We start from the raw sequence: 72,089 nt of genomic DNA on the forward strand, positions 1-72,089 counted from the left end.
TATCATTTTGATTTCTATTTTGTTCACTGTATAAACTTTAGCTCTTAAAAATCAACTTTTTCATAGCTTGATACTAAAGATATTAAAACAAAAATTGTCTGTATGGATTAAAGTGACAATTAACTGATCTGGCCAGTGATTGTCATTATCCTACAGAGCTCTGAAATACTGTAAGAACAACAACAACAAAAATAGAAGAGCTACAAATTTGCCAAATGTTTCATTAATTGCCTATTGTTTTAATGACAAATTTGATCATGGAAATCAAAAGCAAAGTACATGCTAAGAACTCATAGAAGAGACATGTTAATGACATGATAATGCTACTAGCAATGGTTTTATTAACATTAAAAGACTTGTTACCTGATTGATACACCCTATTGCTGGTGTTTATGCGGGGGGACAGCTTTCCCTTCTACGTGAAATGCAAAATTGTCTTTGAAAACATTTCACCAATGAAGAACAGACTGTGTTATGTAAATGTGAGCTTGCTTTTAAAAAGCAATTTCTTGAGTATGTTATTTTAAAGTTAAAATTGCAGAGAAAGGGGAAACAGATCTTCCTCTCATCTGCTAGTTTACCCCTCAGATGACCACAGAGGTCAAGGCTGTGGCAGGTCAGAGCCAGGAGCTTCTCCTGAGACTCTCATCTGAGTGGGCCATCTTCCCCTGCCTTTCCCAGACAAAATGATAAAGAACTGGATTGGAAGTGAAGCATCCGGGCATGACCCAGATGCCCACATAGCAGGCAGCAGCGTTACGTGCTGCCCCGTAACACTGGCTCTGTACGACTGCCTTATTTTGTTATTCAGATAGTTCAATCTAGAATGATTCATTTTGTTTTTGTTTTATGCACTGATAGAAGTATCAACTAAAATTCTTAAATAGAAATAAACACATAGAATCTGTCCTTGTTTCTTTCTTTCCTGTGCCCAAGAAGAGTTTTAATCATGTTGCTCGTCTCAAATTTAATCACTTCTTTAACATTTAAAAATTTGGGGAAATGGAGCAGACACTAGTAACTTTAGTTTTCATGATTGCATTATGCCTTCCTTTAGTCCAAGCTGGTTCTAAACTTACTTAAAATTTTAAATCATAAAATTAATAATCCTCTACTTCATGTCTGCTTTTATGTGATGCCTTAATTCATATTACAGACATCTAAAATGCCTTGGTCTTCACTAAATGATGTACAGTCCTGTTTAGATCAGTGGAATCAAGTACTTTGAATAGTTTACTACCAACTTAAAAATACTGGAAAATATACATATGGTTCTGTGCCCTTAAAGAGAATTTATGATTGCTATTTGCCTTCTAAGTTTCTTTAGATATTTTCTCATTTTACATTAATCAAAGCTCTTCTAATCTACTTTGGAAAATGAAGAATTATGTCTCTGAAATATGGCAACAACAGTTGCAGATTCTTATAGAGGAAATGCTATGGATGATGGTACTGGAGTCTATACAAAGAATCAAACCAGTCTTTGGCCCACGAGTGCACTGGACAAACTGACCACAAGTTTAGAAAGGAAAACCATTTCAAAATGGCCTCTCCTCTGCCCTGCCTTTCAGAGCAGGTGGAATGCCTAATGTGGTGGGTACTATTTGATTCTGGGCACTTCTGTAATATCCTTTTTCTCTTATGTGGAATTTTAATCCCTTTAGAATGGACCCTGCCTAGTGTGACCTACTATCACTGAATGCTCCGTTTCTGTTTCTACATGTCACTTCCTTGCCTACATGTGACTTCGTTGTTTGATTTTAGCTGAAACTATTGAAAATCTAAAATACATTTTTATATCCCTATGTTTTATAAGAAAAAATACCAAATAATTTTTCTAAACTCACTTAGGTCTGTTACCTTCTAACACACAATAAAATGTCTTAAACTTGATGTGTTAGTCACTCTGATTGGGGAACTCAAATCTAAAGCAGCAATGCCAACAGGAAAGTAAAAGGGAGAATAAGAAAAGGAAAGTTGAAAGCTGATTCAAGTTGAAATTTTAAGACAGTGGTGCTTCAAGTGTCAGGAAGCAGATAAAAGAAGAACATTAGAATCTCTAGGGAGCATATTACATCTATGTAGATCATTTACACTTTCTCTTCCTGCCCTTCCCCATTCTTCCTATTTTATACCCACGCTATTGTGAATCAGAGGCAGTCATCCCTAATCAGTCTCGGGTATCACATCCAATCCAGACTCAGGCATTTGCTGGGAGTTGGCAAGCGAAGTAGACTCTCAGATCCTACCCAGACCCACTGCATAAAAGTCTTCACTGTAGCGTTGACCCAGGCGAATCAAAAGCACAGTCAAGAGATGCAGCCTACACTGCCTGTGGCTGATATGGACTGATCAGCTGGAGCAGGGATTGAGAATGCTTTCTTCGGCCAAGGGCCTTTTATATATTTGTAATGTCTTTTACAGAACAAACAAATCATGAACTTCAAACATTCATCTGCTATATTTTTATTAAATTTCAAATTCTACCTGCAGTTGCCTTGGAGTCCTAACAGCCCACTGGCCAGACATCCCCAGCCTGACCTAGTGGTTAATCTTCCTACTTTCCTGATACACTAACAATTTGGATAAGTGTAACATCTATTGAGCACATGTAATGTGCAAAGCACAATTTTTAACGTTTACTGTTCTGTTTAATCCTCACCATAACTCTGCGAGATAGTCACAGTTTTCTCCTCAGAGTGTAAATTGGGAGGCTGAACAAGGAAAAATAGATAAATAAAGATAATGAAGAGAGTCAATGTTTAAACAAAGGAGTCTTGTCCTAAGGCCTATGGTCTCAACTGCTGCCTGAATATGAATATATGCAGTTACCTGCATTTTAAGGGAAACTAATTGTATGGTAATTGATGTAAGCACCAATGATCAGCACATTGGGCCGTAAGAGTCTCATTGGCTCTATTCTGTCCAAATGATTGTGATTGTGGATGAATGTGATGACCTGTACTACGTTTATGTCCAACTAGAATGAAATCTTGCAGCATTTCTTCTAGAAAACCTCGTGCATTTACAGTTTGGTGAGATACATTTATTTCTTCATTTGTTGTCCCAATTTTTTCCTGCACAAAGCAAATACATTTTGCATGCTTCTGAATCAACATGGTGTGCCCCTAAAATAATGTTTCACTATTCCAGACATCATAAACTAGCTTTCTTTCCATCCAAATAATGTCTCATGTTGTATCATGATGTGTCCCAGCCCTTAACCTTCACGCAATTAATTGCTGCCACTTTATCAGGACGGGGAAAGAATTTTATGCGATTCTTGCATAATGATTTCTTAAAAATGTCCTGCCTCTTGACCTGTATGGTTATCACCATGGATTTTTGCAAGAGACACACATGTATTCCTGTTTTGAATTCCTGTTAAGTCATATGGTAGAAGTCTGTGATGTTTTTGAAATATTTAATGTCAAGGAAAGATCATTGCTAGTGAATAAAGAGATATATAAAATGTAAATTGTAAGTGTGATTGTGTATGTGCTTGGTAAATTCAACGATCATCACGGCCTGACTGCAAATATCGGCGTTCTAACATCAGTACTTTAATGTTGTTGTGAATGAAGTCAATTAATTTTTTTTTAAAGATTTATTTATTTTTATTGCAAAGTCAGATATACAGAGAGGAGGAGAGACAGAAAGGAAGATCTTCTGTCTACTGATTCACTGCGGTCACAATGGCTGGAGCTGAGCCAATCCGAAGCCAGGAGCTTTTTCCAGGTCTCCCACGGGAGTGCAGGGTCCCAAAGCTTTGGGCAGTCCTCAACTACTTTCCCAGGCCACAGTAGGGACCTGGATGGGCAGTGGGGCTGCCAAGATTACAACCGGTGTCTGTATGGGATCCTGGCACACTCAAGGCGAGGATTTTAATCACACCAGGCCTGATTAGATATTTTAAATGCTGGCATATCTGTGAAGGAAAATAGAAAGACTAGGAGTAGTATATAATGCATCCTAATAATATGTTGAGGGTTACTAAAATCAGAGGTGATTATTTTCTTACATTTTAAATATGCTTTTAAGCATTTTTACAATGAATCTTTTTTACTCTTCTTGCCTTCTATTTGTTTTAGCATTTGGATTACTCTCCTCATAATTCACTCTGTGTTTCAGGTTAGACAGTCACTGTTAACTCTTTGGAAAATGGCACTACAACCTGACATTTTCTATAAATTGCTTTCTTTGGGTTATGTTAGAGGAAGAAAAAGGAACCCACAATTCTCACATTGTCTTGGCAACCTGTGAAAGGCACCTTTTTATGGGAAATCTCATTTTGTTTCTGGGTAGATCCTTCTGATGCTGAAGTCTTCTGTATAACAATGTTATAGTAAAGTTGGCATCTATCACTGTGCTTTTTAGAACAGTGAAATAACCCAGACAGAAAGGCAAATATCACATATTCTTCTTTATATACATGAGATATAAAATTTAAAGGGAAAAAAAGAGAAAAAATTCAAAACAAAAGAAATGCCTTTGTGTATCAGTATTGTTGTAATTACAGTTTTGTAAATCTTGATTTTATAGCTTTGTCAAACCAGTCATTAAGAAGTTATACTAGTTGGGACATGTTGGTACATGCAAAAACTGGGGGCTAGGGACAGACCTGGTGGGAGATATTGGGGGACTCCCTGACTAGGCCGTGGTACCTGCTGGAGTGCATAAAGGCTGGGCCTTCACTCCTGGTTTGGACTAGCACTGGGCTAGACTGGGCTAGGCTGCAGCAACCATCACTTGGTGAGAGAGATGGGGTTGGGAGTGGAATTGATGAGGCAGTTGAATGCACTGGTATGTGCATTGCCTAACATAGATAATAAACCGAATCTGACACTACACTAGCTGCAGCATACAAGAGTAAGTCTGAAGTCACCCCAGGTGAGGTTTCTTGGGAGATTCCCCAACCAGCTCACTGGATCAAACTCCAGCCACTGGGAAAAATCATAAGATATGTGTTCCTACCTTGGAATGCACATATTGCAACTTGACCTTCTTGGTTGCTGCTACCTGTGCAGTGGACTACAGGCCCAGATGCACACAGGGGGCATGATGGCCAGCTCATCTAGGCCAGTAGAAGACACACAATTCCTCATCAAAGGATAGAAAGCAGAACAGATTGGACTGCTCTCTTGGCCAAGCTTTGCAGCAAGTGTCTGGGTCTATGGATCCACACTAAGGTGGACTAGGTCAGTCAACAGACTTTGGAAAGATTTTCTCAACCCTGGTACAAGGAAACTGATGATGTCTAAGAACTATCAAAACCACTCAAGTAACACCGTTGGATCATTCTTCCCTACATCAAGTGGGGAAGAATCTCTAAGGAGTCATCAAATAACTGTCCCCCATCCCTGGGTGCTGATGTAGTTTGACAAAAAGGAGTAGTTCCCTCTCCACTTGAACCCTCACCCCACCTCCCAGCAAATCTGGAGAATAAAAGAACTGAAACATCTGCCCCACCCATTTCACTCCACACCTTGATCCTCCCCACCCTAACTGTAGGCCCACTTGGGCATATATCCCTCTCAACTACGTAAGCAATATTGAAAATAAAGTAAAAAGTTAAAAAGAATAAGAATGTTGTACCAGTTGGGGCTGATGTGGTAGTTAACAAGATGCAGGCACTGGCACCCCGTGCAGGCACTGAACTGTGACCCTGTTGCTCCACTTGCACATCAGCTCCAGGCTTATTACCTGGGACAGCCGTGGAGGATAACTCACTTCATTGGACCACTGCACCCACGTGGGATACCCAGAGGAAGCTCCTGGCTTATAATTGGCTTAGCTCCAGCCATTGCCACTGGGGACTGAACAGGGGATGAGAGTCCTCTCTCTCTCTCTATGCCTGTCCTTCTCTCTCTGTGAAAATTTGTTTTTCAAATAAAAATAAATAGATCTTTTAAAAATGATGTTAGAATACTATGGTTTCAATGGCCTGTCATTACTGTAAAATTTACTCATTTTATGAGCCCGTCCCCAAAAAAGACAAATACCATATTTTTGTGATATTTGGTACTTAAATAATTCTACAAAGTATAAAATGGAACTGCCATCTTCTGACTGGATTGTGGTTTGTAGCCCTTATCTGTTCCTGTAGACTGGGGATCTCTGCTTCTTACTTGCCGAACACCACGTTCAGTGGTGTCCTGGACTTGTGATTATAAAGTGCATTGAATTTATGTTACGCAAAAGTTAAAGGAAAAAAGAAATGATGAAAGGGAGGGTGGACAGAAAGTCCTAGAATTGTATCTATGAAATACATGAAATCTGTTATCTTTATATTAAGAAAAATCTACGGTATATTGGTGAAATGATCATCTTTACATTGGATTGTTCTTTTGTCCACTGAATTAGGACCTTTACACTTTTCATTTGACAAACTTCTTCTTTGGTTAAGAATTAAGTCTTTGAATGTAGAATAAGTTAAAATGCTTATGTCAAAAACTGAAAGAGACAGAAAAGGGGAAAAAGGCAATAGGAGGGAGGAGGGGAATATCATTATATTCTTTGAATCACATTTATGAATTATATTGAATCTGTTAAAATTGGCTAACTTTTTCAAAGTTTAAAGTAAGCTATACAAAATATTTTAACAATTCTTCAATTTCAAACTTATTTTAAAAGTTTTTGAAAGCTATAGTTAAATAATGATTATATTATAAAAAGTAACACAAGTAAGTTTAAATAATAAACAAATCTGGAAGGGCTATTTGCCATACATTATGCACGAATTCCTTTCTCTCTGTACAAACATAAGCACTATAATATGAGAAAGATATTAACAACCCAATTAACAACTGAGCAGAGAGCTTGACTGTGCAAGCTGGTAGATGAGTAACTATAGAAAATAATAAGAAACTGGGAAAAAAGTTGATATCATTCACAAATAAGGAAATACAAATCACTTATCATGGTAAAAGAAAAAGATTTGATGATATATATTTGGCCATAAGAAGTGAGTTTAACCTTTATGGAGACTATTTCAGAAATAGCTAGTAAAAAATTGTGTGTAGAAAATATCTAGTAGGGCCTGGCGTGGTAGCCTAGCGGCTAAAGTCCTCATCTTGCATGCGCTGGAATTCCTTAAGGATACCAGTTCGTATCCCGGTGGCCCCGCTTCACATCCAACTCCCTATTTGTGACCTAGCAAAGCAGTCGAGGATAACCCAAGGTCTTGGTACCCTGCACTTGCATGGAAGAACCAGAAGAGGCTTCTGACTCCTGGTTTCAGATTAGCTCAGTTCCGGTCATTGCAGCCATTTGAAGAGTGAATCAGTAGACAAAAGATCTTCCTCTCTCTCTCCTCCTCTCTGTGGAGCTGACTTTCCAATAAAAAAAAAAAATCTTAAAAAGAAAATATCTAGTAAAAAAAATTTGTTCAACAGTTCTGTTTGGAACTTTCCTTCCTTATGTGAACATAAAAACTGAAATTCATACGCATAAGTAAGATCATTGGTAATTTTTCAGGAGACAAGAGACAAAAAAGAATGAAATATAAAGGTGGCTAAATATAGTTTCATTTATCATTGTAATTCCTAAAATATTACATAGTCATCAAAATGTGAGGTAGGTTTATAAACACTAATGTGGAAAATTTTACTAGCCATATTATTCAGTAAAATAAACAAAAGGTGGGCTGATGTGGTGGTCTAGCAGGCCCATCTTCCACCAGTGGTGCGAGTATCCTGTATGGGCAGGGCTGTCAGCAGCTCCACTCTGATTCAGCTCTCTACCAAAGACCTAGAGAAGCAGTGGGCCAAGTCCTTGAGCCCCTGCACCCGTGATAACATCCCATAAGAAGCTCCCAGCTTCTGATCGGCCCAGCTCTGGCTTTGGTGACCATTTGGCGATGGAAGATCTCTCTTCCTCTGTAATTCTTTCAAGTATGGTAAATAAATCTTTAACAGAATAAAAGTATAGAAAAGGATACAAAGAGCATAAAATAATGATATGTAACATCAAACTCATGGATGTACACATTTATATGCATGCTTATGCATTCTTATAATTTGTAAAGGTACATAAGAAATTTTTAGTGGTAAGTATCCCTGGGAGTTAAGTCCAGATGGAAGATTAGAGAGAATGAACAAATGTTTCTTTTCATTTCATATTCTTTTACACAACATTCAGGTGTAACTTTCATGGAAAAGAAAAATAGAATAAAAACCATTTTTTAATTATAGTGCAGTAGTTTATTTAACCTTATGCCAAAAGAAAAGTTTAGCAAAGTTTAAATTTGAAAGTAGAACCATTATCCATATATTTCCTATATTTAGTAACTATGTCTTCACAAAGCAGGAACAGACTTGGAGTAAGACTCCACTATTTTACCCCCAGAGCATTATTTTTCTCTTTCCCCAGTGTGTATCCATAAGTTACTAGGGAAAACACTAACCATGAGCAGTAATAGGGGAGTGTCTGTGACAGGTACTCATGTTAACCTTACTTAACCCTATACAAGGGTGGTATGACTTTGAAGTGGACAAATAGCATGCAGTGTTAGTGACTTCCCTGTAATTTAAAAAATAAAAATCTGACCATATTCAGTAAATCATTTCTATATTTGCTTTTTCTTTTCAGATTTGATATATGATAGATTAGTCTAATACGCCTGGGTTTCTGTCAGAATAACTCCGTCGGGCCATCGAGGAGACGTGCATCAGGTAAATGTCTTTCATCTATAGCATTGTACCTAGATGTCTGGGGTGGTCTCAGATGCATCAGTCCTGGAGTAGCACAGGAAGCCACACGCGTCATTGTTCTGTGAAAGAAACGGGGAAACAGAAGAGAGTGAAATCCTACTCTCGGCTCTTGCTCTCTAATGTACAAACACAGAATAGGAACATGTATGTATGATTTTATGTGGAGTGTCAGAATTATCAAAGTATTTCCAGCATGTACTGGGTAAACCATGTGAGAGATGCGCGACCCATTGGCAAGGAGCCTTCCTGGCTATGAGCACCTGCCACAAGCCTTGCTGGCCTTTGTGGTGCCCTAGCACTCTCTTGCTGGACTCTAAAGGCCGCAAATATCAAGTCAGAACTGCTCACCTTGAGAAAACTCAGATATCTTGAAGAGTCTTTCTTACAAACGAACTCCAAGAAAAGGCAACTCTAAATTAGTTGGAGCTCCCCTTCAAGCTCTCCGATTTTCATTGGTAGCATGGACTCACACACTGAGCATTAACCTCTCCGGGAGCTGCCGGGGGCTGCTGGGGATTGCTACGCATGTCCTCAGCCTCAATGATATTTTTCATAAAATCTATTTTCCATTTACTGGATTAATAAGTTTTTTTTTTCTTCTTTGAGGAAAAAGAAGCACTCAACTCAAAGAATAAGACTTTGGTTTTCCTATTCCTTCCAGAAAAATGGAAAATTTCCCTAAGAAAAAATTGTTAACAGCATTAGTGACTACCCTGTAATTAAAAAAATGAAAATCAGATTATATTCAGTAAATCATTGGAATATTTAATTTTTCTTCCCAGATTTGATATATGACATCAGTATCATATATTGACATGTGCCAATTTGAAAATGTGATTTCATTTTACCAAAGTAGAGAACAGATAGACCAAGGAGACCACCATGAATGAGTAGATAAATAAATTCGATACAACTTCATTACTCTTTGTTAGACTTTCTGGTAGAAAGCAGTTCAGGAAGCTTCCCCATCGTTTTGGTGTTCAGGAAGTTTTTAGAACTGCTTTAATTTTGGAGATAAAAACAGTAACATCCTAAAAAGTTTCTAAGTTGTTTTATTGTTGGTTTTTCATGATGTATTGAAGCTTGGGCTGTGCAGGCCTTCTTGAGCTCTCCCGTGTTCTATGAGGAGGACACTAGGGCAGGTGCTTTGCGTTGCATCCCAAGAGCATGAAGCAGAGGTGCTGTTTCTTCTCATACCAGCTGACCCTGCAGGGAGAGACGGAGTGTAAATCCAGAAGCTTCCTGACGGAGATGATTCTGTATCTTCATAACTGCCTTCTTTATCTTCACATCCTTCAGTTTTTAATATTCACACATTTCTAGCAAAACTTCCCCCCCAAAAAAAAGCTATGACGCTTTGCTTAAGAACAACAAAAACTGGGGGGAAAAAGTGCTTTTAAAATATAAAACTTTTGAAGTTTTAGATTAATAAGCAAAGGATGCTTCATTATAAGGAAGTACTTTTCGTTTGTTAAAGATCTGATGCTATATTAATTCTACCACTAGCTATCAACTTTTCCCTGGGTTTCCTATACAATAATCTCCAAGGCACCATCCTAATTTGTGGGCACTAAAAAAATGCAAAAAGGATGAACCTTTGGCCTAGCCTCTCTGGATTGCCCACATTGAGGCCAGCTCTCTTGTGGATTAACAGTTTCCTACCAGGGTAATCCCCAGGAGGCAGTCCTGGAAGGCTCAACCTCTGGATCCCTAGTACCCTTGTGAGAAATCTGAATTTTATTCTGTTCTCCCATTTTCAGGCCAACCCAGTTGGCCATTGCAGTTGTGGGCGATGAATTCACGACAAGTAGATGGGAACACTGTTTCTCTTTGTTTCTGCATACCTCTCAAAATATGTCTGTAGCTGTCATAGAGAGACTCCCTAAACCCTGTAATCTCACTTTACATCTTTTACCAACTTAAAACTGTAGAACCTTGATCTCTTATCGATTTAAACTGGTAATGTGTAAACAGAGTTTCAGAGTTTGCTTTATTGGACCAAACATTTATGTTGAAATCTACTTGACAAATGAGGAAAGCCAGATTGGTATCTTTAGAAAAACAAAGAACTGTGTTTAGTGGCTTAAAATGTATACAGTGTGGTAATCATGTGTCATAAATGACTATTTAATTTGACAAGTAAATTAATTACAGTTAAATGAAACTTAAGAGTCAGTTCTCCATTCACACTAGCCATATCTCAAGTGCTCAGTAAATACCTGTGGTCAGAGAGCAGAACAAACACAGAATGTTTGTATCCTCATAAAAGGTTCTATTGGGGGGAATTGTGGCCAAGTGGGTAGAGCTACCACCCACAATGCCAGCATCCCATGTGGACATCTCTTTGAGACCACATCCCAACCAGCTCCCTACTAACGTACCGGAGAACGTTAGTGAACGTTCAGTGAACACAGGACAAAGATAGAAGGCTACTGGCTTGTTTACCTGCATCACTAAGTAAATAATCACTAAATACCTCCAAATATGGAAAAGTAAAGAAGATACAGAATCACTTTTGAAGGTTGTCTTTGCACTCCACTTGCTGTGAAGTTTTTAGTTTTCACACAGCGAGAGGCATGCTCCATTGTATTGACTTCACTTGAGCTGAGTTGTGTTTTTTTAAATTTTTGTGCTTTTAGTCACTGGGATAGCCACATAAAATAAGCAATAGAATAACAGTTTGCTTTTTCATTTCTTATATGAATGTGTGCCTGATGTGTTAAGTCTCTGTCCTTATTTAAATTTGTAAGTATACATCACAGATAACGGTAGTTTGCTTTTGCTTTTGATTAACATAATCATGCTCAGTTATAGTACAGTCTTCAAATCCTTTGTTATCATTTTTCCACTAACATGATCCCATTAATAAAATGTCAGTCTCAATTACTTTCTAGTCATTTGTAAATAGAAGTTCGGTTACAGTTGTTTTCTTAGTTAATGATTACACAAGACAAAAAAGAATTAAAAGCATAATTGAGTCATTGAAGCATCAAGAATTTGAAATAGCAACGTAACTAGCTGTGAGAAGGGGCTATGAAAGCCCAGCCAGGATTTTCTTTACATACTTGAGAGTATTGGCCAATAGTATTAATTCACTTAAGTAATATAACTAGATATGCTTAGCATATAACTAACAATGAAGGCGATTCTGCTTTAAGTTAAGTGATTTGTTATTATTATTTTAACAATTAAAATATCCAGAAAATTCACCTGTAAATGTTTAGACTCTCTTTTGCTGCCAAGAAGCTTACTATGTCACTGCCAAGCGTTGCAATCCTCTCTCTTCACCCAGTAAACTAAGGTTTTAAGACTCTTAGGAAGATGTAGATATATAAGGGTCATTTTTTAAATTCCAGGAAAGTCCAGGATATCTTGAAAATGTAAGAATGCATTGCAGACATGATGGAAAATAAACGGTTATCTGGAATGAGGTCTTTGATGCCTTTCCATGTAAACAGATAATACTAGACTCACCCGGAGAGCCCAGACACACCAGTAACAAGGCGAGGATGCGAGTCCAAACTCCAGTGAGGAGCAAGGGATCTTCACTGCCATGCAAACAGGGTCAAGCTCCTTCTGCACACAGAAGGGGAACTGCAAAACAGTCCCAAAGGTGAGCCACAGAAATCAATCTGTTTCAACCTATCCCCTGCTCCTTGGGCCCTTCCTGACGCTTTAATCCCAAGTAAAAATCGAACTGGGCCTTTTGCTCTTTCCTGGTTCCTCAAGTAGGGCCAGGTAGGACAGTGAGTGGGAAGCAATGCAAATCGGAGTCATTAATAACAACAGCTTCTCTTGGGATGAAGAAGATAATTGCATATTCCCAAAGGGCCAGGCATATTTTATTCAATCTTCAACCATTAACAAATAGTCTTCATTTTACATATAGGGTGTTTATATTCATCTGGATAAATACCGTTGACATTGGGAATGATCCTATGAGAAATATCAGTCACAGTGCATCAGCTGGGTTTGGGACAATTGAGGCAGGAGGCTCCTTCCTGAACTTCCACTAGAATTTAAATGTCACTGGATGGATCATCTGAGCTACAAAGTGAGAAACACAATATGCACCAGTTAAGTCCACAAAAGTCTGTGCTATGAATGAAATAATAATAGAAATACATTTTGTAACTCTTTAAAATTTTAGGTTTCTTAAGCTAATGTGACAAATTTAACGAACCCAATTTTACATCTTTACGTGAAGAAATCCATGTTATTTCTGTGATTTCTTCTTAGAGGGATGCCTTTATATCTTTAACGTTCATTTTTTCATTTTTGGTGTGTATTGTCACCCGTGCACTACCCACATTCGTATCAACCCCCAATTACTATATGTATATGTGTGTGTCCCCAGAGAAAGTAACTATGCAATCTTCTCCATCAATTCAGTCTAACCATTAAGATCCCTTAAGCTAAATAGGAAAATTCATATTCATGGGAAACTTTTATTCAATATGTATAATTAGTTTTAGTTAACTTTATTAATGAAATGTCGCAAATCAATTAGGTTTGCAATACTCAGATATGGAGGACCCAAGAGAGGCCATGTGTCTCACAAGAGGGGAAGGTGATATACAATTTAGTGGGAAAGAAAATGTAATTAGATTTGATCAGTTGAGTATTCCTGTCCCGATACGGATTCAGCACACACCCGCCCAAGTGGAGAGTTGAAAAAGAAATTGGAAAAACTATGTGACTTAGAAGATGTCCTCCTGGCAGACGAAGCCACAAGGAAGACAGATTTTCTTCAAGCAACAATCTGTTTTTAATCTCTCTTGGAAATCTGAAAATCTTTAAATAAAGCAATGTATGAACTCTCCTATTTGTCAGACTCCCCACTCCCCAATGCCTTAAGTCGGTGTTGCAGACACTTAGTAACTGTCCAATCCCAATGGCATGTCTTCTTGCAACCAACATGACCTAGATATGAGGTAGTTCCAAAGATTGTTTGCTAAAGTAGGCACAGCAAATCAGTGCCATGATGATAAGCATCCTTCTGAAAGAGCACAGTCTTAAGTACCAGGTATCCTTGCTGAGACTAAGTCTGCAACAGGTTTCATTGTGATTTATTCCATGAGTATTGGTGAGCACCTCCAGGCTTGTCAGACGTTTTATTTCATTTTCATTTACTTGAAAAGCAAAGACAGAGAGAGACATAGTACATTCATTTGCTAGTTAGTTCACTCCCCCAAATTCCTGCAGCCAAAGAGTCTGGGCCAGCCAACTTGAAAATTCAGTCTCATGAGCCAGGCTTGGTAGCCTAATGGCTAAAGTCCATAGTTTGCATGCACTAGGATCCCATGTGGGCACCAGTTTGTATCCTGGCTTCCCATCCAGCTCGCTGCTTGTACTCCACGTCCCATCCAGCTCACTGCTTGCGGCCTAGGAAAGCAGTTGAGGATGGCCAAAAGCCTTGGGACACATCCATATGGGAGACCCAGAAGAGGCTCCAGCCTCTTGGCTATGGATTAGCTCAGCTCCAGTCATTGCAGCCACTTAGGAAGTGGGCCAACAAATGGAAGACATTTCTCTCTGTTTCTCCTCCTTGGAAATCTGAGTTTCCAATAAAAATAAAGAAATCTTAAACAAAAGCAAGAAATCTAGAAAGAAAGAAAAGAAGAGGAAAGAATAGAAGAAAAAGAATGGATTAGCTTCGAAGCAAAAACTTAAAGAAAAAAAAAACAAGAAAATTCAATCGGAGTCTCTCAAGAGTCAGGAGAAGGATGGGGAAGGGGAGCCCATTCACAAGAGCTGTCACCTCCTGCCTCCCAAGCGGCACATTACCAGGAAGCAGGAATGGGGAACAAACATGAATCTAAACACTCTGACAGGAGATATGACCATCCCACACAGTATCTCGAGCACTACAAGTGCTCACTCTGGCACAGCTAGACCAAAGACCCGTCCGATTAGATAGTTTTTAATGAAAGCTTTGTCTTCTTAGATATCTTCTTAGTTAAATACACCGTGTGCTTAAGTCCTAGGGACATCACTAAATGCAAAGCAGTCTCCTATAATCGCTATTCCAATTAGGTTATTTTGTGTTCAAATTCAACAAGAAATTTTTAAATTAAAAAAAAAATGTTATAGTGTGTGTCCTGTGTGAGTGTGTGTATGAGAGAGATCCACCTACACATAAATAGGAATAAAATTATTTCATGGAAAAATTCAAACCAATTAATTCTAAAAACATATACATGGTCTGAATGAGAAGAAACAATTCTAACTTGGTATTATTTTGCAGTGGTGCTTGTTTTTCTGATTCCCAAGCTTTTTTTTTCCCCTGTCCTGCAATTCTTCAAGATTTCCTAATGAGGATTAGGAACAGGCCTGTTTAACAATCTTTGTTTGTGGGTTGGAAATAAGAACATGAAGACTAATGGATTCTCTCCTGCTAATTTGATTTTATACAGCTCCTCTACTACCAACTTAGGCAAAGGAGTTCATTACTATTTTCAGCAGATAGGGCCATGGAAAGCCATGCATTTGCAATGTCAGTGCCTCCCTGGTGGGCCACTGGGCAGCTCCCAGGCCTCCTAGAGAGCTCTGTGAGAATAAGAAAGGAGATATGATGACCAATGGGACAACAACAGCAAAGTGCAACTTACTTTATTGGTGAAAAATATTAGATCAGTGGTTAAGAAATTTGCTGGGTTAAGAGGTTTTTAAAATGTAATTTCTGATCAAACAAATTTCAGTATCTTTTTGTATTGTCACTGTCAAATAAGATTTTGCAAGTATATTTCGAACTTCTACACTTGAGTAAATCAATCATTAAATACCACCATGAAGAAGCACTTTCATAGGATTGGACTGGGTAATTAAAAGTGTGGTTTATATTTGTAGTAGTTACATGTGTTTGTCTTTCCCACTAAAAACAGTTATCATTCATGACTTTTGTTGGCCCTTTATGTATGATCCTATTTCATTTAATCTCCACATTTCTCTGAGCCCTGGAGGGATTGTGCCCCAAATTGCAGTCTATCCAAATGCTCTCTGGGCAAATGACACTCCACTCTGCACAGGGACAGGATGACCTCCAGCCATGCAAGGGTTTTGGGTCCCTCTTTGCTCTTCTCACCCAATCCAAGGATGCAGTCATGTTCAAAGCAACCTGGGCTCCCAGACCAAAAAAAAAAAAAGAGGTTCATATAGAAAAGATTGTGTCGGTTCCACAAGGGAATGTGGGTGCAATACTGAACTCCCTGGATGTCCCTGGCCAGCTAAACTGGAATAGAACGCTATGCAAACTTGGCTGGTAGAATTCCAGGTCCTGGAACTAGTTATTAATACAATTCTTATTTTTAATTCTTATTTCCCAACCCTCTTTATGTTACTAACATCACATAAACCCAAACTGCAAGGAACTAGCAAATTGCAAGAGTATCTAATACATAGCTTTTAACAAGAAGTTTTCCTTTTTCACGTAAAACCATCAGCACTACTGTGAACAAACCCAGATGGCTTTGCAAGGAATGCCTTTGGGTTTCCAGAAACTGTGTGTTCTTGGACATTGCTACATAAGGGCTAAACTGTCAAAATCTAGTCTTTCTCTGTATAAAACCTCTTTAGTTATTTGTCGGTCTCTAGACCTTGCTCTTTTTGGTGCTAGTTTCAATTCTAAAAATAAATCCCCATAATGGTGCGAAGACAAGTTGAGTTAAAAGAATACTTGTAATTCAATCAGCATTGTATCGCTACTGCAAAGCTATTTAGTCAGTGCTTTCCTCAATTCCCTCTCCCAGAATGTCGTTCCTGAAAAGAGATACTACAAAACATTTATGAGAAAGGAAACTTCTCTGCTCACTAAGAGAGGAAAAAAAATAGAAGAGTTCAAAACAGCATTTTAAGCAAGATTATGTTTTTGTGGGGCTTTTTGCATTCACTTCCGTCAAGTTAAACAGATTCTCACTTTTTTTTTTTTTACAAACTGCTCCAGAAATGGTTTCTGTCTCTGCTTGATCCTTATTTCAATGCACTGTTTAGTCTAATACAGTCACAACTGAAGGCCATTCAGAACAGAAAAAAGAGAGAGAGAGACTTAATCTAAATGGTATGACTTCTCGCTGAAAAACCTGAAGTCGAAATTCTCAAATCCAAGAATGAATCATCTTTGAAACTGTCCCAATTTGTGAACTAATTCTAAGTGGAAGACTTCAGGGGAACATTTTAGGGAGTAATTCTTGCCCAGCACTCTTTCACACATATAATCTTATCTGTAATTCACAACAACACTTAGTGATAATCATGATTATTGCCACTGTATCAATGAAGACAGGAAGGATCAAAGCAAATGATAACGAACATCTATAAACCGAACACTTAGTGGTGTCAGGCACGTGTCAGTCTGTCTGCATCTTTCTTATTTAATCTAAATGAAGTGTAAATCCTCTTATTACATCCATTTCCCCCCAGCCCGGCAGAAACTGATGCTAAATGACCCATATTGCTAACCACTGCCAAGGTCAGAACTCGACTTTGGGACTGACCCCAACATCTCTGTTCCAAGCATTTCCCTCCCAGTGCAGCTCTAGAAATTCTCCAGAACCTTCCATCTTACTCTTAGTGTTTAATTAAGCACTATAATAGCAGCATTTTTTTATATAAGTGAAGACTGTGTTAGTATTTAATGATAGGTTCATGCTGATACTGGGTGCCAGGATAAGCCAGCATTATTTAGAATAATAGTGGCAGAATCAGGAACACTGAGTGTTCAACATCGAGTAAAGCGGATATTTTTCTGTCACTTTTCAGGGAGGAAAATTGCTAATTCATATGCTACCAGCCACGGACAGAAATGCAACAGGAAATGGAGAAAAACTTGACTATTTTAAATAATGTGGCCTGTAGTGCAAATTATTGTACTGTGAATTAGCTTCCTTCTGCTGTAGAATGGATCATTTGGAGTATGGAGACAAGCAGTACAAGACATTACCAAAATTATTCTTGAATCCCAGCTTTGTGATCTACATAAAACACTAGGCAATTTGCCTGCAGATACATAGAAAACACTTTTTAAAAGGATTGGAATGAGTTATTTTCCTCTCTGTTAAATATTAGCCTTTGAAATGAACCCAGCTGATCTGCCAAATAACACTTGCAAATTGTTGTGTTTTAATAAAGTGACAGGCTGTGAAGGAAACCACACTAGACTCGCTAGTGCTTCTAGAAGGGTACAGGCCGGGGAACACGATGCAATAATGCCTTTTAAAAGACAGGAGCCTCTTAGCATTACACCTTGCCTGGCAACAAATGTAGCCACTTACTCCAAATGCAGGCGTAATTAGAATCTGAAAATCTAACCTCAGAATCCCAAAGCCCTGGTGCAGTACTCAGTAAATGACAGCTTTTAGATCTGTAATGTTTTCAACCACTCCATTTAAATATGTGAATACGTGAAACTGATGTGTTAGGAGGCCTGTTCTGTGTGCTTCATCATTCATAGACAGCTTGGTTCTGTAGGTGGAATATCACGTTTTTAGGTTTCTGGAGGTTCTGAACCTAGGCTGTCCCTAGCAGAGGGCAGAGCCAAGTGAACTACTCCAGTGAACAGCCCCTAGGGAACCTGGGGCACAGTTATACTCTGCAGGAGGTGTCACTAGCCAACCTAACTTTTATTGTTCTTCAACCAGGCAATCCCGGGCTCGTGCAATAGTTGATAGAGTTGTGCCAAAAATTTTATCAATCAAACCTGAAAAAAGATTAAGTTTTTAAAGATTTATTTATTTTAACTGAAAAGTCAGATATACAGAGAGGAGGAGAGACAGACAGAAAGATCTTCCATCTGCTGATTCACTCCCCAAGAGGCCGCAAAGGCCAGAATTGAGCCGATTCAAAGCCAGGAGCCAGGAGCATCTTCTAGGTCTCCCACACGGGTGCAGGGTCCCAAGGCTTTGGGCCGTCCTCAACTACTTTCCCAGGCCACGAGCAGGGAGCTGAATGGGAAGCAGGGTCACTGGGATTAGAACTGGCACCCATACGGGATCCTGGAGCTTTCAAGGCAAGGGCTTTAGCCATTAGGCAACCGCACCAGGCCCGATATTAATTTTTTTTAAAGATTTATTTATTTTATTTTCATTACAAAGTCAGATATACTGAGAGGAGGAGTGACAGAGAGGAAGTGGAGCTGCCGGGACTAGAACCAGCGGCCATATGGGATCAAGGAGAGGACCTTAGCCACCAGGCCACACTGCCGAGCCCGCCGATATTAATTTTTAAACAAATAAAATTATGACTAATAAAATGAAATTTTCTTTCAAACCCCTCATAGAAATAGTAAAATTGGTGTAATGAACTAAATGAGAATATTCTGTTACTTCTTCTGTAGCAACAGGGAAATAAATGCTTTAAAATTTGGAATTAAAACATAGAGACCTTCAATAGATTAGGCTGGGGGGTTGTTTTGAATAGGCCTTTTGCAGACAAATACATGTTGCTACCCTGGGCTGTGCCTGCCCGTTGATTTCTGTTTTAGAGAGATGGTGGCTTAGCTAGCTACCGGAAATAAGGTGGGAGAGCTGTTCTTAGTCCAAATCAAAGAGTTCCTATTAGGATTCTTGCTTCTTTTGTAAGACTGTGTGTGTGTGTGTCTTGAAAAGATTTGTTTTCCATCTGAAGACAAGGACCTAGGGGCTGAAGCTGAGAGGTGGATGGCTTAAGATGTTTTAACATAGGTAATACAGCCCTCTAGTGGCTGGACAGGCAGAGAGACTGCAAGGGAAAGCAACCGCAGGAGGCGCCTGCGGTGGCAGGGACACGTGGGAGCATTCACGTGGCAATAGTCTCACATTTCATAGAAACACGGAAAGGTAAGAGCACGCTTCTAGAGTAAGAGGTGCACCCCCCTGCCTTTTAGATTTGAAGTGCTCTAAAACAAGCAAGGACCTTCGGATCAAAGGCCCAGCAAAGAAATCTGGGTCTGTATTATTCTCCCTTTAACACATCACAATGGAGAGGACTGACATTTATGTTCAGTGAAATAGCTTTTATTTTTCTCTCAGCACAGCTTTGCTTCGCTGTGGTGTTTCTTCTGCACGGCGAAGCCCCCCAAGGCAGCAGCATGCCCCGCAGCTCCAGGTGCCTGCCCGGCTGGCGGGCCCTGAGGTGGCTGGGCGGCTGCACTCCAGCAGTGGGGGCGAGGGGGCGGAGGAGGGCTGCTCGCCCTGCTGCAGAGGAGGAAGCCATTTGAGCCATGCACACACTTTAAGTGGTTCCTAAAGGTGCCTGGAGACCGGTGTTTTTCAAACTTCAGCAGATGCCCGGATGATGTGGGAAATCTTACCATGCAAATTTTGCCTGAGATTACTTTGCTGGTAGACTCCCTGGTGATGCCAACACAGGCCACCCAGGGCCACTCCAGTAACCACCAGCACTTTTATAGCAGCAGTTTTACTTTTTTGTTTTATCTGTTTTGTTTTCACTAACCTTTTTTTTTAAAATTATTTAATCGCTATTCTTCACATTTAATTTTTGAATTTATAGTATATGTCAAGAACTTGTTCACGGACTGTATGAAAAATCTTTAAGAATCTGTTTGGAAGTTCTTAAAAGCTTACAAAGATGTCATGTCAGCTGTTGAGGTTGGTGAGTTCTTAACCATGAGCAACGCTGTAAGCACCTGCAGTTCTGTAAGCCCTGGTAGTTACAATGAAATATTTTATTAGCCATACCAGGAGCTTTGGGGGAGATGCAGTTCAACGCATGACGTAGACTTACAGAGAAGGGACTGAGGATTCAATAAACATCCTCATCCGACAATTGAGAACACCAAATGCACACACTGAAACAGTGAGCGTCATCAGGTCCAGCTATGGGAGAACAGGTTTTCCAGTCCACACCTGCTATCCGTCCACCATTAAATAACTTCCCACCATAAGATGCTGCCAGCCTTCACTTTGAAATCCATAACTTTAAAAGTTATACCATGAGCTAGTCTTTAAAAGCCTCTTACTAACTTTTGCTAGCTAGTTGCAAATCAAAAAATAATATATTAACAAGCTGTAGCATGGAAGGAGTACATAAATTTTCATCATTGCCCTGCATGAATAGTAATTCACAGGTTTGGCTCTGACATGACTGAGATGAAATAATTAACTATGTACAGTACTTAACAGTGTAAAAATAATTAATCTAGATGCCTCATACTGCTTTGGCCTAAATAAACATGCAATAAAAAAGCCATAGGATTTTATTATTTTTTCGCTCCTGTTACATTAGTAAATTGGAATTTTAATGTGTCAGGAGTAAGATAGCTTTCCCTTTAAAAAATCATTTTCTTTTCAGATGTTAATGTTCTGATTATAAACTGAATGCGTTCCATGTTTGTAATTGTGGGCAGATGTTCTCAATTAATCGTTTCATGCTTGCTTTCTACTTCACAGTTTAGTGAAAATGATTATTTATTTTAAATTAAGGTGTAAATAATAAAACATGAGATTTTTATTGCTGCAAGATTACATGAACTCTGTTGTTAGTGCTGCAGGCCTCTCTTGATGCAACCTTAGCAAAATGTTTCAAGTCAACTCTGTTTCTATCCCTTGGGTTAAGGGAGAAGGCACCTTGGTTTGAGGCACCTGCAGGGCCTTTACCAGCAAATGCATAAGATACAAGGCTAGGGCATCTGTCAGCCAGAGGGCAGCCAGGAGGGCAAGGTTCCTGTTAGGGCAGCAGAAAGCTTATCTGCCTCTAGTCCTCTTTTTTTTTTTTTTTTTTTTTTTTTTTAAAGATTTATTCATTTTATTACAGCCAGATATACAGACAGGAGGAGAGACAGAGAGGAAGATCTTCCATCCGATGTTTCACTCCCCAAGTGAGCCGCAACGGGCCGATGCGCGCCGATCCGATGCCGGGAACCTGGAACCTCTTCCGGGCCTCCCACACGGGTGCAGTGTCCCAAAGCATTGGGCTGTCCTCGACTGCTTTCCCAGGCCACAAGCAGGGAGCTGGATGGGAAGTGGAGCTGCCGGGATTAGAACCGGCGCCCATATGGGATCCCGGGGCTTTCAAGGCGAGGACTTTAGCCGCTAGACCACGCCGCCGGGCCCCTCTAGTCCTCTTTTTAAGCTCACTGTCAGTATGTGGATATTCCTTTTCCTAATCTTACAAATTGTACCACCTTTTTCTTTGTAGGGTTCCATCAGTAAGTCACTTCATCCATGAGTGAAGAAGAGGATAAGGCTGGGTTGTTCTTCCAAAATCCCATAAGATACAGGGTCTAAATGCAAACAAGCCTAGATACCTGCTTCCAGCCATGATATAGTCTTAGGGCCTAGAGCTACCTCTCTGCCCCAAATAACTAAAAGAAAAAAAACCTGAAAATATAATAGCAGTTTTCACGATAGTGGACATCACCTGACAAAGGACAGTGATCTTTGAAGGATAGGAAGCAAATGTAAGGACCCTGTTATCATCCAGCTCGCTGCCTTCCGGGAGTTTCCAGCTAAGATGTAGGGAAGACAAACTGAAGTGGAGCTCAGTGGTCTCCCTGTGCAGCTCAGTGGTCTCCCCGAGTCGAGTAGATAGGGCAGGGAGTCCAGGAAGGCTGTTGACGTCCGAGTTCCCTGCTAGAGCAGCAAAGTAGAGTTTTGCAAAAGACCCAGAGCTGGGAAAGGGGCCCACCTGAAGTTTCAGTGCATATGGGTGAGCAAACACCCGATAGGATCACAAGCCTTGGGATTACTTGGGGCCAGACAATAATCCCTGTTTCCACTAGCTAGAGTGGAACTCTCTACAATGGGCATCATGTCATCAGGTAGCATATTCAGAAGGGTTTTGCCTCAGCAAAAAAGAATCAGCCCTAGAAGCAATGATGTCCTGGTTCTACCTAAGCAATAATAACAACAAAAAAAATTAAACCACAACAATCAAACCATTTGTAAGCAACTCCACTGCTTGTAGAACAAAACTGCAGAATTATAACAAAAAAAAAAAATCCAGTACCACATAAAATAAATTCACAATGTTTAGCATTCACTACAAAATTACAAGACATGCAAAGAAAACAGTGAGGTACAATCTATAACATTTTTAAAATCAATTAAAACAGACCCTTGAATGACATAGATGAGGGGATTGTTTCAAGGACATTCCACAGTCATTACAACTGCATTTTCTTCAAAGATTTATTTATTTTTTATTGGAAAGACATTCTGCAGACAGAAGGAGGGACAGAAAGGCCCTCTGTCTGCTGGTTCACTCACCAAGTTGCCAAATGGCCAGAGCCAAGCCTATCCAAAGCCAAAAGCCCAGGGCCTCCTCTGGATCTCCCACATGTGTGCAGGGTCCGAAGGCCATGGACCAGCCTGCACTGCCTTCCTAGGCCACAAGCATCAAGTTCGATGGGAAATGGAGCACCCATATGGGATCCCAGGTGTGCAAGGCAAGGATTTAGCCAAGGGGCCATCACACTGGGCCCACAATGGCATTTTGTATGTTCAAGAGACTGAAGTTGGAAAATATATAGTGAAGGAAAGTATAAAAAGACTTGAATACTTCAAGATGAAGAATACAATAGCTGTGATGAAAACTCAATCCAGGACTAGAACCATACTCATTCCACTGCCCTCATATTCTTCCCTGGATGCTGAGTTGATCCTAGCAACCTAATGTAACATTTGTTTAATACTGAAGCTCTCAGATAGGCAATGGGCATTTACCAACCGGCTAAGACACCACTTAGGGTACCCACATCCCATATCAATGTGCCTGGGCTCACTTCCTGACTCTCAATTCCATATTTCTGTTAACGCGCATCCTGGAAGGTGATGGCTCAAGTACTTGAGTCCTTATTTGGGAGAACTTGATTAAGTTTCAACATCCTGGCTTTAGCCCAGCGCAGCCCAGCCCAGGCTCTTTGGCTGTTTCAGACATTTGAGAAGTAAATCAAGGGACCGAAGATAGGATATCTCTTCCACCCCTCTCTTCTCTCTCTTTCTCTTTCTCATAAATGAATGTTTAGAATTGATTAAAAATAAGACTGTTAGGTAAAAGATTCTCTGAGGGTGGGTTTAAGAATCTAGCTGAGGTGTCCAAAGATGTCGACATGTCATAAAAAAGTAACAGAGTGTCTGGACCTATTTCCCACTCTGTTCTCCATTCAGACTTCCTGTGGCTGAGTCCCTGTTGTCCAGTTGAGGAAACACTGGGTTGAGTTCCCAGCTTCTGCTTTTGACTTGATGCGATCCTGACCCTGACGAGCACTTGGGGAGTGAATCAACAGACAAATGTTGGCTCTCCCCCATGCTCCACCTCGTAATAGATTTAGAGCAACAATGAAGACATTTTGTTTAGAATTTTAAAATCTTTTTAGTTATTTGAAAGACAGAGAATCTGCTCATTCATTTCTCAAATAGCCACAACAGCCGGGACTGGACAAGACTGAAACCAGGAACTAGAGACGCATTCTAGGTCTCCGGCACACCTGGCAGGGACCTAACCACTTGAGCCACCTGCTGCTGCCTCCATGGCTATATATTCTCAGGAAACAGTTATGTGGAGCAGATTGGAGATTGAAACTCAGATACAAGATGCAGGCATCCCAAGCAACATTGTAGCCTTTAGGCCAAACCCTGTCCTAAACACCCAACTTTTAAGAAGCTAGTTAGCTGCTGCATAGCCTTTTTGTCATCTCCTTCTGTCCCCTCCTAGCCTGTGTCCCGTCCTGCCAATAGTTCCATTCTTCTCCCTGGAGTGGCACTTTTCTCCAGGCTGAGATTTCAAAGAAAAACGGCCACCAACAGCCCTCTAGACAACATTATTTAAGTAGGTTACAAAAATAAAGATCTTTCCTTGTTCTCTTTCCTTCCCTGAAATGTTTAGCTTGAGAAGGCACAAGATATTACCACTACACATGGAATGCAGTGTCCACAGAAACTGGAATCCCAGCGGCTCCCAGCCTGTCTGGCCAAGGTCCTGCGTGCACAGTCATGAACTGTGTCCTTCCAGCCAACCAAGCAATTTACCAAGACATACATGTTGTCCTTTCACAGAATTCCAAATAGGCTCTTGAAAGTTAAGTTATTGTTTCCAATGACGTTAAAAAAAAACAACTTGCCCAGGAAGTTTTATTAGGGCTAGAATCCCAAATAATCTCAATGGAAGCCTAGTGTTACTATTTATCAACAATGTGATTAATCCTCTGTAACTCCCTCTGTCAACATATTACCTTAATCGATAGCAGATACAGTATCTGCTATCTGTTGCTTGGTGTAAGCTTCCAGATCTGCTGTGAATGAAGTTACAAATTGCATTAGTGTCAAAACTGCAAGTGTAACTTGGTAACATAAATATGTGGATGAGCTCATGCTTGGAGCATCAAAGTCCACTTCAGAAACACTTTACTTCACAATGTAAAGCTTACAAAAATCAGCATTTGGGAGGCTTCATAAAAATATTTTAAAAGTTAACCTCTCACGAGTTACATAAGCATAGTCACCACTTGATAATATTTGTTGAATTGAGGTCAAAATAATAATGCAAGAAAACCCAGGCATCAGGTCTGGTGCCGTAGCCTAGTGGTTAAAGTCCTCGCCTTGCATGTGCCAGGATTCCATATGGGCACCGAGACTCTGTGCCCACTCGGGAGGCCCAGAAGAAGCTTCTGGCTCCTGGCTTCGGGTCAGCCCCAGCCATTGCAGCCACTTGGGAAGTGAACCAGCAGATGGAAGCTCTTTCTCTCTGTCTCTCCTCTCTGTAAAATCTGACTTTCCAATAAAATAAACAAATCTCTTTAAAAAGAAAAAAGACTATCCCTGAGTCATCTGTGTTGTATTCAGCTTCTCCATGAACAGCAGCAGCAACGTCTCCAAAAGATACATTATCTTTTAGGGCATAGAAAAAAATGAAAGGGAAAGGTAAGTTACTGGCATGTCCAATGTACTGGTGGGTGAAGTCCAGCCCTGCATTCTGATACTGTTCTCAAACGCCATGCCTGATTCATTGCCTGCATTAACAGGAGCTTCATCCTGGGCCTCTCTGAATAATCTCAATACTTCCGGCCCCTCAGCTGAGAATTGTTGCACGTGGCAATGAATCTGAGACAGGCTTAGAATATTTTGTGGTGTGAAAACATGGTTATAAGAGTCTGCAGAATCTTGAGTGGCTTGCAGTCTGTTTTCTCAGTTTGGAAAATTAGTTGGATTCGGAGTTGCAAATTGCCAGAGCTTGGACCCAATCTGATGTGTAGAAGAGTTGTCTTTAGTTCCACAAGCCTCGGCTTTTCCACTTACATTCCTTTAAAACATTTCAAAATATTGTAGTTCACATAAAACTTGAAAGTTCGAGATTCTCTTTGAAAATCTGCCATACGCACCTCCCACTCACCCATCACAATTGGCACAATTGCGGTTGTGGGAGAGGAGGAGGACTTTCTGTCTATCAGCAAGCCTGTTACTTCTACTCGGTTCCTTCCAGTTGCTGTGAGTGTTGAGGTACGTGAATGGTGAAGCATGTGAATGTTACATCCAGCAACCAAATTCTGTGACTCCAACTTTTGTTGTTTCCAAGAATGCAAACTACTGCTAAGAGAATAAACTATGCCATAGGTTAAAATAGACTTCACCTGGATGACCTGACCATGGAAACAGCATTTATAATACACTGATTGTGTTGTTTGTGCGAATATACACACATGTTCATGTAGACTCTTGTATTTCTTTCTTTGAAAATACAAACATGCAAAACCTTGTACCTTTACAAGGAAGGAATTTCTGAGATAGTGCCTAGTGTTCTTTAAAAAAGAAAAAGATTTATTATTTTTACTGGAAAGTCAGATCCACAGAGAGAAGTAAAGACAGAGAGAAAGATTTTCCATCCGCTGCTCCACTCCCCAAGTGACCGCAACAGCCGGAGCTGAACCTATCTGAAGCCAGGAGCCAGGAACTTCTTCCAGTTTCTCATGCAGGTGCAGGGTCCCAAGGCTTTGGGTTGTCCTCGATGCCTTTCCCAGGCCAAAAACAAGGAGCTGGATGGGAAGTGGAGCAGCCTGGGTATGAACCAGTGCCCATATGGGATCATGGCACATGCAAGGCGAGGACTTTAGCCACTGGGCTACCACCTTGAGCCCAGACTCTTACATTTCTTTGAAAAAGAAAAATAGAATTGATCCATATGTTGCTTTGTAAAACAGAAATTTCTGTGACTTCCTGAACCATGTAGGGACTAAGCTACTCTCCAAGTCTAAATTAAAAGTCCATACATTGCAAATTGATTTTTTATGTAAAGAGAATATCTTAATTTTAATACATTAAGACTATACATAATTCACATGCAGAATGGCTTTAATCTGATCACAGACTTAAATAAAAAACTAGGACTACCGAAATAGACTGATTGCTAAAACATTGTTTCAGAATTGGAACATCCTCATATCAAGTTACCCAAAATTATCAGTGCATTCGGTCATTCTCACAAAGTTCTAATGAATTTCACAAATCTACTTGCTCCATTGTCACTTTAAAAATATTTAGTATAGCTTGTTTTTCCATTATTTTATATAGTACTAAAATAATACAAAAATATTATTACAATAAAAAATATTATTATGTTGTATAATTATTAGAAAGTGAATTCATGATGTCATATAAAAGAAAATAAATGACCACTTCAAAAATTCTAAAGAACAGACTTGCACAAATATGAAAGGAGCTATAGACAAAGAATTTTTTTCTTGAAGTCTTATGCTTCTAAGGCAATACTTGTCATTGGCTTGGTTGAGGGATGATTCACTAACTGATGCCCATGGTGTGCGATAGTTTGCTACTCCAAGTGAAAGTAATCTTACAATTTTTTGCACTTTGGATATTCATTCTTTCATAAGAATGGATTATTCTAATTGTCCTTAAGATTGCTAACAAATTCCATCACCACATACTATTATACTCCGAGGGTCACTAACAGCCATTTTGGGGCCAAAAATAACTGTGCAAAAAATTAACTGCATAAGGTAAAATGTTATGAGATAATTTAGTATATATGTGGGGATGGGAACTGTATTGAGAATATGTATATCCGTATAATGAGGGTAATAAGAGCTGACACTTCTTGGTAGTGCAATACATGGCCACACTTCCCCCATGTGTTTTATGTAACACTCATCTTAACTGTCTACCAAGGGTTTTTACCCCTTCTGAGACGCCTAAGGCTCAAGGACAGGGTGTTTCAGTTGGCCAGATACACAGTTAGTCAGAGACAAAGCCCGGCTGTTAACCCTGACCTCGGCTTCCTCTGCCTGATGCAGCTGGCCTTCGGACTCTGGCAGCCAACACTGCCTGTTAAGCTTCCGAGTGTGGACTGTATGTTAGATTAACTTTCCACTTCAGCCACTCCTTAAGCCTGCTTTTACTGCATCTAATCTATCCATTCTGAGTATAACAGATAGTCTATAAAAATTATTTTAAACACATAATCTTGCAACATTCTTCCAAGAACAGGGTAGATGTTTCACAATAGCATTCCTGTTGGTCGGGTCCAGCGCAGTAGCCTAGCGGCTGAAGTCCCACCTTGCGTGTGCCGGGATCCCATTTGGGTGCCAATTCATGTCTCAACTGCCCTACCTCTCTTCCTACCTGCTTGTGGCCTGGGAAGCCAGTAGAGGACTAGAGGACAACTGAGAATCTAGCGCCCTACACCTGCATGGGAGGACTAGAAGAAGCTCCTGGCTCTGAGCTCCTGGCTTCAGATCGGCTCAGCTTCAGCCACTGCAGCCACTTGGAGAGTGAATCAGCGGCACATCTTTCAGTCTCTCCTTCTCTGTGGATGTGACTTTCCAATTAACAATAAATAAATCTTTAAAAAAAATTCTCATTTGTCAGATCAAAGTCTGATGAAGATTTACTGTGATTTCTTGAAAGGCAAAGACCCCAACCCCCAAATCCCAGTTCCAGGCTGGTGCCTGCTTCTCCCTGCCAAATCCTGCCATGAACCAATTCCTCTTTTATAACTTCTGACAGTGTGCTGCCCTCCCGCCCACTGCTTTTGGTTTTACACGTGCAGTTTGGCATCCGCGTTAACCCTATGTTTTCATTCCATAATTTTGAGTGTTTCTATCTGATTGCTTTTGACTTCTGTACTTTTTGGGTCCTTTCTTCATTTCTGTTTTACCCCGATTACCCAGGAAAGGCTGAGTGTTTCCTTTGAAAGCTCTGATGTTCTCAATGAAAAGACCTTCTGAAATGGCCTTGTTTGTCTCCCATGGAGTTGCATATCATGACTTCAAATGTCTCGCTAAAATGTTACCCATTTGGCATCAGTAAACAGAAAAGACTGTACCCTGTGACAAGAAGGGCAGTGGCGCTTCATAGCAAGAGAACTGAGTTTAATGGGAAATGGGGACTATAATTTCCTCCCATATAGCTGCTCTTTCAAACTCCATGGTGCTTTTATGCTTGAACCAGATTTTTGTAATGAAAATAACAAAAAAGAACCAATTAGCGATAAAAATGATGGCCATGGAATTCTGCTTATAGAAATCGATTAATATTGTTCCTTAGAAAGCTTTCTTCCCACAGAGCTCAAGGCGAGTCATTCGAAACTCTGGTTGCCAAACTTCCAGAAAGTATCATTTTTACTCATCCGCTCTCTTGTTTGCCTCCACTTGGTTTGATTCTGATGAGAAACTTGCTGACACGTGCTATTTAGTATGCTGGTCCACAGAGAAGACACAGCTGTCGGGAACACAAAGCTGAACTGATGATCAAGCTGTACAGTCAGTTCAGACTCCAAGGGTACCAAGTGGATAGATTGCCCTAGCCCTCAGTGAAGTTTCCTGCAATGTTTCTAGGGAAGCCATGCCACTAGAGGGCAGGGTTTGACTTCAGACCCCAGTGGCTAATTCTCTCCCCTGGTGACCTTGGGGAATCCCACCACAGACATCCAATCCCCTGAAGCCCCCACAATCAATCCTAGATCTAATTCTCTCTTCCATTGTATTTGTGCGGACTCCTGGGAAATACCTCGAGTAACTTCTACACTGATCTAACACAGCAGACACGTGGCTTCCAGTGTGAGAGTTCCTGCTAGGCACCCAATGTGGCTTTGGACTTTGGAGGCAGTACCCAGCAGAATTTCATCTTTTGAGGGATCCACAGTTTGTCAGAAAAAGATACCATTTGCCAAACCAAAGCCTCCAATAAAACATAGTATACCATTAACTTATTTCATGAGAGATAAGAACTATCAATTATGAGGGAGCTTTATTAAGACAGAGCAGAACATCCCAAAGGCAGCATGATGAGCAGTTTGGGCTGAGTAACCATATGGTCCTTGGCCTATACACTGCGGTATGATGAGCCATTTCCAGCTCCCGATGGACCAAGTGCCAGTAACATCCCCTGCTTTTTCATCCTGTCTTGTAAAAATCGAAAGTATCTGAGACATTTGCCAATGCCCCGGAGGGTCAAAAAAAAAGTTTCTCTGAAGAAATTCTGAGCTGGAGAATAAGGACATGGTCTTCCCCCAAAGAATAATTTTAAAAATGAGCCTTGATACATCCACTTATAAAACGTCAAAAATGTAAGGACTTGGTCTGTAGGCCTATTTATTTTCATCTGAAAAAAAAATGGGTACAGGATGTGTTCTTTCATAGGGGCTTGTAGAAAAGAAAATTAACAAAATGCTCGATTCATACTAAGTATTCAATTAGTCATGAATGATAAATGTTAGCATTGTTACTAGTGAGAACCTCTAAATCCTGACTGGAGCTCAGATACCAGCAGAAATAGTGCAAAATCATCGTAAATTATAACCTGATGCAACACTTGTATGTTACTCTGTGCAGAAATTTCACACTGAGAAAATTAAACTGGACCTTTGCCCCACTGATAGAGCGGGCCATCTCCAAATTACTCTTCCTTTTTGAGACTGTCAAAGTGCCGTAACTCCTGTATGCCAAGCATCTGACAAATGGTTAGTGGTCCAGAAATAAACCTTTAAGTGCTTTCGGAGGTTTCTATGTGTAAAGAAGATCTATGTCACTATTTTCCAAAAGGACATTTGAGAATGATCCTTCACGTTTGCACTTTAATGTGATTTATAAGCTTTGCCCATCTTGCAGGAGATAAGAACCAAAATTAATTGGCAAAAAACAAAAAATAAATGACATATGATTTTAAACCTACAAAGTCATCATCTGGAACTGAGCAAAGAGTTTGAACCTAGAAAGAACTGTGCTGAAGAAGTTCAGCCAAAACTATTTGTTTATAAAGCTGGAGAATGTTAGCTATTTTGGTCACACTTGCTTATCATTTGAAATTTCTGCTGGCTCAAGTGAAACTGTGCTCCTCTGTGTCCCTCCGTGAGGTTCCCTCCCTCCCTAACCACAGCTGCTCTTGGAGTAGATGCTTGTAACTGTGTGGACAAGAGTCGAGTCCGCTTACCTAGCTGGAAGAAGAAGAGGAGTCTTCGTATCTGTGAAGATACAAAGAACGGGAAATGCTACCAGGGCGGTTGTGCTAGCATAGTTCAGGAAGAGTAGAGGTGCTGTTGCCTGTTGCTGACTTGAACAGTTTTGTTGCTGATAATCAATGCAAAACGCACTTGCTGAAAGTGAAGTTGAGAAGTTGCTCACGCCAAGTTAAAAGGAAGAGGGAACGGTTGGTCGTGGCATGGCACAGAATGTTCAAAACCAATCTCCTTGTCTTAAAGAGCTGCTGCTGCATGAGTAATGCGCCGCCTCACTGTGCAGTCCTTTAACACAGAAATGCTGTCTTTCTGCTTTCCACACCAAGGGATGCATTTTCTATTACGTTTATGGAGGAAAAAGTCAGAAAACAACAGCGAAAATATAGTGCATTACCTTAGAAAAAGTTTCTGTTTAATTCCTGCTCAAGACTGCACACAAAAACTGGGGGAAGGAGCTGTATTTTAATTTCAAATTTGATGTGTGATGTCTTGTAACTCATTTATTGTTAATGAAGTTTTCACAGGCATCAGCAGCCACTGGTGTCTCATCTCATTTGTTGTCCAAAAGTGTTGCTGACATGTATTGTCTCTGCTTCCATGCCTCTCACCCCAGGATGTTTAACTAGGAAAGCACAGTAACCTAAGGTAGAAAAGAAGAAGTGAGATAAATAGTAGTTTATAGAATGGTCCAAAGTTTTTATTAGAATCAGTGGTGCTAGTATCATATATTATGCTTTAAAGTTAGATAATATTCAAAAGAAATTAATAACACTGGCAAAAATTATCCAGCCCAAGGAGCTTTTCCCCTAAGTTTTTCAATCCCTAAATAGTACTTGGTTTCTTCCATTTTATATGCAGTTGCCCAATCTCCTTTAGCTAAATTTGTTTACAGGGGGAAAAAAATAAGCCATTTACATGACAGGGTGAATTTAACAACACCAACAAAAATCCCAGAGCTCTAAAATCTCATGGCACCTGCACATCCATTATCTTACTTGATATTCACGACATCGTTATCATTCAGGCTGGACAGATATTTATCACTGCGTGGTCGTCACGAACATCAGCATCGTTATCATCACTGAATATAATGAGTCTCGTTTTAAGTGAACAAGCAGAGACTCTACAGTTCATTAAAGAAAAGTCATGTTCTTCATTCAGACCTCTTGGCTCTATGTTCCTCCCACTGCCTTGATTCTGACCCTTCCTGGAATAACAGTGTTCTTTCTCCAGCTAGAGCTTAGTTCTTGCATCGTTATGGAGGTTGAGAATCACTCTCACTCAACTTAAATCAATTTCAGATACTTGTAAGTAAATGAAAGTGCTGTTGTACTAAACTATATGCTTCTGGGCACATCTGCACAATGCCAGTCTTGAAGATACATAAAAGAAATACACATGGGGGGGTAGTGCAGTATAGCAAGTTAAGCCACCACCTGCGATGCTGACTTCGCATATGGGTCCAAGTTCACATCTGGATGCTCCACTTCTGATCCAGCTTTCTGCTAATGACCTAGGAAAGCAACAGAGGTTTGCCCAAGGAATTGGACCCCTGCACCAACATGGGAGAGTTGTAGAAAATTCCTATCGCTTGGACCAGCCCAGACCAGCCCCTGCCCTTGCAATCGTTTGAGGATGAATCAGCGGATAGACAGTCGCTCTCTCTCTTCCTCTCTCTCATTAACTCTGCACTGCGAAGAAATATAATCCCAGAAAAAAAACATGCACTTCAATGAGTAATTCTCAGCATGTTTTAGGAGTTTCTCACATTTCAGGTATTATTTATTGTGATTATTATTACTATCACTATTACTGTTACTGTTACTGACTTATTTGAAAGCCACAGAGACAGGGAAAGCTCATAGCTTCTGAATTACTCCCCGATTCTCACAATGGCCTTGGGCCAGTTCTGAAATCCTGAAATGCGTACAGGAACGCCATTACTTCAATCATCACTGCTGCTTCCCAGGATTTGCTTGAGCGGGAAGAGCATGGGACCAAACCAAGGTATTCCAACACGAGCCACAGGTGCCTTTACCAGGGTCTTATCTGCTAAGGGAAATGCCCAAGCCTCACATGTCAGGGTTTTTTTTTAAGATGTGTTCATTTTATTAAAGGCAGAGTGATGGAGGAAGACATAAGCGAAGAGACCTTCCTTCCATCTGCTGGTTTACTTCCCAAGTGGCTGCAACAGCCAGGGCTGGGCCAGTTTGAAGCCAAGACTGAGGGATTCCATCCAGGTTTCCCATGCGGGTGACAGGTGTCCAAGCACCGAAGCCATCTCCCACTGCCTTACCAGGTGTTTTAGCAAGGAACTGGATCAGAAGCAGAACAGCAAGGACTCAAATAGCTGTAGGAAGTTGGAGTCACAAGTGGCAGCTTAGCCTGCTGTGGTGGCAGCCATTGCTGATGCTACATACAAGTCAAATAACACTTTCGCAGAGGGCACCTTTGCTATTTGTTGGATTTGGTTTTGGCTATTATTGATCAGTACATAAGCCACAGTTGCACATGAAGATAAACAGAGTGTGCATTTGTCAAACATGTGTGTGTCAGCACCATCTGGTGGGCTTACCAAAGAAAGCTTTCTGAACCTCACCCAGAGTTTCTGATTGAGTGGGTGTAGGGTGAGGTGTGAGATTTACATTTCTAGCAGGTCCCTGGCTCATACTGATGCTGCTGTTCCAGGGAACACACCTGTAAAACCGCTGTCTGAAGGGCCAGGTGGGAGATAGGACTGGATGAAGCTCCTACATTGTGTTGTCCAATGCCACAGCCAGCTCTAGAAATATATCTAGTCTCAAGAGAAGGATGGGGCAGCACGAATTCTGGAAAAAAAAATAGCAAAAATATGTAAACTATCTCAATAACTTTTATGCTGATAGAGTCAAAATGAAAGGGCCTGGCACGATGACTCAGCGGTAAATCCTCGCCTTGCGCGAGCCAGGATCTCATATGGGTGCCAGTTCATACCCGGCTGCTCCACTTTCCATCCAGCTCCCTGCTTGTGGCCTGGGAAGGAAGTCAAGCATGGCCCAAAGCCTTGGGACCCTGGACCCACATTGGAGACCGGAAGAGGCTCCTGGCTTCAGACTGATTCAACTCTGGCTGTTGTGACCATTTGGGGAGTGAATGAGTAGAGAGAAGATATTTCTCTGTCTCTCCTGCCCTCTTTAAATCTCCTTTTCCAATAAAAACAAATAAATCTTAATAAAGCGGGGACTTAAAATGATAATATTTTGGATATACTAGGTAAATAAAATATATTACTAAAATTTCATCATCTTTTTTTTCTTTTTTAATGTGCCTAATAGAAACATTTCAGTTACATAGAAGACTCATATTATATTTCTTTTAGACAACACTGGCTAAAGAGTAATGGTAGGAATTAATGAACTATAAGAATTCAGAACCCACAAGTTTTTAAACATTTGGTTGTAGGCAGGTATCAAAGAAAACATATCCTTAGGCCATACTTGGCCTAAGTCCCCCAGTTTGTACCTGAAGGTTTGCTGCCAGGGATACAATGTACACCATTTTATCTGTTTCAGGATTAAGCTTTTATGATCCTTGTAAGAAAAAACATTGGATATAATCATCAAAAGTACTTATTAAATTCTCATTAATTTTTGAAGGCTTGAGCTTTCCCTCACCAATTGTATTTCAGTAATTCTTACATTACAGAAAAAAAAAAAGGCTTTGTGTTTTCCAAAGACCTCTTTTCAGCTCTAAAGATCTGTGAAAAAAAAGTGAGAACAGGTGCTGGTATTCCCATTCTAAATATGTTGCAATATTTAAGGAATGACTGAGCAAGAGATTAATTACCTGCGTCAGAGCATGTCAGTGGCCATGACAGAGCAGGCTCAGCCAGCTGTCCAGTGCACTGCTCTCTCCACAGGACCACCCTGCTGTTTCTCAACTTTAAGTGCATTTTCATTCCAAAAAAGTAAAAGATATAACATGCATGACCCGTACAAAACTGAGCAAAATAAGACATGATAAATTCAGTAAAACTATCCTTCTAATATCCATTTACTTTGAACAGAATTTCCTTATAATTTTTCAGAAAGTTGAACTCTAAATCCTAAATAAGGTACTATTGTATGGCTCTTTTCTAATACTTGGCTCTCCTTGTTTTTATTTTGTCTTGGCAACTGGACTACATTCACTAATTGTTAAACTTTAAAAGTCGTATCTTCCCACAAAGAATTGGACGGCAGGTTGATTTTGTGTTTTTTTGTTTTTGTTTCTTTGTTTTTTTTTTTAAAGATTTATTTACTTTATTACAAAGTCAGATATACAGAGAGGAGGAGAGACAGACAGGAAGATCTTCTGTCCGATGATTCACTCCCCAAGTGAGCCGCAACCGGCCGATGCGCGCCGATCCGAAGCCGGGAACCTGGAACCTCTTCCGGGTCTCCCACGCAGGTGCAGTGTCCCAATGCATTGGGCCGTCCTCAACTGCTTTCCCAGGCCACAAGCAGGGAGCTGGATGGGAAGTGGAGCTGCCGGGATTAGAACCGGCGCCCATATGGGATCCCGGGGCTTTCAAGGCGAGGACTTTAGCCGCTAGGCCACGCCGCCGGGCCCGGCAGGTTGATTTTATATAAGTCATTTTGGCAATAACACATTGTGCCCTCCTTGTCATATGATGTCATCCCTGACTTTTTTTTTAATTTTAGATGATGTTCACATAGTTGATCAGGGTGGGAAGGATCGAGGGTCGGGGAAAAGTGGGTGTGATCATGGTTTCCAAGTTTTCTATTTCTTTTTACTGTATTTGGGGGGAGGAGAGAGACAGGAAGAAGTACCCCAGTCCAGGGGATGGAGACAGACCACCCAATATCGACCCAGGATCCTGATGTGGTGTACACTCCAAGGGTTCTGCTCAGGTGGTTTTAATAGTTCTGAAATGTTGCTAATCTCACCAATCCAAAAATGAGGGAATACTTTCAATGTGCATTGGCTGACATAGTCAACCTTAGAGTCTCCTTTCATCCAGAATTTGCTGTCATGATTGGGCTGGGGTAGTTGTCCAATCCATTCTGTTCTCCGTCCTCTGTTATGGTAACAGATGTCTTTTAAAGACCCCAACGGGATACCATATCCTCTGTGGATCTGGCCAACTGCCCACAACTGCCCTCTCCGTCTTTTCCACTGAGGAGGACTAGTTCTCGCACGCAGGTCAAGTGCCTGGACCAGGAAACCTGGGCCCTGCCAGACACCCCACCCCAAGGGATCATGGACCTGGTACCCACCTCACATAATCCCTGACTTTATGGCATATCTCTTGATTTTAATTTTCTACGATGAACCAGTATGTTTGCACCTTTTCACTTTGTGGTGCCAAGGAGGAATACCGGTAACACTGGATAGGCTCACAGACTTTGGACATGAATAGAACAGAGTAAGTAGTTCAAACAGGACCTGAGCCACAACCTTGACCTCGCTAGGTCTAGGGCCATGACCCATTATCCAGTTGCCCAAATGTTGTACTCAGGAACTTCAAAAATGTTATGGGCAAAAAGTTGATATGAACAGATAAGTTTCTTTTGTTGCAATGTTTAAAAATTTATTCATATGAGAAGTCTTTAAAAAGTTTATAAAAATGGAACCTATGAAAAATGATGCATCAATTTTGAAAACTTTTTCACCCAAGTAAGCATCTATCAATTCCATTTTTCCACACAGATTTTGAAGTGTCCGTGTATCGGGCAAACACTTGATTTTTCACTGAAAAAAAATTAATCAACATGCCAAAGATTTGTAAAGCATATATACTATGCTTGGTCACATGTCTTTCATTATTACCTCTTTCCCTTTTGCTTTTTGAAATGAGATAGATTTGAAAAAATCAAGAAGTTGGGATATTGAGCACCTTAACACAGTCTTGGATATTTTCTGAGAAACTAAAATATGGGATTAACATTTCACTTTTATGCAATTTAGATCCTGAGTTAAAGGAAATTCTGAATTCCCTTTCAGAAACCTTGGTCCTTTGAGTTCTTAGCTTCTTCAAATGAAGCAAAAAGGAGGCTGTCTGGGAAAGATGGAACTTAGCAACACCATCACCACAGTTGGCTGCAGCTGCTATGTGCAGAGCTAAGAAAACGGTTTGGCCCATTTTCATTTCTTGTGAGGTCAAACCCCTGCAGATGATACTGAGATGGGAGGAGGGCCAAAACCCAGGAAACCGTTAATACTTAACCATATCATAAAATCCTCATTACGTTTGAAGAAATTGTCATAATTAGTGTGACTTACATTTTTAAAGATTTATTTGTTTATTTGAAAGAGTTACGCCTAGACAAAGAGTGAGAGAAAGAATCTTCTGTCTGCTGGTTCACCACCCAGATGGCTGCAACAGCCAGGCAGAAGAGAGTAGCCAGGCGTTTCATCAGTGGCAGGGGCTGAAGCATCCTGCTGCTTTTCCAGGGCCATGAGCAGGGAGCTGGATCACAAGTGGAGCAGCTGAGACATAAGGGGTGCCAGTGTCATTTGGGAGCAGCCTTACTTAAGCCTCAACACTGGCCACTACTTAACAATGTTAAAAGCACTGCTTCTGACTTGAAGTCAGTTCTAGACAGGTGTCCCGTGGTGCCAGGCACTCTACCCTGCTCTCCTCTTCAGGGCTACTGAGATCTTTAGCACGCTGGAAAGATATGGATACTTCATCAACAGCTCCCTGCTTGTGATCTAGGAAAGCAGCAGAGGATGGCCCAAAGTCCTAGGCTGCTGCACTTACATGGGAACCTGGAGCATCCATCGGTCCATTTGGACTGGCCAAGCTCCGGCCACTGGGGCTAGATCTCTCTAGTTTGCCTTTCTCTCTTCCTTGCAAGTAAAATGAATAATCTTTTTTGAAAAATCAAAAAGCCACACCAGCTGGAATTTGAGAGTGGGTGGAGGTCCTAATCCATGGTCTCTACAGAAAAATATTTGGAAGCAGCTTGAAAGTCATTATGAAAAATTCTTCTAGATCCATGAGTATCATATACCCAAGTAAAAGTTAATAGCCTGCCACTATCCAACCAACCCTCCTTCAGGAATTTAACTGCCACCAAAGATGAAATTCACAAAGGTTGTAATACTCAAAAGGAAGGCAAATACCAGAAAAGAGTATCCACAAGTGTGACAAGTAAAATGCTTCTTTGAGAAATTGCAAACAGTAAAACAGTTAAATAGTGGTTCTACAAATACACCTGTTCAAAATGTTTGCGGAATGAACAAAACTGCTCATAAAATGGAAACAGAAGAATAAGATTTAAGAAAGGGAGAATTTTCATAAGAAACATAGTCAGCTTAAAAATCTGGTGATAATTTCCGTTCGTTGAGGAATCCATAAATGAGTACTGACTAAAAGCTGCTTCCTGTAGTGTTTCTTGGGTGTTGGGGAGGGAGGCACACACAGGAAGAGAAACAGTTGCTTTCTAATGTCTAAATTATAAAGCAGGAGCAATAAACAGAATGGTTTCTAAACAGCATGGTTTATTGAACTTCCCATCACTAAAAAAGACTTACTAACCCTGGTCTCTCCTTCTTGATATTTAAGAAAGATACTCTGATAGCAAACTACACTAAAATATAATTACTTGGTCTTTTAGTTCTGACTTTATTATCATAGGGAACTATGCGGTGTATTTTTTCTTTAGATTGAAAACTCATTTACAAATGAGCTCGTAATGAACACTTTAATTAGATTGGTTTTGGCTGGCCTAAAAGCTTAAGAAGATATTAATATTCTAATCAAAAGTTCTGGGAAAATATTCTTAGAAAAGAAAGAAAGAAAACGTTCTTTCTTTTGCTTGTTTCTAAGAACCAGGGATTCTGTCGAGAAATCCAAGATAAGGTCTACAGAACCAGTGAGTGAGTGAGAGGTTTGACTACACCGAGCCCATCTCCATGTTTGCCACATATTCCAAGTTCCCACCTGACATGCAACAGATTTGTTCAGCTGCTTTGAATTATTTTTTACTCACACTTCAGGGGAAGAACTGTTTGGAGTTTTTAGCCTTTGCATGGCAAGGGAAGGAGTTTGCCAGCGATAAGCCTTTTCCTGTAATCTGTCATGCTTTCTTAGTACATGGCTGTTCTGACTCGATGCTTACCTTACCTTAAAAAGAACAGTAAAGATTTAAATACAGGATATTTATTAAATACTATTTGGAAGTTCAGTTCTTTCATATTACCTGATTTAGTTCCAGTAGACAGGTACAGTAAAAATCACTACTTCCATTTCTTATGGATGAGGAAACTAAGGCTCTTGTTCAGAGAAATCAGTAGAGTTACTGAGTGCCACCAAGATTGGCAGGTGGTAAAAGAAGTTCCCTTTACACAGCTTCTAACCTCAAATCATATTCTCTCACCCACCAAAGCTGAGGAACCTTTTTTCTACCAGTCATTTGGATATTTATAATGGCATTCATAGTCCATACAAAATTATCAGTTTAAAAGCAATCCTGCTATAAACCTACTGAATTTTGAATCCTGCCTGTGGTTGCCTTGGCAGAGCTAGACCAAGTGATTTCCCTCGGCCAGACATTCCCCACCATGAGAAGTACTGTGGAATTCACATAAATGACAAAGGTTGGGTGGAAACTGTGATGAGACCAGGCCTGGGGATGCTCCTGTGTTACCCCTGCTAGAGGAGAAAAGGAGGAAAAATTAAAAAAAAAAAAAAAAAAAGAACTGCTTTCTGGGACTCACACATTTGGTGTTCTTTGTGGGTCACTTCTCCTTCCTTCAGCTTCTCCCAAAGACCTCATTCTTTTTCCCACTGGAGTCTTTTGCAGAGCATACCTTTGGAAAAAAAGATGAACACTGCACTACCAGGTAGTGTTCAGTGCCTTGGAGCAGCTGGGCAGACCAATGGTGTTGCTCCTGGTCCTCTTCTTCCCTAGGGTAGGCTGTTACCAGGGAATGCACAGCCAAGTGCAGCTTAGCATCTGCTCTGGGAGCTGAAACTGGTTCTGTGGACCCAGCACCGCTGCCCTGCCTCACAGTCCTTGACCATGACCAGTGCTGGCTTTACCTCATTGTATAATCATGCCACATTGTGTCATCTTATTCTTGCAGCATCTTCAGCCTTCCTCTCAGAGTTCCTGGACTGTTACCTGGGGAAGAATACATTAATTTTCTAAATCTTATCAATTGATCCTTGGATATGCAAAAATATCACAGAAAATATTTGTTAAAGGCTTAATTTTGCTCATTTCTTAACACTTGACTCTACCTAAAGTCCTGGAGAACGGCCCTTACCTCAAGTCTTCATTATAGATGTTTAGTTGATAATCCTAACATAATCTCTTCACTTGACATGCTTTTCATATAATTGGTAAAGCTCAGGAATAGTTCCAGAAATGGCTTACAGACATGACATTTGTTAGAGTAAGAGGCCTGCAAAGCCATATGGGAGGTATGCTCTTGCCTAATCTGGACTCTTTCTTCCAATCCCTCTAAAATCTATTCCCACAATAACCAATTCTTCAGTATCCACAAAGCATCTATGCTCAGTACTTATCAGAGAATGCTGGTAACTTTTCTTGACTCAGTAAAGTTCATGAGAGGAAAGAAGTGGTTTAAAGAATGAGGTAGGGGGGTTGGCACTTTGTGCCACAGTTAGATGCCACTTGGGACACCTGTAGCCCATAGTAGAATGCCTGGATTTGAGCCCAGGCTGTACTTTCAAGTCGAGCTTCCTACGACTGTGTACCCTGGAGGCAGCATTCTATGCCTGACTCCCCACTGGATCCCTGCCATCTGTGTGGGATCCCAGACGTCCGGAGAGTGAGCTAAAGATGGCAGGCTGCTGTCTCTGTCTTTCTACCCCTCAAATAAAAAAGAAAGCCAGTAATTTTTTAAAAATGATTTATTTGTGTTATATTGGAAAAGCAGATTTACAGAGGGAAGGAAGGATCACTCTCCAAATGTCCTCAATGGCCGGAGCTAAGCCAATCCAAAGCCAGGAACCTCCTCCAAGTCTTCCATTTGGGTGCAAGGTCCCAAGGCTTTGCCCTCCACCACTTTCCCAGGTCATAGCAGAGAGTTGATGGCAAGTGGAGCAGCTGGGACATGAACGAGGGCCCCATGAGATGCCAGTGCTTGCCAGCTGAGCTTTAGCCAAGTAAGGCATCATACCAGCCCCCTACTAATAACTTCTTTAGAAAATAAAAACTAAGGCATAGATGTGTCAAAATGCAGAGATAAATTAATTAGTCTTGCTTACCTCAGAAAAAAAAATTTCAAGTCATTCTTAAGATTTACATGTCTATAATCAACATCTAAGTTAAGACGTATAGAAACAACACAAAGAACCTAGATAGGTTTGTTCACATAGGATCCCACTTGGCTATCTGCTGAGGAGACTTGCCATTCCTACAAAAACAATGTGTTGTAAAAATTAAGTGCGCAACCTTGCTTTTATGGCTTCAGTGTTACTTCAACAGACTTTTGTATTTTCCCTAAAACTAAAATTGAGTTTCTGAGTTCATGATGGAGAAATAACCAGAAGTTAAATGTATTTTACCTTTTCATTTTTATTTTCCCCAGCTGCTTTTGGTAAGACAAATTCAACTCAGGAGGCCAAAATGATTCTCAATTCTACTACGGAAGATGGCATCAAAAGAATCCAGGATGACTGTCCCAAAGCCGGAAGGCACAATTACATATTCATCATGATTCCTACTCTGTACAGCATCATCTTTGTGGTGGGAATATTTGGGAACAGCTTGGTGGTGATTGTCATCTACTTTTACATGAAACTGAAGACTGTGGCCAGCGTTTTTCTTCTGAATTTAGCACTCGCTGACCTGTGCTTTTTACTGACTTTGCCCCTGTGGGCTGTCTACACTGCAATGGAATACCGCTGGCCCTTTGGCAATTACCTGTGTAAGATCGCTTCAGCCAGTGTCAGTTTCAACCTCTATGCCAGTGTGTTTCTACTCACGTGTCTCAGCATCGACCGCTACCTGGCTATCGTCCACCCGATGAAGTCTCGCCTTCGCCGCACAATGCTTGTGGCCAAGGTCACTTGCATCATCATTTGGCTGCTGGCTGGCTTGGCCAGTTTGCCAGCTGTCATCCACCGAAACGTATTTTTCATTGAGAACACCAATATCACGGTGTGTGCATTTCATTACGAGTCCCAAAATTCAACCCTCCCCATAGGATTGGGCCTAACCAAAAATATCCTGGGTTTTCTGTTTCCCTTTCTGATCATTCTTACAAGTTACACTCTTATTTGGAAGGCCCTAAAGAAGGCTTATGAAATTCAGAAGAACAAACCAAGAAATGATGACATTTTTAAGATCATTATGGCCATTGTGCTATTTTTTTTCTTCTCCTGGGTTCCCCACCAAATATTCACTTTCCTGGATGTGCTGATTCAGCTGGGTGTCATACATGACTGCAAAATCGCAGATATTGTAGACACCGCAATGCCTATCACCATTTGCATTGCTTATTTTAACAATTGCCTAAATCCTCTTTTTTATGGCTTTCTGGGGAAAAAATTTAAAAAATATTTTCTCCAACTTCTTAAATACATCCCCCCGAAGGCCAAATCCCACTCAAATCTATCAACAAAGATGAGCACGCTGTCCTACCGCCCCTCAGACAACGTAAGCTCATCCACCAAGAAGCCCGTGCCCTGTTTTGAAGTTGAGTGACATGTTCAAAACCTGTCGGTGAAGAAATCCTGTTCAAGAAGGGGCCAAAGAAACATCCCTGCACATTCCTTCGGTACCAAAGGAACAGCAGCTACTTTTCAGGATTTACGGAGAAATGGGAGTCAAGTGGACTGAACTGGCTTGTCTAAAGCTCTGAACAAAAGCTTTCCTTTTCCTTTGCAACAAAACAAAGCAAAGCCACTTTTTTTTTTTTTTTTTTTTTTTTGCGTGAAAGGGATGACGGCTGCTCAAAGAATGATGTCGGAAACTGGATGACTTGTGCATTTGAGACATTCTAGTGGCAGAAACGCAGTCTCCCCAGTCTGCTCTTGTTCTATTAGTTTCAGTTGCTGCACCAAGGTATTCAGTGTCTGAAATCTGTGGAGAAACAACGGGGCGCAGTGTCCAGGACAGTTCTGCCCAGGGTCCAAGGGGTGGCAAAGTTTTTGTGCCTGTTTAGCTGTTAGCAATTGTGCCCTACTTGGACCTGCTACTTCACATTTTGTATAAAGATTTGTTCAGCAGGAGTTGTCAAGTTTCAGATCCTTTTGTGAAAGTCAACCAGATTCTTAAAGATTTATACTGCCACAGTCATGGTGGCAAAATGGCTTACTTGTGTAATGGTGTTACTAAAGTTCTGTGTCAGTTAAATACTTGTAAACGTGTCATCTTATTCCCAGGTAATCATATTTTGCTGGTTGTATTACCTTTGTTTAATATTTGAAAAGTGTGTAGAGTTGTGAGTAAAATATTATATATCATAAAGTATTCCTTGCTGTTTCAACAAAGCATATATGGTATATATAGATATATACACACATATGTCTATATGTATATCAATATTGCCAAAGTGATGTTACTTGAATCAAATCTGGCAAAGATATATTTACCTTAAATAAAATAACTTTATTATAATGCATTTCATCTTCATCACTTCAAATACATGTTGACTTACTTTTAAAACAAGATGTCTTTTGTAAGTATGACCATGGTTTCATTTTAAATTCCAGTAACTGTTAAATCAGTAATGTTGATTCCAAATTTCATATCCTGTGATTGAAAACATAAACAATGAAACATTTTACTAGATTACACCACTTGGAAAAAACACAGGACTTTGATTTTTTCAGATTTTTTCTAAAGAAAAAGTTTTACTTCTTAAAAACTAAAACTGATTATTTTACACATAATTTTCAATGAGGCACTATTATCATTCTTGAAAATTTAGAAAAACATAAAAATGTAGAAACAATATTTTCCATTCAAAAATGATCACTGCAACATTTGAATGCATTTCCTTCTACTTTCTCTGTTTCAATAAATTTCAGGTCATCACAAGTTATAAATTAATAATGAGGGCCCTGCGGCGTGGCCTAGCGGCTAAAGTCCTCACGTTGAACGCACCCATATGGGTGCCGGTTCTAATCCCGGCAGCTCCACTTCCCATCCAGCTCCCTGCTTGTGGCCTGGGAAAGCAGTAGAGGACGGCCCAAGGCTTTGGGATCCTGCACCCACGTGGGAGACCCGGAAGAGGTTCCTGGTTCCCGGGATCGGCGCGCACCAGCCCATTGCGGCTCACTTGGGGAGTGAAACATCGGACAGAAGATCTTCCTCTCTGTCTCTCCTCCTCTGTATATCTGACTTTGTAATAAAAATAAATCTTTAAAAAAATAAATTAATAATGAATTAGTATAATGAATTATAATAATATATTAATATAATGTAATAATGAAGTCGAGACTCTACTAAACTAAATGTTTGCATGGATGTCATGACTTGTTACTCATTAATACAATGAGAGGCTCAGCAAACTCCATATTCTTGAAATGTTCCCAAAAATCCACATGAAAAGAATATTTACTAGAAAGGCTTGGGTGCCCCAAACACTCAAGAGTAATATAAATGCCAACAAAGGCACAGCTTCCAATTTTTATTTTCCTATGAATATATTCATCTTTTCAATCACTCATCATGAAGTCAAAAAACGTCATATTACTTGCCTATCCAATGCTGAACCACTGAAGCTCTGTGAAAAACGCTTAGAATGTGTGGCAGACATTTCCACCAGATGCTGCTTGCAGCTGCAAGTGAGCACACCAAGAACTACCTTGACTGCCAGCCTGTGGAGGAGTTCACACAATGTTGAGCAACTTCTATTCCAACAATACATGTCAGCCTGCAGAGCCAGAGAAGAAAAAGCAGATTCAGGTAATTCACTCAAGTGGTAAGCAAAGCAAATGATCCCTGGGAAATGTTGCATACTTGGTATGGAGTCTGAGAACCCTGACAGTAAAGTAAATTGTAAGAAAATGAGATACAGAGAGATTGATGAGTGGACAAGAAACTGGAGGCAACTGTCCATTGTCTCAAGAGCAGGAAGAACTCCTAGGAGGACAGTATATGTGAGTTTAGGGTTCCAGGATTGTGCTGGATTCACAGGACCTAAAACAAGCAGAACAAGAGGGAACCTATCTACTATGGAGGGAAGCAAGTTAAAAAAAAAACAGTAGGCAGAGTGGTATGTGGAAACACTCATCCATTTCAACTCTCTATCCTCCAGGATATGTGATAGGAGATGACAGCTCCCTGTGGAACTCTGCAGGAAGCCTTGTGCACAACAAAGAGTCGATACAAATGGAATAAGGAAATTAGAGAGGCAGAACTTTGGAGCTAATGATTGGTCACTTGTATCATATTCAAAATGTTGCTTATCAATGAAAATATGTCTGTAACTATATCCACTCATCGCTTTCTGTGGTTGGACACCCTTAAAATCATCTATAAAGTGTTCCTTTTCCTTTTATCAAGGAAATTCCCACATCACCGCAAGAACAAGACCATCTTAACACATGCCATTCTCCTCTTTAATCCCATTCCCAAGCCAGTTAACTGGAGACTTTAATGGATCTGTCTGTTTTGTTGGTGTTGTTGTTTTTCTGAGGCTTTTTCAACAGTTTGAAAATGCCAGTTTTGTATTCATGAGACGTAAAACTGGGATCTATTAGGAGCCGTGCCTCCCACCGTGGTGAAAAGTTGGTCCAAACTACTGATGTTGGAGTCCTTGAATCTACCTTGGTGTGGCACCCCATTTATCCCAGATGCATTATACTTTGAAATTAGCATCCAGGCTTCTAATCAAGAGATTTGAGTACACTGATCAATAGCTTAAGTCTGCAGGGCTTCTTCCTGCTTGCAACTAATAAGAATTTCCCTTTTGTAGCAGCCAGTATTCCATCTAAGCCTCTGAGTCCTGGCGCTTCTTTGTCTTACCAAGGGTCATGAGAAACATCCCTTTTTCAAATGTCTCCTTATGACAGGATTTGGCCTAGCCAGTCAGTAGGGAGAGAAGTATGGTGATAGAGAAAAACTGAAGATCAGATGGGTTCAGAGTTCTATAAGGCCAACTCTGGTGGGTTGTTTTTTCAAAGATTAATTTGAAAGATGAGTTACAAAGAGCAAGAGACAGAAACTACCCAAATGGATGCCAAGGTCAGCACTGGACCAGGCCAAAATCAGGAGCCAGAACCACCTCTGGGTCTTCCTCATGGGTGCATGGGCCCAAACCATGTGGATACAGAGGCCCAAGCACTTGGACTAGCCTCCAGTACTTTGCCAGGTGCATTAATAGAGAGCTGGGTTGAAAATAGAGTACCTGGAACTCGAATCAGCACCAATATGGGATATTGGCACAGCAGTCAGTGGCTTAACATACTTTGCTACAGAACCAGTCCCTAATGTAAACCATTATAAGCAGGTCTTCTCCAGAATTGGAAAAACAGCAAGATAAATTATTTCCTTAACCACTTGGGTGATGAAATTATAAGAGCTTAAATGAGTGTCCTGAATTACTGGAGGGCCCAAACACATGATCCACATGCTACTTGGATGCTTTCCATTCTAAAGTGACCAGAAAGTCCTCTGGGTCTCATAGAATTGGTGAGCACAGTGTGTCTCTCTACCCAAATATGCTGGAGAAAACCTCACTGACCAAGCCAACCGTCCTTTATGGAAAAACCACGCAACTAGGGTCCCCCAAAAGTAAATTTCTACAAGTAGAAAGAGCAGGATTAAAACATTACTAGCATTTTTGTTTGTGCCAAAAATAGTAGCTTGACTTGAAACACTATAGCTTTAAAAATAGTTCATTCTGAATTATTCATATGCAAGAAAACGTTGCTAACTCTATGAGTTTAAAGGCTATGAGATTTACCCTTCAAATCAACGTGTTGGGAAAATACATGCACAAGAAATGTAAGTCTGATGAATAGGTCATTTTGATTTGGAAATTATTAAAAGCCAGTTTGCTATTAAACTCACTTTGCTCCAAGGATGCAATGTTGATAAGCCATGTTTGTCCCTACTTTTTGCCGAGCTTCTTTAAAAAAAAATAAATGAATGAACAAGATGAGGAGTAAGGGGCCTGGCTGCACCTCCCTTAGAGTTGAGATACGTCTCATGAAATTTCTAAATTTCTCCTCCAACTCTGGTAAAGTTTCACTATACCACATGAGCCCATTTTGAAATATGATAGTATTTCAAAAACAGTCTCTATTTCCCTCAAAACATCAGATAGAAAACAAGGTGGCATCCCTAGAAACCCTTCTAAAGTTCACCGCAGAGTTGTGGGCAAAGCCCCCTGGGTGTTAGTCCCCTGAGCAGATCTGCTGTGAATCAGGAAGTTGTTGCGACACAAGAGCCCCAAGATGTGAACCTACGCTAACTATGGCCTTTTCCTAGCCATCGCCACCTCAAAGGAGCTTCAGAGAACTGAATTTGTATGCAACTTAACACATTAACTAGAGAATATGCAGGAAGTTTCCTAAATAAGCATGAGCTATTCCCATTCATTCACCATAGTAAGCGATGATAACATGGTAGAGGGTTCCGCTACGTGTCATCATTACACCTGTGCCTTGAATCCTCCCACCCAATCTGTTCTGTCTTCTGGAGATAGCCTCCTATTCCCATCTAGGTGCTCACTCTTGGTGCAGAAATGGAAAGGGATTGGTCCCCGTTACAAACACACCCATGGAGGCTCTAAGCAGACCTGAGCAAATCAGCCCATTATATTTGCCTGATTGCAATCACAGGACCTAAACAGATCCAATCACAATGGATTTCCTGATCATTGCCAGAAGCTATCTGGAAAAATGTTTCTTTCTCCTCATTCTATGCAACTTAATAGACCTGAGAGGCTATTATAGCTATTTTCTCACTCCAAAGGAAAACGTGGGATGTCCTGGAGTTTACACAGGGGACATAGGAATACAACTAACACAGTAAAAGTCTAGAGAGGAAGGGAACAGAGAGGAAGCAAGTCCTTAGAACATCACAAGGGAATTGACCCTTCTGCCAGGAACCAGCACCACCCCCACCCCAGACTTCTCTTTGTTTTTAGGCCAGATTTCTCTTTGTTCTTCAGCCAACTGAAGATGATTTTCCTGTCAGAATTATTCCCCAAAATCCGATTTGCGGCAATCCAGTAATCAATCATCAGATTCTGCTACAAGTATGCTTAATCCTCAAAACAGGTCTGTTGTTATCTTTAAAGATCAAAAGAAGCTTAGAAAGTTCCCATAACTGTTTCAACACAACATAGCTGGAAAGTCATGGAATGAAATTGAAACCCAGGCATCTGTCTCTGGAATATTTGCTTTTATTTGCTAAATCATGTTTCTCTTTCCAATACTTTCAGATGTCATTTCAAGTAATGAATGCTTCCAAAACATTGTACATACATATTTATTCAGATTCAATATGATGATATTTAACTTTGTTTTAAACCCATCTTTACTGTATTTCAAGCTAGAATTACAATAACCTTTGTCCTCAAAAATTGGTCTCACTAATGGAAAGCGCTAACTGACCTCATGCAGCATAGCGCTAGATTTTACATTTATTGTAATTTGATTTTGAATGAGCTTATATTGGGTCTAGCAAACAAACAGGCTACAACTGTGAACTGTCACAGTAATTAGTAAATGATATGGTCCTTTCAGAAGCCAAGAATTTAGATAGCATCTACTAAATGGGAAGGAGGAAATTCCTAAGCTGATTTCATGTCAGAATTTTACTTTCTGGGTCACGTGGGCATTGACTCATGTCCTTACTGCTCCACTTCCAGTTATATATCCCTCTAATATGTCTATAAAAGCAGTAGAACATGGCCCAAGCACCTGGACCCATATGAGACACCAAGAAGCGTCTGGCTTCTGGCTTCAACCTGGCCCAGCCCTGGATGTTGTGACCATTTGGAGAGTAAAACAAAAGATGGAATATTTGGGCCTCTCTCTCTCTCTCTCACTATCTCATCCTTTCAACTAAATAAATAAATCTTTTAAAATGGAATGTTCTGTTTAAAAAACAATGTTGTGGAGAAACTGCCTTAAATTCTGAGAAATATTTCCCTGGAAGATCAAATTGGGAATAAACATAGGTGAAGAATAGATACGCAGTGTTTAAAACAAAAGCATGATTTATTCCCACTGTGCACCGGGACACAGAGACAGGAAACAATAGGATCACAGCCTCCAGTACTACCAGTTCCAGCGGTATCACTGAACACATTTCACAATCACAGACGGAAGGCAGGAACACGACAGGAAGAAAGCTACAACAATCATAGGAATCAGAAAGCAGTGATGCCGCCCATTAATCAGGCATGTTGGGCATGGAGGTGGATCTGGGCATTCTGCGCCAACAGTAACTGTGCCACCCAGGGGATATCTGGCAATGTCTGGAAGCATTTTTGGTACTCAGAACATGGGGGAGGAGAATGCTCATGTCATCTAGTGGCTGGGAGCCAGGAAGGATGTTAAACACAACACAGTACACTGAACATTTCTGCACAGTGGAGAACTATCTGGCCCACAGCGTCAACAGTGCCAAGATGGAGAATTCTCTAGGGCAAAGGAGAAAGGGAACAGCTGTAAGAAAAAGCGGCGATGCCTTGTAGTCAACAGTCACATGTTGACCTCCCAATTTTTTATAAACTCCACCTGCTCTCTTTCCTGGGTGCTCATCCACCTTCTCAAATTGCATTGCATGAAAACTTCATCCAAATAACCTATTCCCTGGGGGGAAAAAATGAGACCAATGTCATTTGTGGGGCTAAGTAGACAAATCTATTCCATTTGTGCAAACAGTGATATGTGTTTAATTCCTTCATGGATGTTAGGAACAAAGACAGCTGGTAGCATGATGTAAAGCTAAATGATTGCAATTCCCCTTCCACAGGAGAAAAAAAATGAGGCTGCGGGTTCCACTGAGCTCCTGTTCTCCAGAAAGGATACCCAGTGCAGAAGTGCAGCCTGCCAACAAGCACACTGCTGGCAGCCGCATCAGGACATGCTACAGGCTCCTGTCCCATGGTGGCACTTTGATGAAAACAGGGAACCCAACCAAAGGTGTGAGAATCATATTTTCTTAAAAAACTTCCGTAGAGTGTTTGAATAGCTACCGTCAAAACAAGTCAAAGCCAAAGAAACCAGAGAGGGAAAAACTACAGAAGGTAAGGAGCAAAGCCAGTGCGCAAGCAAACACTTGTTACAGAAAGCAGGTCCCCAAACAGAGCCGTCCTCTTGGTGTTGAATTCCTGAGGAAATTTCTCACATTTGGGTTTTGGGGAGGATACAGATCCAAAAAGCAGGTCATTTTTTAAAGCAACACTTTCCTTTTGAACCTAATACTTATGTGATTTTTTTTATTGTCCCTCTGTAGAAGCTAAAAGCACGGTGTCAGTGAAGTTTGGTGATACGGAAGTACCCAGTACTGAGATTATGAGAGTCATTGATGGGAGTAGCAATATCACTGTGGTATCAAATGGGGATCTCTGCCGCACTGAAGCCTAAGATACTATTGATGCAGGCAACCTGAGAAACTCCAAAATCTGCAGAAATTGCACGAGTCCAAGTATCTTCTATTGCTGTAATCTACTCTAGTTCTAGCCAGCTGCTTCCTCCACCCCAGTTTAAGAAATCACTTCACTATTATTTTTTAAGATTTATTGTATTTTTATTTGAAACACAGTTACACAGAGAGGAGAAGCAGAGAGAGAGATTCCATCACTAGTTCACTCCCCCCAAATGGCTGCAATGGCCAGAGCTGAGCTGACCCAAAGGCAGGACCTGAACTTCCTCTGGGCCTCCCATGCAGATTTAGGGGCCAAAGGACTTGGGCCATCTTCTGTTGCTTTCCCAGGCCATAAGCATAGAGCTAGACCAAAAGTACAGCAGCTGGAACAGGAGCCATCACCATATGGGATGCTGGTACTTCAAGCAGAGGCTTAGCCCATCACACTATGGTGCTGGCCCCTCCACCTCAGTATCCTACAAGGCTATGTGATAACAAAAGTGAAACAGTTCCAGTTACACACACGCACAGATACATATATACAGAGTTTGATATGCCATGGCATTTGGAACTGTCTTTGATTCAAAAAGTTCTCTGATCCTTCTGATCCTTCTCACCCATCATTTCCTCCTTGCTCTGTTCCTTTTCCTCTTTCACCACTACCCCTTAGGGAAACAAAGTCAGTCTGTGCTTTCTCACACAGAGGAGCCTACCCATTCATCCCTTGAGCTAGCCAATGCTCAACGTCAACCACGCCCTCCGGCCAGCAGGGATTTCTTCCTTCTGCCAAGCAGGTTATCAAGATATTTCCCTGGAAAAATACCACCCATACCCATGGAACGTAGACATGAAAATCCAGTGACTCTAGAATAGTTGTACTTAATCCTGGGGTGGGGGCAGAGGAGGAAGGGGGACAAACAGAGAAGTTCCTCATGGAACATAGCTCCTTAATAATTAAATTGACTCACTCAGAATTCAGGCCATGATTCTGTTTTCTGGCCAGTATGCCAGGTCCTTCACTGCTGTCCCCACTTGTCTAGGACTGCCCAGTGCTGCGCACATGGTAGGACCCTGTGCTCCATTTACACATCCACTCAGTAAGGCATTCAGATCCAGCCCCCTAACAGTCATTCAGCCCATCACGAGGCTTTGTTAAAACAAAGTTACTACATTCCATATTTATTTGCAATATTGAAAACAATACCCTAAGATATAAGTTACAATGTAGCAATTACCTAAACATCTATGTACTAAATAACCCTTTATGCAAACATAAAAAGTCCAATGTTACTCATATAACCTTATTTTTTTCTAAAGTACTCTCACCAAGTGGCTAGTTTTACAGAAGTTAAAAACCGTTTGCTTCCTTAAACCTGAGTTTTTAACCCAAGCATGATAATACCAGAGAGGAAAAAGACAAAAACTTTCATAAAGGAATGTTTTTCTTCTGCTGTCACTTATTCTATGAGCCTAAACTTACATTTAAGATAGAAGAAATCAATATTATTCCTCCTCCTCTTCCCTCTCCATGTTCAATGGAAGGAGGAAAATAGCCATGATTTCAAATTAAACTTGAGACTATCTATGAATACTTTCTCCAGAAGGAGTTTGTTATTATAGTAGACAAGATACAATATGAGATATTCTACTTCTAGGAAAAAAATTGTGGATTTTTCCTTTTTAACCTAAACATATTACCGTGATTTGGTGGCTACATAGAGAATTCCAGAACATTGCTGTAAGTAAATACAGAAGCAGGTATAGACACATTGCCGGTGTACATTTGGGGTCACTCCAAATGTAACTGTGTGCTAACAGAATTATAGAAATAATTGCCAATTTCTGAGCTTTCCTGTCACCCTCATTAGATGGAGGTGACATTGTTGTGGCTCCTCCTCTCTCTGGCCTCTAATAGCCATAGAAATCTGTATCCTTTCCCAAGATCTCCCTGAGTCCCAAAGAGATCAACATGCTTCAACGGTTGGGTTCCATGGCAGCATACCATGAGATATAAACATTGCGTGTAGGACTTGAGGGGTATGCCAAGGACAAACATCTTCGAAGAAGCAGCAGAAGCCTGACTGGGAAGACGGAAGCTGTACTACAAGGACACAATGTCAGTGAAGTCTCTCACAATCTCACGGGGCCTTCAGGAGCTGAAATGGCCTTGACAGCCATACCAGATGTGGGCCAGGAGCCTGACCTTCACATCCCACACTGGATGTGCTCCCCCGTCTCACCAGCAGAGGCTAGGATCCAAAGGAGAAGACTCAGCTGAAAGCTGTTAGCCGCCTTTGCTCTCAGCCTCTGGCCACTAAAGGCCACCCTGCCACCACTGCCACCATGCTTCACTGAAGAAAGAATGTGGGCAGAGCCTGATGTTGTCTGCACCAAGGGCCAAAGGGCTGCTCAGCTCCTCCTTCTCCGCCCCCCCACCCCTCTGCTGTGAGTTCCTCTTTATTACTAACTGCTTCTGTTGCTCACCACAATGTCCCAGGACACACAACATTTTCCTCACTGTCTCTGAGAAAGCCACTGACACCAAGCATCCTTTGTGTGTAGTCCACTTAGCTCTAAAGGGGAAGGTTGAGCCTCACTTCCTGAGTGCGTGGTCTTCTTTTAACTGCCCTTTCTTTTCCCTTCTCTGTCTTTTTCCTACCATTCCTTAGGTTCCTTGCCGTCTTGAATGTCTGAAGAATCCCCAAATGCACTCTCAGGCAGAGTAACCTGGCCTTCCCTAGGTTTTTCTCCAAAACCTAAAATCACAGACTGTCCATGACCAAAAGTCAGACTATCTGTGACAAAGGACAGAACATGGGGCTTGCCGGTAAGAAAATCCACTTCCTATCAAAAGCTGCTGAAACTAAAAGTGACGGAGTGCCTCTCCTGTTTCCTGTATATTTAAATAAAACAAATCAGCAAAGCAGATAGAAGCCTTCAAATGATTGTACTCCATTCATTATGAATCCCCAAGCAATTCTATCTTATCCTTCTCTGCAAAATAATTGTCATAATGCATAAGCATAAAACCAAGGCTCTTTAATGATCTATTCAAAATTATCCTGACCTAAGTATATACTAGAGTTACTCACTGACTTTCTATGTCACATCTGTCTATCTTTTGTGTTACAACTAACGACCCTGGGACTGTTCTCTTCAGTGTGTGTACCACTGCTGCCAAGCTCTTGGATTCTGCCTGCCTCCAGGTCACTCACATCCCCTCTGAGTTCAGATCTCTTTACCTCATTCCTTACTTGCAATAGGTGAGTACTGACACCCTGGCCAACTGGCCACATTCCTGACTAATTGATGGTTGGACTTCTCTACTTGGAGGTACACATGTCATCCCATATTCAATTTACTCAAACCAGGCTTGAAAAATAGTCAGGGATAAAAGGTGAGCAGCCTTTTCAACCACAAAGCCATGTGGGGAAAACATAACTGCTGACAGCACCAAGAGTTGAGTTACGGCTTCATAGCACTAGCCCTGCCAGCACTGAACAGAGTCCTTCATGACCCCTGAGCCTTGAGACAAAGAGAGGGAGCAAAAAGCACAGGCTGCAAACAGCCCCAGAACAAGCTTTCCCCAAAACCTTCTGGGTTATTTGCAACAACCAAGTCCATGTGCAGTTACTAGGCAATCATAAAGATAGCAAACAAACCCTAGCTGTGAAAATCAATTATCACAGAGAAGGAAGGACCCAAAAACCCACATGGGAATGAGCACAGCCTTCTGCTGGCACTGTGTCCTGTCTGCCGCTGCCTACCGGCTCCTGATCGTCCTTTCATTGCCCATGCCCCACAGCCCCAATTCTCTTAGCAGCCAGAAAGACAATTCTTGCCTAATCTCTTACTCAATATATGTTTGCTTTCAGAAATCTTTCTTATTTTTCTCTTCATCGAGTAAGAGTTCAGTTCTGCTAAGCAAAATACCCATTAAGTTGCACATTAAAGATTTCAGGCAAGGGTGCCAGCTTGGTGGCATAGCAAGTGAATATGCCAGCTGCTCACCTTCAGATCCAGCTTCCTGCAAAAGGTCTGGGAAAAAAAAGCAGGAGGGTCTCCTGCCACCCATGCAGGAAACCCAGGTGAAACTCCTGAGCCCCAGCTTCAGCCTGGCTAAGCTCAGGCCATTGTAACCATCTGGAGAGTGAACCAGTGGCTAGAGGAGAGAGAGAGAGAGAGAGAGAGAGAGAGAGAGAGAGAGAGAGAGAGCGAGAGCCTCTTTCTTTATCTCAGTAATTCTAAATATGTTTTGTGCAGAGCTTTGTGGGATGGCCTCTGCTATCCTTGTATTTCACAAATAAAGACACCCAGACCAAGCCCTCACGAGAGGTCCCCTACTTTAAGGACAACGCTTCCCAAGGAATGGAGCTTCAGAAGCAAAATCCCAACTCATAAATCAGTGTCAAACAGAGGGGAGAGAACGCTGGCACAGAAGATATTTCTAGGGCTCTTAATATCACACCACAGGTCAGCCCTAAGAGCAGGAAAAGGCAATTGGAAGAAGTGACAAATCATCCCCCAGGAGATGTGGGAGAGGGGAAGGGGAGGGAGGCTTGCAGGTAATTGGAAAGGAGAAGCCTGGAGTTTCACAAGGAAGCTGCTCTAATAAGCTGTCCCAGCTCTGAAGCAGCCTGTCCTCTTTTCTTCCTCACAATGACAACTCCTGTGTGCCCTCCGGGGTCACACCGCTCAGCCGCAGACATGGAGCCTGCAAAGCAAAGGGCCTGTGGTAGGAGGGTCCCCACCCTGCTTTGAGCAGAGCCTCCCTTCCTTGAAAGGCCTTCAATACACTTCACCTGGGATATTGTAAGGCTGTGGATTCTGATGCATTATGCCGGGGTGGGGTCCGGGAGTCTGCATTGCTCACAAGCTCCTAAAGAATTTTCTTGGTGCTGCTCACTGGCCACATTTCAAGTAGTGGGGATCCAGTAGTAAGGTCAAACCAGCCAACACCTGACCTCTGACCTCTGATCTCCTGTTTTCAGGCATGAGTCAGATGCACTCACCCAGGAGGCATTTCCTGTAAGGGCACCTGACAGTCACTCTCAAACAAAACGGGAGGAATGTCCATTGAAAACATGATTTTCGTTGGGTTTTGGCACTGTGACTATTTTTGGAGATACCATTTAGACTACTTGAGAACAAATCATAGCAGAAAATCAAAACCCTAAAACTCTTCACACCAGAAAGTACTTCCAAAATATAAACCGAAGTTCAGACAGGTGTTCCAATGCCGATGAGGGTTTTGGCTAACATGCATTCAAGTTGGCTGATATCTAAAGTGAACACATCACCATGTCATTTGGTGTTGCCAGGGGAAACAAGTTGTAATTTCTTGCCAAGTAAGTGAGCGTGCTCAGAGTTGACACCAATCCCCCGAGTCCATGTGCACAGCCGTGAGCATTTCCAGGCAGGATCCTGACTGAAGAGATGGAAGGAGAGAGCCCTTGTCTCTCCTTCAGGCTTGGTTTGCTCTAAAATGCATGTGGATACACAGCAAGCAAGCAGCAATCCTACACTTCCCTGGTCAATGAATATCCTGCAGAGTACTTCTTAATTAAAACCAGCATCACAGATATGATTGCTGAAATGCCGAAACCTGGCCTGCTTAATGGCCAATCAGAGAACTACATGATCATTAAATTCATTTGAAACCACTTTTTTTTTTCCTGAGGTGAACACAGTTAAGGTCTAAATATTCTTATTTCTCCAGACTAAGGGTATTTTAAAAAAAAAAATATTGCTTTCTTTGTCAGCATCACAACTTCCATTTCAATTTTATCACCAGAATTTAACCCTATGTTGTAAGAGTTTATTATGCTTTTTTTTTTTTCTTGTGCTACGGTTCGTAGCTACGCCAGGGATCAAGGAATAATTGGAGTGAACAACACATACGGTGTTGCCTGGTAACAGGCTGATCTGTATAAAGCCACAAATTGCAAAATTTCATAGCAGCATAAAAAACTTTTACTGGCACTTAAGCATATTTTTCCCTGATTGAAGCAGAATTCATGCAACAATTACAACCACATGACAAAAGCTGGTAATGATTAGCCTTCAAGAGCTGCTGTTATTTCTGACAGTTCCAATGCTGTTTTTTGTTTATTTCAGGGAAGAAAGCATCTAAATCCTTTATGGACCAGTGTCTCTGAAAAGACAAAACTGAGCCTGTTAATTAGTGAGTGCCAGCATTTTAACTGCAGCTCCAATGAACGATAAGGAATTATGTAATAATTTACAATTCTAATTGATTTGTGTCAACCAAGACCAGCTCTAAGTGTACCCACACTCACTTTTCAGGGCAGCCCTCTTATTGTGTAACAGAAAGAAAGAAACACATAATCCAGAAATGGAACAAGAAGGCATGCCAGCTACTGTGAACAGGAAGAGAAACTCATAAAGGTAAAAGATGAAAAAGCAAGGCGGGTTGTTTGCATTTGTAGTAGAAAACTTCTTAAGGTGCCTTCAATTTCTATAGATGCTGAAGTCAAAATCTCAAAATACAGTTTTTTTAAAAAAAACACAGATACAATTGTTAAAGAGTCCAAGGGAAATTGTATTTACATTGAATTATCCATACCTTGTTGAGTAACATCCACTAGCCAGCCCAAAGCGAAAATGGGGTTGTGGAAATAATAATTGATCACACTCTGATATACATACGTATAAACACACACACGCACCATACATAGAGAGAGAGAAGGAAAGAGAGAGATGAAATGAATATTTCAATGATAGAATACTCAGTGATTTATTTTTTTTCTCGCAGACATGTCTCTATGCATAGATTCTCCAAGGTGAAAGGATTCCTTGTAGAGAGCAAGGAAATTGAGGTGTAAATGCTTTGATCCTTTCCTGAACTTCTCATTTTTCTATCTCTAGCTCAAATAAAAAATGCTTATAAAAATTTAATAGGAAATGCAGGCACAAAAGCATACATTGTGAACGCACAGGAATATTTGTCTGTTCAGGCTTAGTCTTCCTATCGATTTTGTGACTGAGCTTCCTGGTGTACAATTCAATAAATCCTAATTTAGTCTCACTCAAGCCTCACAATTTCAAACTCCTGGTTTGATTTCTCAGAATTCCCCAGGGATAACAGAGGTATAGCACAATACCGTTCAGAGAGTCTGCTGCTATCAATGGAAATGAGAAAAGATGCCACGAAAACAAGATATATTCCTTTTTTAATAAAGTTTTTTTTATTGGAAGGCAGATATACAGAGAGAAGCAAGACAGGGGAAGATCTTCCATCAGATGATTCATTCCCCAAGCGACTGCAATGGCCAGAGCTGAGCCCATCCGAAGCCAGGAGCCAGGAGTTTCTTCCAGGTCTCCCTTGTAGGTGCAGGTTCCAAGGTTTGGGCCATCCTTGACTGCTTTCCCAGGCCACAGGCAGGAAGCTGGATGGGAAATGGAGCTACTGGGATTAGAACCAGTGTCCATATGGGATTTCAGTGAGTTCAAGGCAAGAACTTTAGCCACTAGGCTACTGCACTGGGCCCACAAGATGTATTTCTAAAGATAACACAGAAACTGAGATGACAATCTGCCTAGTCCAAAGATCCCAGCAACGAGATAGATGTTTATGCCTGAAATGGTCCGATGCACAAGGCACCCACCGTTCTGTGACAATGGAGCCATGAGAAAGTTGCTTGACTTCCCTGAGTCCCAGTTTTCCTCCTCCACCAGATCAGGAGATGGGATTTGATTAGCTCTAACATCCCAAACATCTCCAAGATGCTGCCTGAATCCTCTCTTCCGTCTACAGAACATCTCCATGGCTTCTTTGTCATTTTAGTACAAGCAACCATAAAGAAAACTGTCAGAGCCGAGCAACTGAAAACAGGCCTAAGTCATGTCGGTAAAGGTATGAGAAGCTTTCCAAGCATGCAGCTTTATACAGTGAGGTCTCAGAAGCACCAGCACAGCGCTTCATACCCAACAGTGCTCAAACCCACTCCCACCTCCTCACACATCTGCACATATACAGCTCATCAGTAGACTGTGATTTTGAACATCAAACCATGAAAACTGAAAATAATCCAAGTCTGAAAAATGTATTTAAGAGTCTCAGGATGTATTTAACAGCAATGTAAGGACATGCTTAGGAGAAGGATGAACATGAGACTGTGTATATACTACTGTAACAATATGGGGGAAATGAGTAGGAGGAAGGCACTTGGGGGAAAGGGGAACTCTCAGAGCCTACAGACCTGATTATAAAATAAAAATTATGATAATAATAATAGTAAAATTTAAAAAGCAACTAAAATAATTCTGAGGACATTGCCTAAATTATGTATATACTTAGAGTGACAACTCATATATTTTATTAAATTTTAAGGCTGATTGACTCAGATATTTTGAAAATAAGTTGACGTTTGTCAAACAAATCTTAATGATTACTGAAACATGTTTTCCTACCCTGTCTTAGAAAGCAATAGAAACATCAAATTCTTGAATAATCATTAAATGAGTTAGATTATGAATATTTTATGTTTAATTAAAACTCACTCTTCAAAGAGGCTACAGAATACAGACTCATTTCTCTGATGAAGAGAAGCATAATGAGTAACAAAACTTCTGAACATCTTTCTAAAAATAGTCCAAGAAAAAAAACCACAAATCTATCAAGTAACTACTCATGTGCCACTAGTCAGAAAATATAGCTCCTTTGGAATATATTTGAGTAGATATTTCTTTGAAAGAGCAACAGAGAGAGAAGGAGAACCAGAGAAAGAGGGAGATCTTCTGTGTCCTGGTTCACTTCCTAAGGACAAGCATAGCAGGGACTGAGCCTGGCTGAAGCCAGGAGCCCCGAACTGCATCCACACCTAGCACGTGTGTGATGATGGTCCAAGAATCTGGGCCGTAATTCACTGCCTTCACAGGCACATCAGTAGGTAGCTCCATCAGAAGTGGAGCATCCAGGACTTCAACAAAAAGTCCTTGCCTTGAATCAATCAGTGAAAAAAAATATTACAATCTGTAGTTTTTTTAAGAGACTTATTCTATCACTCAATCTCATAATTTAGGATAAGATCTATATTGTCAAATTTGGGGGAGTTCAGGTTCCTAGTGAACTAGAAGGCAAATTCCAACCAGCTTTCTGTCTTATCTCTAAGGCTATGTCATTTCAAAGGAATGGAGTCATTATGTCTTTATTATATTTTATAGTCATTTTATTTTAACCATGTTTAGCAGTTTTGAGTGTGGGGCAGGAAGAATGAATTGTTCCCCTTCATGTTACTAATGTTGGCAACACAATTAAGAGATGTGAAGATTTGAAGAGAACCAGCTTTCTTCAAAGTGGACTTGAAAGTATCAAACTGTTCAAATGATGGGTTTTGCTGAGAAGAATGAATTAGAAGTGGTGCACCTCTTAAACATAGTGCAACAGACAGTATTTTTATCACCCACGGTTCATTATCTGTAGAGGGTAAAGTATTTTTTGAAAAAAAACTCATTGAAGAGGATGGGAAATCAAGCACAAGTTTGTATACTAGTCTTCTGCTGGAAGTAGTGTCTGAAAATCTCATTGAACACTCTGAAATGGTTTTCAACTTGGAGACATAGAAAGTAAAATATAGGTCAAAGGCCACTGCATCTGTTTTCAGTTATTGAGACGCAGAGTGCTCAAGCAACCAGAGTCAGCCAGAATTGAGCTTAAGGAAAATACAATAAAATGAATTCCCTATACGTTAAAACGCCAATGAGAACCCAACTTTTTATTACTCGTTAAATGAAATGTGCAGCCGTCTCTTCCCCTTTTAAGGTCAAGTATGCAGTATTTTGGGAAACAAACCATAAAAACATGATTAGAGGGAACAGAGGAAGTCATTATTTTCTCCAGTCATAAGGAATGCAGCATCACTCTATCAATCTAATGTATCTTTATAACAGCAGTGGCAGCATGTGGAAGTGCTTAAATTGCAAATACAGTATTTAAGGAAAAATGCAGGTTAAAGGAGCACTGAGATGAGCTGAAAAATATCCACCCGGATTAGATGATTTTTATTGATTCTATTTCCTTCTCAAACACCTGCTTAACATTATATATTGCAGTATAGCCTACCTAGACAGATAATACATTTATCAGGCTAAAAGTCACAAGGTGTAGATGAATGTGAGCAGCTCATGATTTGCAGAAATGGAGTTCATGGCATGATAAGATGTAGGAAACGAAAACACCTGTAAAATTAGTCTGGGCTTATCGAACCTAAATCAAAAAGTTTCTGTAACTGCTCTTGGTCAGCTTTGTCATGGTGGGATGATTTACAGCTCAAAATCTGCAGATGGCAAAATGCACCCTTCTCAATGTTTCTATCAGGAGAAATATTCATGCAAGAGCTTATCATAAAAGCAGTTCTTAGCATGTGCTTTTTGCAAAGCACAACTTGAATTTGAACTCAGTTCCAAAGCAGTGTTAATGTTTTAAAACAGTTGCTAACTGTCTGTCATATTTGGGACAGATGTACTTTCAATATGCTCCACAGGTAAAGGGAATGGAAAGGGAATGACCTGTAACATGCCAAAGACGCTGTGTTTTACATAAGATTCTCAATCCTGCAGCTCCATCAAGGCAGGTGGGATAGGAGGGGATTCATTTTTAAGCTGCCAGTCAGGATCAGGATTTCACGTTTCAGGGTTTAGGAATGGCTTCTATTTCCAGTCTGTATTCTTTTACACGCTACATGGCATATTCTACAGATTTTGGTTCTCAGGAAAATAAAAAGACACATCCTATTCACAGCATCACTGTCTGCAATACAAGAACAAACACTCAGCAGAATAAAGTGTATTCGGCCGAGGGAGAGCATAAGATAATGTGGAGATTGTGCCAAATGCCTAAAATAAAGCACTTTTCGGGGGTTAGTACATTGGGTGGGTGGGTTTAAGCTTTATTAGTTTTTCCTTTGTGTGTGTGTGCACACTTGTGTGCTTGTTTGGAGGTTTTTTGGGGGGGAGGTTCTTAGGTTTGGTTTTGGGGAGATTTTGTTTGTTTCTTATTATTTGTTTTTTTTAAAACACCTTTATTTGCTTTAAAAACATAAGACTTCTTGCACAATAAAGCATAAGCATGTTTCATCTACAAAGTCAGAATATCTTCCTCATGGAACACGCAGGAAGAAAGGAAAAACACACACATGTTTCTTATTATTTGATAAATGGTAGGTATGTTGCAACACTAACTCACATGGTAGTAGGAATCAGGGAAGCCACCTCTGTTCCTGGGGAGTTTGTTTGTATCCCAGGGGTCTGTTAGTGTGATGAACTAGATAAAAAGTCAGTGTAAGAAATACAACTGACTTCAGGGATAAGCTGAGAGAATGACAGGCCCACTGTCACTGAAAGTTCAGTGTATGTTTGTACAGATACAAGAACAATTGGGAGGCAGCCAGCAGCACAGGCGCCAAATAAACGGAATCCCACCCCGACCCCAGGCTTGGGTTTCCTTATTTTTACTGCACGTATCTCACAGTATCTCAACTCAAGAGTTGGCTCAGCACTGCTAAAAATATTGCACTCATCAGAAAACTTGGCATAATGGAAATCAAGCTTGATGATTTTAAAAAGCAGTCTATTTTTTCCTTATACAACAAGTGGATAGAAAATAAAAACAAGTAGTTTTTTTAAGAAAATATATCAAATGTATAGAATATGAGTGATAAGTGCTTCTGGGGTCCAAGCAGTGGCTGCGGAAGACAGGAAGGTGTGAAGAGAGACTGCTCCTCTGCAGGCAAGGCTGCAAGGAGCTGCCTTCCCCCCACACACACAAAAGGCAAGACCCACAGGTGTCTCTGCAACCACCTCAAGGCAGTACCACCACCCCCCCTTTCAATGGACACCCAACCACCCTGCTGAGAATTTTGTAATCTATTGAGGCACTGCTTGCTGCTGTGCAGTTGGTTTTCACAGAGTGAGTTTGGAAGTTGATGTTGCTGATATGTCTTGCCAAAAGGGCCTTTTACAATTCATGCCGTCTCCTCTGACCCCATTGACCATTTGGCTGGGAGAGCTGGAGAATGTTTTTACACTCACATTGTAAATCATGCTAATCTAGGCTGGTTAGTCCATGGGTGTAGTGGGAATCTATGTTAAGGGTTTTCTTGATCTTTAGATTTCTCCTTCTTTGCTGCCTTTCTTCCCTTAACTGATTTAAGATTAAGTTGTAGAATGAGGGTTGTAATAGGAATGTGTTTCTGATTGATATGAACTTCCTGACCTCAGGGTCTGGATAGATAATGTCCTGACTTACCTTGAAGAAAATGGCAGAGTTATCTTTAGAGACACGAGCTTGACCATGACAAGAAAAGTCTGTGCAAGAATTTGTGACAGTGTCTGTACAAATAAAGAGGACAGCTTTCTCGCATGGTCCATTATGATCCTAAAATTGTACTGATCCATTTCTTTTGACACCAACTCCACAGACACTTATCAAGTTCGAACTCGGCTGGAGCTGGCCTCTGACAAAGTGCTATAGAGGGCAGTAATCCAGGGAGAAGTAATTATGACCACTGAACTGAAGAGTGGGAGCAGGATCATTTGAAGGTATGATAGTATCAGGAAAGACTTCATCGACACAGTGAGCTTGAACAAAGATTTCAAGTTATAAGAGTGATCTACAGGACCCTGCGCTATAGCCTCATGGCTAAAACCCTCACCTTACAAGTGCCAGCATCTCATTTGGGCACCAGTTTGTGTCCTGGACTCTCCACTTCCTTTCCAGCTTCCTGCTTGCAGCCTGGGAAAGTGGTTGATGACAGCCCAAAGCCTTGGGACCCTGCACCTTAGTGGGACATGTGGTTCCTGGCTTCGGATCAACTCAGGGCTAATGCAACCCGATGGGGAGTCAATCAGTGGAGGAAAGATCTTTCTCTCTGTCTCTCCTTCTCTCTGTCAATCTGACTTTCCAATAAAAATGACAAATAGACCTTTTTAAAAAGGTGTGAGTTATAATAATATCTGAAGGTGACAGAGAAGTTAGACTGGGTAGTAGACAGTTAGGGCATTCTGAGTCCCCAGGTCATTTTTTTCTCAAATATAAAGGGGTATTTTCCCCACCATGTCTTGGATTCACCAGAGCACATGTCTCCCAAGACAAGTGCATATCATAACTTATCAGGAACATACTTCCCCAAGAGACAAGGGCAACATTAACATATCAATTCCCCACCTGAAGCCTCAGCCCAGTTCTGTCTCTGGCCATTGCCAAGGGGGAGGGCCTCAGACTGGTCTCTTCATCATTAGAAAGGAATCAAGGAAGTTGGCTGGTGACACCTTTCCTGAGCCTTTTCATCCCAAGGCCAGGTACCATGGAAACCAGGAATTCTCCTTTGTTTATGGAGAAACATCTTTGAGGTGAACCTTTAAAGGATGCTTCCCCCATCATTAATACTGGTCTTTCTTTTCGTCTTTTCCTCCTGCCACTATGGCAGGAGGTACAGGTCTTTTCTATCTCAGAGCCCCCTCCCGTCACTAGGATGGGGGCCTCTTTTCTCAGCTTTTCTAATAAATCTTGCTTTAAAACTAAACTGTGAAAAAGCTTCTTTCTTGTGAGACAAGAATTGAGGCTGCTGCCATATTAGGGTCAAAAAGCCTGCAACAGTTTTGGTGCCGTGACTCGGATTCTACAGCATGATTTGAGTTTGTTCATCTCCAGCCAGCCTCTGGTCATCCATCTTGTCAGAGGTGAGCAAAGCGGACTTCTCTCTATCCTGTCTTTTGGAGACAAAGCTCTCCACAATTAGTAACTCTCACAAAAAGAAACACCAGGTCCCTGTCAGCCAGTTAAATGTGTCTAGCGCAGCTGCCAGTCTCAAGACTTGGGGGTAAGGCTGTCTGAGATTCGGTTTGAACAATCCCCTGGAGCTGGGACACTTTTCTAATCTTTCCTTGCTTCCCATGGATCAGCGCCGCAGGAAGGACAGGGAAGGCCTGGGTGAGTAGGGGATCTGGCCAGGGCAGTCCATGGCCTTCCCTGAAAGCCCATCAGCTGACCCCAGTCCCCAAAAAGCCCAGTGGGCAAGGTGCCATGAAACACTGCTCTGGTGGACTGGCTTTTTGTGAAGGACATGGGAGAAGGCTTGAACAAGTACGGGATTCAGCCAGGGCACTCCCTGGTGTTCCCTGAAAGCCCATCAGCTGAATCCTAGGCCCCTAGCAAGCAGAGGACCGTGAAGAACTTCCCACTGGGAAAGGCACCTGGGTGCTCAGTACCTTTCCTTTGGATCTCCATGGAAGTGAGGATTCTATGTTTCTCTTCTCTCTCCTCAGCTCCAGGAATGTTGGTCTTGTCCGAACTCAGTTTCCTTTCACATGAGACTGGGAGAAGTCTTAATGTGCCTCAGAAATTCTGGCCAGGGCAACTCCCTGATGTTTTTCAAAAGGCCTTTGGACTGTACCCCAGACTCTGACAGCCCATCAGGGTGTGGCTGAAATCTGCACACTTTTCTTCCTTCCACGGAGATCTAGTTGTCAGTAAGAAAGGGCGCAACCCACAACGAGGCCATTAGCCCTGTGCTGCGCACCTCAATTCCCAAACTGTCCCAGACACTGCCAAGTCCTCTGCTATCTTTCATGTGGTAGGTTCTCTTAAAAGCTTTTTCTCAATAACTAAATCGCTTCAATTTCTATAGATTCAGGTTTCGGTTTTTCTTACCGGTCAATGCTTGCTAAATACCAATTGTTCTGTTGCAGTGAAAAGAAAAAAGGCAAGCACAGTTTCTTTCTAGACCCCTCTATAAATGAGTTCTAAGTAATGGTGATAGACTTAATGAGGAAGGTGCTTTAATCCCTTCACAATGCAGGCTACAGAGACAGTTCTTCCAGTATAGTTCTTAACGAATGTAGTTGCTCATGTAAATAGAAAGCCAGGGTTCAACACATGTACTTCTCCGGCCCTGGCTAACAGCATCGTTATATAGGCTTATAGAATCAGGCTGAAGTTGGAGGTTCAGGCTTGTCAACGCGAGGTTAGAACAAATTTCAAAGGGAGAGTATGTTTTGTCCGGCAGTAGTCCCAGATGCAGCATGGTGCAGGGGATGTTTTTGGCATATGCTGTTTCTGACTTTTATATTCTCCAGATCATCAGAATGCATTGGACCAGACAGAGGCCTAGGTCTAGCATAGGGCAGGAAACAGAGTGGATTGTTCACTCCTGGCACATGCTGCTTTAACCGAGCCATCCCACAAGGTGTGGAAGGTCAAGCCACGTGAGTCTAGTGTGCTGACTTCACTCTCACCTTCCTCCCTTCTTCTGTGGTCTTCAGCTGCATATCCTCATTTCAGTACTCCAAGCACATGCTATTCTGACAAATATGTCCCGGTGCAAAATCAGGATTTACTTGTACTGGCAGGAGCCCCAGAACTACCATGGTACAGGAATGAGAGGCTGGACAGAGATACCCTTTGAGCTGCTTCTGCATACACAGGGATTCTTCTGAGGCACCACAGCCTCGCTGCCAGCTTTTGAGCTTTACAGAGGAGAGAGTTAGCCTAGTTGGGCCCTTAACTATGCTGCTGTGCTGTGCTGGCTCACCCTCTCACATGACTGATTTTTGCCTTGGCCCCTCCCTGTTCTTTTAGCCAGTTTCCTGACTGTACCCTAAATCATTAGAAATATCTAACAGGAGGTGGAAGTTCATTTTGTCTCTCTTTAGTCATTGATCTCAGAAACAAACGTGAATATTGTTAGTTAACAATGGGCCAGACCCCAGACTCTCCAACCCCTCGGGGAGAACTTAAAATTCATTAACACTTTCTAGCCTGTGAGATTTTTTTCCCATTGCTGCAGTTTCCTCTGTCCCCAACTAGGAGTATGTGACTCTATGTGTTTTTTGTTGCACAGTGTATCTCACTGTTATTAACGATGCATTCATGTGCTGAATGAAGGTTTTTCTGTGTCATTGCAACTGGCTTCAATGATGAGTTCTCAGTGTTTTGCAATGTTTTCTGCCATTTTTGATTGGTGTTTTTTGATCTTGAAGTTTAACGATCTACTGGTTTATAGTGTCATCCTAGCTCTGATCAGATCCAGCCTACAGTTTTACACCTAGAGCAGTGCTTGCTATAAGGAGCTGATTCTGCATGTGAACTTGTATGTTCTAATAAAGTGAATAAATATTTGCATAATTACAAAGACTCTTGGTAAAGTTTCAAAAGTAGCTAATGCATATACTGGTGCTTATATATATTGGTTAAGATTTCTTCTAATTGTGAAATTGTACCAAGTTGAAACTATTTGCATTCTTGCATTGTGTATTATTTATGTCCTTATTTACAAAAAGCATTGTTTGTGAGATTTTGGCTTGCAGGAAGACAGTAAGTTCTTTTTTTTTTTAAAGATTTATTTATTTTTATTGGAAAGGCAGACATACAGACAGAAGAAGAGACAGAGAGGAAGATCATCCGTCGGATGCTTCACTCCCCAAGTGGCCACAATGGCTGGAGTTGAGCTGATCCGAAGCCAGGAGCCAGGAGCTTCTTTTGGGTCTCCTACGTGGGTGCAGGGTCCCAAAGCTTTGGGCTGTCCTCAACTGCTTTCCCTGGACACAAGCAGGGAGCTGGATGGGAAGTGAAGCTACCGGGATTAGAACCGGTGCCCATATGGGATCCCGGTGCGTGCAAGGCAAGGACTTTAACCACTACACTATCACGCCAGGCCCAAAACAGCAAGTTCTTAAATCATGTGTGGTATGATTGATCACATTTTGTACATTTTCTAAATGTTCATCTTTGGTACAATGGAATTGAAATCTGATTCTTTATCAAAGCAACTTTTAACATCTCTAAGTTGCTTTCATCTTATTGGTGACTAAATCTGCTAGATAGCTCCAGGATGATAATGAAATATTAGTATAACAGACTGTTATTGGTACAAATGTGAAAACACCACTAAAGTCGAATAATCAAACTGTATTCTTATTTACAGCTGTTATCCTGATGAACAGGCCTAGAGGCTTTAAGAGTACAAGCATGTGTAAAGTCCTACAGGTGGTTCCACAGTGTGCTGTGTGAAGTAAATAGATGTTTATATTTGTTGATTGATTGCTTAACAATTCTAACAAGGAATGCTTAATTTTCTAGGTTCCAACAGATCCATTGCATCCATTGCAAATAGTGCTGAAGTTAAACAGTAAGCTACAGGATCCAACTAAATGCATCTTTAATTTGGGTTACTAAGAGCAAGATGTAATTCTAAATAACTGGTAACTTTAAAACACTTAAGAGATTTTTCAAGAAACTGCTACAAAAGCTGCTTTGTTTTAAAATGTATATTATCTGGTATGCATGTACATGCTTATGTGGCAAGCTATGTAGTCTATTTTAGTTGGCTTATAGATGAAAATATTTGTGAATGAGAATTGCTAAGTTAGATCTTTTACTTTGATTTAAATAAATCTTTGAGATTAGGACCACAGAGAAATCTCCCAGCTTCTTAAAATGCTTGAGGAATGACTTTGAGTATATTTCATTAGATTCTATGTAGAGAATAGGTGATGTACAGATAACAGATTCTTAACTGTCCTAAACACGAGGGAACAGTTTTAGAGACTTCCAAGTGGGACCTGAAAGTACCCTGATAACATCTTAAAGTGGTCACCATGGTCTTTTACCTCAGAGACCAGGAGGGGATCCTGTGGCAGAGCAGAATAGGAGAGGTGTGTGCTCCTGGTCCCAGTGAGACCCCCAGAGGCCTCCCAAGTGCTCTTCATTGCAGAAGCAATGGACATACTTCGCCAAGGATCGCCAGAAAGGATACCATGTCCCAATACCAAGAAGGACATTGGAGATTTGACGGTCCTCGAAAGCCAAGTACTTCAGGTCAATCATTTCCCATTGGATCTCCCATGGGACAGAAGCAACCCAGGAATTTCCACAGACTCAAGGCCATCCACAGGCTTTGGTGACACCTCAGAGCAACACCCAAGAGCCCTGGGTGGTTTTCACAGTGGAAGGGAAAATTTTAAGTTTCCTTCCGAAAACTGCCTTCTCTCTCCTAGCTAGATTTGGCTTCTTCCCTCTCTTGCAGTGACCATCTGGGTCTCTCAGGAGCCCCAACTTAGCTTAGGTGACAGAAAGACTAATCTAGAAGCTCAGAAAAGAAGCTTTTCTAGGGAAAAGTTAGTTAGCCTGTAACTGTTAAGCCTGTATTAATGACCAGGCTCCCAACAGGGCATGTTTGCCACCTTCCTCTTCAGTTTTTATAGACATCACTGGATAGGACACCATCACTATTCTGAGGCAGGGTTCACATCTTCCTCATTTACTAAATTATTCAGGATTTCTCTCTCTATTAGAGACTCTTCTGTTCTTCAATTGTCAATATGGGGCTTGTTACAACTATAGGACTAGTTCATTGCTTGCCTTTGCCTTAAGGTGTAAAGTTTTATGAATTCTTACTAGAATGCCATAAACTGCTGGATTCTTGTAACCCACAACTAGTTTAATTTCTTACCATCTATGCTATGACACAGATAAGTCTTGTAATAAAATGTTTTCAGTGTTGCGCTTTATATTCTAGGCTCAATGTCTCCTGAGAATCTTAGGGTTTCCAGCAACTGGTAATGTGCAATTGTTATTCTAAAAAAAAAAAAAAAAATTCAACACTTGTATACAAAACTGTAGCATTTTCAAAAGTCAAGTAAGTTTAAGTCTTAATTCAAAATTGTCAATGCTAGACAAAATTGTAACTCTATGGACAATTAACATTTACCTGTCCTGTATGGGTTCATGTCTTAATGCCACATGTTAATCCTTTCATTGTTTCTGTGCCTTCTAATGGACCTAGATAACAATTTCATTTAGCTCTATTGTTCTATCATGTTCATTGAGTTTAACTGTTTCAAAACTTGAGCTTTAAAGGAGCTAATTTAAACTAATAAATCTAATTTATATCCTTAAACTAAACTGCTCAAGTCCAACATTTACTCTGAAAAAAAATGTTTCTCCTATCTAAGTTCTAAAACTCAAGTGTTCAAATTGGTGTTTCCAACTGATGACATTACACACAAGGTTGAGAGATTATAATTGTTTTTGCTTTGCCATCTAGACTTCAACAAGAAGGAACACTCAGAGCCCAATCAACCAGCCAGGCACCTCTGATGACTTCTGTGTTCTACTGGGAACCTCTAGACCACCCCCTACAGAAACCCCTATGGCTGGGGTTCTACAACAATGCCCCTTGTCAGCAGAAAGTAGCCAAGAGCAGTTGCTGTTCCATTTTGCCTAACAGCAGTTAGGGTTCCTTCTTCTGGAAGGTGGAATGAGAGAGGAGACAAGAGACAAGGGCAACGTTAACACACCAATCCCCCACCTGAAGCCTCAGCCCAGTTCTGTCTCTGGCCATTGCCAAGGGGGAGGGCCTCAGACTGGTCTCTTCATCATTAGAAAGGGACCAAGGAAGTTGGCTGGTGACACCTTTCTGAGCCTTTTCATCCCAAGGCCAGGTACCATGGAAACCAGGAATTCTCCTTTGTTTATGGAGAAACATCTTTGAGGTGAACCTTTTAAAGATGCTTTCCCCACCATTAATACTGGTCTTCCTTTTCGTCTTTTCCTCCTGCCACTATGGCAGGAGGTACAGGTCTTTTCTATCTCAGAGCCCCCTCCCGTCACTAGGATGGGAGCCTTTTTTCTCAGCTTTTCTAATAAATCTTGCTTTAAAACTAAACTGTGTCCTCATGAAAAAGCTTCTTTCTTGTGAGACAAGAATTGAGGTTGCTGCCTTATTAGGGTCAAAAATCCAACAACAATATGGTGGGTACGAAAACAATGTTTTCAAATATTTTAAAGTTTCACATTTAGCGAAGTGGTTTTTAAAACAACAAGAAAATTCAGTAATTGTATTATTCAAAAGACAATGGCATAATTTATGAACATATCGATTTAGGTTGTACCCCAAAGGGTCCAGTAATAGAACACATGGCATGAAGCCTATCTCAATGAAGCCTATCTTTTTCATGAAGCCCATCTCAATATATGTGACCATATCCATAATCCTTTTTAGAAATAATATTACAGATCTGCATCCAATAACCTGCAGATCAGGAAACATGAAATGAACCACCAATTTTTCTACCCTAATTTTCTGTGCCGAATGCCCAACCAATAATTAGCCAGCATAGATCACATTTTTCTTCCTTTTGTTGTGGAATATCACAAAATCTGCATTGAGCCAAGAGTTCCCATTTGTAGTACTATTGTAAAGCTATATTCTGAAATTGCATCAGTCTTCTTGAATATGACAGTCACATCTGATACACATAAAAATGTCAGTACGCCTCTGTTATGCAAATTGAACAGATAAGCACCCAATTACCCAATTCATTTGCACAAAGCACAGGTTTTGCATATAAAAAACACTACCAAAGTGTTCTAGAGGTCTGGAAGGAGGAGTTTCCTGACAGAATTGCCTTGAAGGGAAGCCCAAGGCAGCCTGCTACATCTACACCCCCTGTTGCCTCTTTCTCAGCTGCCATTGGCTACCTTAGAGGTAAGCAGTTCCCATGGAGACCACCTTCCCTGTCAGTTCCTCATGCTCCAGAATGACATGGGAACAAATTAAATGGATAAGGGTAAAAAGCTGCTATGGGATCAGAAGTGTGCCTTTCAAAATGACCTGTATTAGTTAAGTGCCCTCTGTCTGCCATGTCCCACTCAGATTCTAAGCCAAGACGGCAGGTTGGTTTATTTCAAGCTAATATCAATGACAAAAGTTCCATTTTTTCCTGTTGTGATATGCCCAACTAGATAGATGCTAGCCCTGTGTGGGTGCCTTGAGAGGTTCATGTTTAGGTCACAGCAGGAAATGAAGATACAGTCATTCAGTCATTGTTCTGTAGTTCATGAGCCACCCAACCTCTATCAACTAGGGATATTGTGGAGCCTCAGATTTATCAGGAATGTGAGGAATTAGACAGACAATAGGCAGTCAGGGTCTCTGCAGTTACCTTTAAAATGTAAAAATGGGGTTTTCCCCCATTTCTATACTTCCTGAAGCACTTTCTCCCTCTGGGGAGAGAAGAAAGGGAGGCTGGCCCACTTTGGTCACTGTCAAAGCAGTGAAGCCCTAGTTATCTTCAGGAGGTCTCACCTTCTGTTTCAGGGCGAGGGTGCAGACACTGCTGCCCACATGAAGAAGTTTTTTTTTTTTTTCCTTTCTGTCCTTGGGGTGATTCATATAATGCTCTCCCTGAGATGGTGCATAAAAGACCCCAACTCCACCCTTTCCTCAGGTCTTTCCTACCTTTAAGGCCCTTCTGTCACTAAGAGAGGAGATCTCTGTCTTTCTTTCCTAAACAAATCATACTTTGCAAATTAGAGTTTGTCTGCATGAAAATTCTTTATTTGCATGAGACAAGAAAGTGGGTTGCTACTGTGTTTGTGTTGAATTGCCTACAACATTCGGAAAATGGAGTGATGTATTGCCAAGTGCCTGGCTCATATTAG

The 72,089-nt window shown here is 41.0% G+C and overlaps 1 protein-coding gene across 1 annotated transcript; it reads left to right on the top strand.

Annotated features, from left to right (window-relative positions):
- Nucleotides 1-8,586: 8,586 nt before the first annotated feature.
- AGTR1 (angiotensin II receptor type 1) lies at nt 8,587-42,824 on the top strand. The gene is made up of 2 exons (XM_004598810.3): nt 8,587-8,672; nt 41,658-42,824. The coding sequence occupies exon 2, from the start codon at nt 41,696-41,698 to the stop codon at nt 42,773-42,775; it is 1,080 nt and encodes a 359-aa protein (XP_004598867.2). The 5' UTR covers nt 8,587-8,672; nt 41,658-41,695; the 3' UTR covers nt 42,776-42,824.
- The last annotated feature ends 29,265 nt before the right edge of the window (nt 42,825-72,089 follow it).

Source organism: Ochotona princeps, chromosome 3, assembly GCF_030435755.1.
Source record: "Ochotona princeps isolate mOchPri1 chromosome 3, mOchPri1.hap1, whole genome shotgun sequence".
Classification (NCBI taxonomy): Eukaryota; Metazoa; Chordata; class Mammalia; order Lagomorpha; family Ochotonidae; genus Ochotona; species Ochotona princeps.

Excerpts from the sequence above, each read along its gene's own strand:
- AGTR1 (XM_004598810.3), top strand. The coding sequence starts at position 41,696 with ATGATTCTCAATTCTACTACGGAAGATGGCATCAAAAGAATCCAGGAT.